The sequence below is a fragment of the Lampetra planeri genome, chromosome 22 (assembly GCF_965212315.1).
Source record: "Lampetra planeri chromosome 22, kcLamPlan1.2.h2, whole genome shotgun sequence".
Taxonomy (NCBI): domain Eukaryota; kingdom Metazoa; phylum Chordata; class Hyperoartia; order Petromyzontiformes; family Petromyzontidae; genus Lampetra; species Lampetra planeri.
Window position 1 is genome coordinate 8676861 of NC_136128.1, and position 72089 is coordinate 8748949.

Sequence of the window (72089 nt, forward strand, 5' to 3'; positions counted from 1 at the left end):
GTCCAACTTCATCCCAGTTTATTTCTGCCCATCCCTCTTGCAGTTTCAACCAGGTTCGATTCACCCCCAAACAGAGTCCGCGTGTATCGTCTGTAGCGATTGTAAAGCCCAGAGGGCGCCCTGTTCGTTCCCAGTACATCTTAGCGCCACCTGCTCCTTCACTGTACCAAGCGACGGCATGGCTGGTGGATGCAGAGCCACTGGAGGACCGAGAGTCATGGTTTAGGTGCGTGAGTCATAGCGGGGGTTGGGGGGGTTGACCATACTTTACCACGCTGGTCAGTACTGGACGGTGAAGAGAGCACATTTTATGTCATCTTTCGCGGGGGACTTGACTTGGGCAGGGTTGCCTCTATTCAGCACAGCTACTCAGGTCTTCGTGGAACTGAAGATTCTACACCCTGGGAAGGCAGTGCTCCACTGTAGAGTAATGTAAGTTGACACTGATCAGTTAGGGTTTGCAGATAAGAGGAAGCATAGATAGGAGGAGTTTTACTTTGTAATGACAAGGTCACGGGAAATTTTAGGGATTTTTTTTTGCACGAGACTCCAGGATCGTCCGCTGGTTCCAGTAGCTCCTGATTAACGCCATCATTTAACTGGTTTCGTTAAAATGACATTCAAAATGAATCTGTTTTAATGACAGGTGAACGCAGGCAGGAGGGATGCACGTAACAGATGGGTAAGTGAAGGGCTCCCGTCATCTTGATGATTATTTAAATATGCTAATGATGCCTATGATGGGTGAGCAATTAGAATATTAACATTGCTTTGCGTTGCAAACAGGTGGCCATAATTGAGCTGCAACCTATTCCTATTGGACCGTAATTAATGAATCACCCGCTCATGTTACCTGCGAGTCTGGATTCGAAAATTTCTGAGCAAGACACGGGCATGCGCGTGTGGCCGACCGTTTTTCCGAATAACGTCGCGTGGATGATTCAACCTCCACCGTGAAATAGACAGCGCGTAGTACTTCTGCGGTTTGTGCACGCCACGGTATTAACTGGGGTGGCCGTGGTCCCTCGAACCGTTGAAAATGAGCGGGAGGCGATCGGCTACTCATCCATGTCGCACCCCCCCGCCCCCTCCCGTGGTGTGGCCCTCCGCAGGTTTCTTGAAGACCAGTCGACACCCAGCACCCCTTCCATCTCTCCCCCTCCTTCCTCTGCCACCGTCAGCAACACACGTGAGTCTACGCAGCTCTCCTGCCGCCCCAGTGGTGAGCTGTGGCTCCTGTTCCGGCAGACGGTCGGCCGTAGATTCCGGTTCAGGTTTTGCAGTCGACTGCGGTTGCCGCCAGCTCCTTTTCACAGATGTCCAGACATGGGCGGGCCTGTCAACCGTCGCCTACGGCTTCCCGCGAGAACATGTCTTGATGATAGCCCCAGCACCCACTGGTGCAACATCTTCTACTGCACCTGCGCACGTCACCTGCAATTAAAAAAACCCGTGGCGGAGCATGTTGCCAGCCTGAACTAGAGCCACGACGCGTATCTGTGAGACGTGGATACATGCGGAATGTATTCTTGATGGTGGTGGAGGGGCGGGTGGTTTTGGTGACCAACCACACTGCCTGCTGAACTAGAACTTGTCGCGTAGCCAAATGTGACTGAAGCTCTGTCATTATGAGGTTCTCAAAAAAGGCTAACCTGCACTTTTGTTTTAGTTAATCGATAAATCATTACTGCTATTAAAAATCATCGATGTCTCGAGTTACTTGGCTGGCTGCTGGCTGGGCTCCTCTCCGCCCTGCACCCTACTCTTTTAAGCCACACCACACACGACCTGTCAATCAACTGTGGCATATTGATCTATACTGCTGGTTGGACAGTGGCGTGGGGGGGGACCCGTTGTTTCAACTCCCATGCCGGGAGATTTGAGCCGCTGACCTCTGGATTGCAAGTCCAGTGTGCCAACTATTTTTCCTCCGCCCGTCTGTTTTTCCCCGTCCCTCCGTTCGTCTGTGCCCATCCGCCCATCCCTATTTCCATGTATCAATGCACCTGTCCGTCTGTTGTGGTCGATTCAGTCAGCAGGCTGTTCAGGATCGATGACAACGAGAGAGGTGCCCATGGCAACGATGATGATGATGGTGACACTATTGTGGAGGATTTAGCGAACGAGTCAAGCGATGACTTTGAAAGTGCATCTCAAGTCACCGGCCCGGTGAGTTATGCTTGCCGATTATGGATCTATACATTACATAACCATCAACGCAAACATTCAAAGATTGATGAATTCACTAAAAGGTATTTCTTTGTTCATGACACAGGCATAAAATCGTGCATGTAAGAATATTGTTTACAATTCATTAAAAAGATGTACAAAGGGCATCGTTAGGCGAATTGATGAGTGGGACAAGGCAGGGCATACATGAGCCATATAAAGGAGATGTAAAAAATAAGACAAAAATAATAAATTCTTGCATTTAATGAGAACACTGAATTGTTACCATCCATCAATTCGCAACAGGCTTGAAATTGTAAAATGCGTGGGATCGATAAAAAAGATACACATCGAGCTTCCCGTACGTGGGGCGTACGGCATAAATGAGTCATTCCAATCGCTAAATAAAGCATTGTCGTTAGCCTCGGGGTGAACGAGAGAAAAGCATCACTTCCTCCGTCGCTCTGCCGTGGCCTTGGGAGTCTCGGAGCCGAGCCCCCCGCTTGACATCCCATCTGCGCCACATCCGACGTTCGCCCGGGCTCTCACGGCCGTCTTGACCACAGAGATCCCCATCCTGCCATTCACCCCCCACCGCATGATCCCTAACCCCCCCCCACCCCGTACTCCTCTCCCCACCCTCCCCCTCACGGTCTCCGCTTTCCCCCATGAAGTTCTCACCAAAGTCGTGAATGGCCACATTGTGGAAGCGAGGGCTTTGAAGTCCCCTCCACACGACGCCAGTCCTGCCCTGTTACAGAACGTCATGGGATCTGCGGAAATGAGCGCTGGAAGCACACATGCTCCTGTTTTCTATATATATGTTTTTTTTCTCTCTCTCTCTCTCTTGCTGTATGCCCCCTTCCTATCACATCACCCCCGCCCCCTCCTGATTCTGTTTTGTTTCAATTATTGTTCTGTATTTTCCGCAAACAGCGCCTGCATTTCTGATTAAAACTCGGTAGTTACACTCGGGCGGAAACGATTTAAGAAATGGATAAGTCGCTCAAAGGGATGCATCTGAGTTGCGCAGCAGTAAGACGCTGGGGTGAGAGGTCACACGATGGGGGCAGCACCTTTTGGGCAAGTCACATGTATTGGCTTGGGAGCTGTGGAATAATATTTCTTCAGCAGTGTTTTCATGCCTCAGAAGCAAAGTCATCGGGGGCTAAAGCACGTCAAATGTGGTAATGTTTCTGCCTGGAACCGCCGTGCCGTGGAGATGGAACCCAGAGCCTTCACTCGCCCAGTGCAGTGACTCAACTCATCTTGTCAGGAACCTATTGAAACACTTTGACCTTGATGTGGCAAAGACGGTTCGGCAGCTGGCACTTCAGCGACCACGTTTCATTCTGTTTTAACGTTGATTGCCTCCTATTCCACTCTCGACTAAAACCAGGATATATTTCTCAGTCAACACTAGGTCTTTCAGAACTGTGCGGTATTCATATATATGTTGAACTTCTTCCATGCTGTAAGTAGCCAACTGTGTTAATCGGAGGTACTGTAATAGAGTGCAACGCAATCTCACCAGAACTTGGTACGAAACAATTCCTCCCACGATACACAGATTCCAATTCCTTCAGTGCCCAGGTCAAACCTAAACGGGTGGCAACCCTACCCCACCTCATTCATAATGGACTTATAGACATATGTCATATGTTTAGCCTCATAAATCCACGGTGCTTAATCCACAATCTATTGTGAAGCTTCCGAAGGTCAATATTAATTCACATGCTTATCTCGCCTCCTTTGCAGAGACATCCCATCTGGGATACAGAGGGAGACACTTCACGCATCACCGACCACTCCGCCAGAGCTCCACGTTCCACCACCGATGGACAAACCGAACCGTGGGCCACTCGTGTCAGTGATACCATCACCATGCAGACACAGCAAGTCCTCCATAGCCCCCTGCCAGGTCCTGAGTGGGAAGGCGTCTCCCGATCACGGCCCGCGTCATCACCTGGCAGCCCCAAGGTGAAGGGCGACCTTCCCAGGGCCGAGCACGTCAAGGCAAAGTCGTTTTGCGGGGAAGATCGACGGGACTTTGATGGAGGATGCTCATGGAAAGGGTTGCATGGCGGTACAGCTAGGCCCACGCAGTTATCAGCAGGTCGTGGTGCAGGAGCCAGAAATGAGATGCCATTCCTGGAGATTAAGAAGCTCTTCCCGGAGCCAAGAAACAAAACTTCCAGTGCGTCTTCAAATAAAACACGAAGAAACAGGCCTCGGAGTTTTGCAAATGAACCGAATAAAAATCCGTTGAGTGCAACAGGGAACGTACCTGCTAGTGCTAAAGATATGATTAGGTCTCTCTCTCCTAGCAACCGCAGTGATTTGTTTGAGCAGCTTAGTAAGCATAGCAGTAGACCCCAGAGTAGAATATCCCAGACTTCCAGAAACCAAAGCAGTAGACCACACACCCCAACAAAACATAGTGAGACGTTCCACCAGCCCATTAACGACAACAGTAGACCTAATACCCCCGCTTATGAGTGTGGTACATCACAACAATCGAGAATTAGAGGCAGCAGGCCACCCACCCCTGTTAATCAGAATGAGTCGTCCCAAGAATTGACTAGCAATAAGTTTTGGTCATCAACTCCCATTAGTCAGAGTGAGCCCATCCACCAGTCTGTGATCCATTCAAGTAGTCCACAAACCCCCAACAGTCACGGGGAAACATCTCCACAATCTCAGATTTTAGGGTGCATGCCAGACACCCATCCGAGTGATACTGAGGCATTCCAAAGGCCAAATACCAAAGCAAGTAGACCACAGACCCCCATTAGTCAGAGTGGAGGGTCCAAACAGCCGAGCGGCAATCCTAGTAGGCCTCAATCGCCTAACATTAGGAGTGAGGCATTTCAGCAGATTGGCCGCAGCAAAAGTAGGCCCCAGACTCCTATCAGTGGTGTTTTACCATCTCAAGACACTATGAATACTGCAAGTAACAGACCCCAGTCTCCTGCTAATAACAGTGAGCTATCCCAATGTCCAGTTCGAAGGCCGAGTAGGCCTCAAACTCCTAGTAATGAGCGTAAGGCATTTAAACACTCTGATATCGACAGAAGTTCGCCACAAGCACCTATCAATGATCATGAAACGCAACAGCAGACTAGAAATATGACACACGGCAGTCCTGCCACTTATGATAATCAGAGTGTACTGCCCCATCATCCCAATGGTAAGGCTAGTCGGCCTCAAACTCCGAATAGTGGCAGTGAGACCTTTCAGAAGCCTGGTACCAATAGAAGTCGACCACACACTCCTACCAGTAATTGTCCAACATCTCACCAAACCAGAACCTCCACAAGCAGTAGACCTGCCACCCCTAGTAATCCAATCGGATTGTCCCATCATCCCAGCGGCATCTCTAGTCGGCCTCAAACCCCTGGAAGTGTCCGAGGATTGTCACACGAGTCAAGAGACAGCGGAGACGATGCCGTGGTGACCCCAACTCGAGACGGCAGAGCGGAGAGCAAGGGACATCCTGGCCCAGCGTTCGAGGAGCAGAGAGATCCAGCGCGAGACCAGAGCCACCTGGAGCTCGACAACACAGAGGCCTCAATGCAGGTGCGCACATGCACCCACATAGTTCATCCTGCGTGTGTGTGTGTATGAAGTGATAGGTTAGGTCACTTCACTCGAATGCAGTAATCACGGTTGGCTTTGTACGGTGAAAATGAAGTTCAACACGCATACAAGCATTTCATCTTCTTGGTTCTTTCGGTAAAGTCACGTAGAAGGGAAGTAATAAAATAATACAAATAAAACATAATAAAATAAAATAATTTTCACGACGTTTCGGCTACAACGCAAGCAGCCGTCTTCAGGTGAAGAATGAGACACTGCCAAGCTAGGAGCTTATATATAAGCTGGGTTGGAGGTGGAAGAAGAAGAGAGCATTTCATGTCAATGCCAAGTGGTATCTGAACCTGTCCTGGGTGTCTTCCAGGTTTATTCAGCCATAAAGGTGGATCCGATATACGTGTGTAAATATTAGCATAAGGGAAATTAAGGGTGTAGTGTCATGGCACTTCCTTGCAAGCCCTGTTTGCCTTAATAGATGCTCACCAAGAGCATTGGGACCCTTAGGCAATTACGATGTATGGGGGGGGGGATCTTTGTCTTTGTGTGTGGAGAAGGGGTGTCGTTGTTAGCAAGATGCGCCGTAATATCAGCTTCAAATTCATGCATTTTAAAAGCCTGGTGTGATCTATCAACCCTGGATTACAGGCGTTTATCGCCGCTAATATATTAAACTCATCCAAGGGGAAGTGCCCATGCCTTGATTGGCATGAAACTGCTACTATCGGGTAATTAAGCTGAGCAGTTCGTTCACTCCGAACTGATTGAAAAGCACCTTTGCTCTGCCCCCTCGGTGCAATCAGGTCCCTCACGAAGAGAAACTCCCACTGACAATTTCCCTGCCAGGAGCCGGCTATTCATTAAATGAGTTGTCTGGGCTTGAACTGTGAAGTGATGTTTTTCGAGTTTGTCGCATTTTCCTTGCCTAACGTTGAGGAAGATGCATCACCCATGGCTGGAAGTAATGTATTTGATCATTTTAACACACTATGTTTTCACGGCTGTTATTTAATCACAATATCGAAATTTACCACTTTTTTGTATCTTACAATAACCATTTTTCTAGGGATAAATGGACAACTGCGGTTGTGTACGGGCTAATATTAGAATGCAGATATTAGGTTTTTTTTATCGATTTGGCATTGATTTTTTCTTTACGGTGAAACGATTGGGTTGTGCTTTCATCTTCATTTCTTCTCCACGTTTCGGAGCGAGTTTCACAGTCTGCGCGTGGCTGATGTCGTGCAAAGGGGAGCATCCGATGCGCCACTGCGCAAGGTTAACAATCATGGTGGCCAACAATCACGGGAAAGTTTTCGCATTGCTGCCCGACTTGGAGCGCAGTGCGCTAACCACCACACGTCCACCCACCTCCCGCCCCTGCGCCCCCCCCCCACACACACACATTCATGCATGCATCTGCACACACATTCAAAGATTCCTCATGTAGCCTCATAGGCTACTGATAATACGTCCCAGGGTGGTAGAGGTGGTGTGGGGGTGGAAGCACAGAGCTATGAACCCAGCAAAGTGGATTTGGCCACGGCTATAGTCAGCCAGCGGCAAGTGCTATCTGAAACAACCTTCACTAACTCTCACGGTGAAGTATCGATAAGCGGCTCCTACGACCGACGTGGCGTCGGGAGTGTCTTCAACCAGCAGCGGATTGACAATGGGTTGTAAATTGCTTTCGTAAGTGTTCATTATTTCCAAAATGGAAAGCGGCCCTTCGCTATCTACGCTTTGAACGTTGATCTCGACATTGCCGTTATCTATGCGTGCGGTCTCAGCAGCCGTTATCGCTGTCTTTGATCCTCACGTTTAATCTTGAGCGATGCAGATTTTAATTTATCGCCCTTCGTCGAGTCGCTGCTGCCTCTGGTCGTTGTGTGTACGTGCAGAGCTGGGGGCCCACTGTTCCCATGCATCGCTCAATTGGCGAGATGGGAAGAGGCGAGCCGTCAACGCTATTGGGCGAGATAAAATCGGCTCATTGGCGAGACTGTGCATGCACGATAAGTAAAATATAAACGCAGAATTTTTAGAAATACGATCAAATGAAAAAAGCATTGCGTTTGTGCGTGTGTGAAAATTCCCTGTCCCCACACACACACAACACTTGAAAAACGCGCTCCCTTTATATATATAATTAAGTTCTAATTAAGTGCTTCAAAGTCAGCGGTGAATGGAGCTCAGCATGGGCCTGCGATTGATTGACGAGCATGTAACAGCTTGCAGGGTGGCAGCCACCGTAAAGTCGGAGAAATCAATTTGTCGTTAACGGCCGAAGGATGCTGCACATCAAACTCACGTGGGCTCTCTCTCCAAAGTCCTGACGTTTTAATGAAGCACACGGTCGCATGAGAGAAAATTATGCCGGTAGTAATTACATGGGCGCGATGGGGTGGGGATGTGGGTTGCTGGGCATGTGGGTTGCTTCGAGACGGAGACTGTTTTGCATCTGTGCACTGTGTGCGTTCGTCCGCGTCGCGTCTGATAGGGCCCTCTCCTACGCCAATTTTAACAGGTGGCATCTCCGCAGGTTGGCTTCGGTAAATAAGACAGCACACAGCTGGGGTGTTGTTGTCCATGCGTGACAGTGCAACTCTGCAGTGTCTTTAATACAACAACAACAAAAAATCCGTAGATTTCTTTTTTTTTCCCAGAATACAATGTAAGTACCTCGATGAGGTATATGGAAAACTTGTCAGCAGCAGTAGCAGCAACCATGGTCAATCCACTGCTGGATGAAGGCTCCCACAAAGCCGCCGGCATCTCTCTGACGATCCTCCAATGTAATAATTCTGATGTCATTGCTCCATCTCCTCCGCAGACGTAAATGTGATATATATTTTCGTTTTATTTCCCCGGTATATAAAACCGTCATATTTTTCTTACTGATATTCATACCCACGTGCATATCGCCCCACTCTAACCAGTGGGTGTGATGGTATGTGTTCACGCTTGATGGCATACATGTTTAAACAGCTTACGTGATCAAATTTGTCGACATTAGTCGAGGCCAATGTACAAAAGGTCATCACGACCAATAACATTGATGCCACCGCAACTTGCCTTGGCTTTGCCATCCCTCCTTTCCTTCTGCCAGATCCCAGGTCGATTTCACATTTGGTATCCAAGCTCCAATGTCTGCATTTAGAGTCCACAGTGTGGCTGGAGGGCTGTCTTAGTTCCAGTAAACAAACGAATGAACTATTATTTATGTTACCAAGTTAGACCCACTGAGCTACGTAGCTCTTTATTGGAAGCGACCTGGACAAAAATGATCGCTCAACGAAGTGGCTCATCACGTGGACACGTATTGCAGCCGAATTCTCTAAAACGCATTTTGAGTCTGAATGTGGAGGGGGAAAACAAAACTGAGGACCCGGAGGAAATTCCACGCGACCACGGGGAGTAAACGCAAACTCCAAACACACAGGCGTCAGGGTCGGGATCGAACCCGCAGCCTCCTCCTGCATGCCAGGCGAGGTAGTTGGCGTCTCGTCAGCGCGGCTCCCCAAATTCCTCTGTGGACTTTTGTCGCACTTCCATAACCACCGTCTTCTGGCTGTCCGTCTTCTCCGTCATCGCCGGCTCCTGGGTGCCATTCCACACCAGACTTGCAATCCAGGGGTGGGCTTTCGATTTAAAGCTTTCGTGACTGCAGGGATTCATATTCTTGGTTCCTTCGGTAAAGTCACGTAGAAGTTGTATTTTATTATTGTATTATTTCCCTTCTACGTGACTTTACCGAAAGAACCAAGTATACAGGGGTGGGCTGTTCGCAATTCGATCTCCCGGCCTGGCAATTGAAACAATAGATGGGGGTCGGGGGGCATGTTTCGTAAGTACCACCCCTTCAGCCCACCCCCGACCACCGCTATCCACCCAGCAGTGTTAACGGCTTCGCCAAATGCAGTCGGCTCGGCAGGGTCACGTGGGCTGGGGGCAAAAGTGTGGGTGCTCCTAACCCTCTTCCAAAAACCGCCTCTGGTTAACGTGGAAGAGTAGGCCAAATACCCTTTCGGGTTTGCTACCATCGTGGGGGTCCTTCCGCCAGCAGTGTCGTGATAAGTAAATAGCAGCACGGCACCTTTACTTGGAGCGTCATGTAGTTTACAGACGACATTGATTCAACAATGATGATGACAATCATGACAGGTGATAATGATGATGATAATAATAATAATATATGCATTGATTCCTGGCAATGCCTCATTGAGCCTCAATATTGTTTCATGAGAGTCCTGTATTGGAATGTTTGGCATAATCCATTCGTGAGTGTTTAGAAGGTGGAACATCCAAATTAAGCCCGCGCTTGCAACGGGATAACACTCAAAGCTCTGCGCAGACAGATCCAAGAATCCGTTTGGCTCGACTGCCGCCTGCATGCCACCGTGCATCCAAAGCCCCGCAGATCCTGGCATTCCCAGCCAGTCTCTCCACCCCTGTCCTAAGTGCTTCACGAAGCGCAACCCTCCAAAAGATTCCCAGATCGGACGAGATCGTGGATGTGGGGGGGGGGAACATTTCGTGGGCGACTGGCCACGAGACGATCGATCGACGCCGCTTGCTTCCACGAGCTGCCAGTGTGCAGGGTGGGCTGTTAGGCGGTGGGTGGGTTGGCACCGCTTCGCAAGCATCCTGTCCATTGCTTCAGCTGGCACGTACCAGAGGGCGGGGGGGGGGAAATGAAAGGGCAGCGGCGGGCTCCTTTGTTGAGGCGCGGACGTGGCCGACGGATCGAGTCTTTTTTTTTCTTGTCTTGGAGCGATGCGCAAAGTTTCGCGATGCCGCAGTCGGAGGGCTTTGAAGGTCGTAGGGGAACGGGCGGAGCGTGCCGTGCTCGGGTTCCGTTCCGTACGGCGCCGTGCAGGGTTTTAAGCAAGAGGAGTTTCTGTTTGTTTCTGTTCATGCATTTATTCATCATGTGTTTCTGTATTTTCGTCACCGCGCTCTGTGTGCACCGCTCCACTTGCACGCACGGTGGAAGCCGATCAAGGGGAGGCTGCGTTGCGTTGTCAACCGCGTTAACGAGTGGTGTTTTATATTTTTATTATTTTATTATTTCCCTTCTACGTGACTTTACCGAAAGAACCAAGAATATGAGTGGTGTCCCGTCAACGTGTGAGCGTCTCGGATGCACCGTTGTCAGCTGTGGCCGCGTGTGTCTGCGTGAGTGTGCTCGCGTGTTTTGTTTCGCGTTCATTCGCACCAATTAATTACGATCAACGAGCCTCGCTGTCGCTTTGCTGTTAGCCGTCTCAATTGTGGGAATATCGTACGAAAAAAAAATTCCCACCCCCCAAAAAAAATATATACCGTAACAACGAGCTAATAGTCAAGAGTGTCGTTTTATTAACCCTGCGCGCTCCGCACGGGCGTTCCACGTCGTTGGAGCCCTCTCAGCGCTTTAACGAATGTCCTTCATCGAGTTTGTAACGGGCGGATAAGATCCCTTGCCGGTCTCGGTTGCGGCAGGGGCTGTGATACACCGAGCAAGACTGTAGGGGCACGATCGTGGCGTTTAGGTTAAACGGTTAATGGCTTGCGTTTCTCCCAAATGAATGCACGGGGTATGGCATTATAATACTGTCTGCCTATGCTGTTCCCGTGTCTACGTTTTATCATTCATTCTTACCTGATGATGGTTGCTTGTGTTGCAACCGAAACGTCGTATTCCATTATTATTTGATTTTATTTTCTACATGACTAATTCCTGCAAGGCGCTCTTCCCCCTCCATCCAAGCTTAAATAGACGCTCCAAGCCTGGGGTGTGTCATTCAGACTCTGTCTTCTCGACAGACCTGTTCTTCACCTGAGGACGGCTGCTTGCGTTGTGGCCGAAACGTCGTGAGAATTATTTCATTATGTTTTATTTTTATTATTTTATTATTTCCATTTTACGTGACTTTACCGAAAGAACCAAGAAGATGAATCCCTGCAGTCACAAAAGCTTTAAATCGAAATTTAATTCCTGCAGTTAGGAAGGCTTCGATTTTGGTGTAGAGTTGATAGGCACACTGCAATAGCGACCTGGGTTCAATTCGAGGGCGCGGATAATATCGGTGTCAAGTGGTAACGCAACTTCTCCTGGTCCGCCCCAAGGTTGACTCAGCCTTACATGAGTAGCTTGCGTGGAGCGTAAACAACGGCGAAGGGGAGGCATTGAATTCTGGGCTGACCACGTGGCCAGATGGTATTTGCTCGCAACACTTGCCACAACCGTTTATGGTGCAACACGGGGCATATTTGCGTTGTATTTGTTTTTGGTCAATTGTACCGATGTGCGGTTCAATGTTCTAAGATTCCAGAGACCTGCGTTTTATTCTGGATGATTTGAGGTGCATTGCATCTCTCTTACATTTAAAAGCATCTCCACACTGTCAGATTGTGACATTGGACTCTTGATTAATATGAATGAAAGTGCTTTGGAGACACATTTCACTTGAAACGATTTTTATTGGAAGGTTAAATTAAGTTTTAATCTAAATTCTACTTTTTCCCATCTTGTCCATTAATTATTGTCCAATTGAGCTATCGGCGTCATGAGATTAAGTGTCTATTGCGATATCTGACAGAGCAGGGCAACCCTTAAAGTTAGAGAATGGTGCACAGAAGCAGATATCGCAGACGCAGTCATTTTATGTATGTTGAACTTCTTTCGCGCCGTACGTAGCCAACCGCGCTAAAAGTTTGGCTACAAATGACGCCTGATTCACAGGGTAGGGGGCAGCAATTTCTCATGCGCCCTGCCACCGCGAGTAATGTTCATCACACGTCAGACGAACCGATGTTCTCCGTTCTCAGAGCTGGAAATTGGCAAAAGAATTGCAGCTATATATATTTTAGATTTTTTTGTCCAGGCATTGGTGACCGGACCGAAACCATCAACGCACTACGCTTGGAAATGCAGTTTAATCACATACGGCTGCCGGAAATTGGAACCCGGTATCTCAATGGTACCAGAGCCATGCTGTCAAAACTAAGCCACCAACTCACCTCGACTTTATTCTATATGGGGTGCGGGGGGGGCGTTATTAATCGCGAAATATTTTGAATTTCTCCTCCCCCCCCTGCTCTGCTGTATGTATGTTCAACTTCTTTCGCACCACGCGTAGCCCACCGTGCTTATCGGCGGTGCCGTACTTAATATTAAACATTGTATTGCACGTACTGTATATTTGTTTTGCCTTGCATTGCCTCCACATTGTGTTCATTTTTTTGGCTCAGGACCCACTTGAAAATAACATTTTTAATCAGTTGGACTCTCACGTGGTTTTTACATTAGAGGTTTGAATTATTATTCCATTCAGCTATACGTGAAATGCCAGCGTCGTATGTTTATTGTTTGCTTATTATTAATCTATGGGGTAATGCATGCAGTGATGCTTTTCCGTTACAGTGTAATGGCAAAATGGGAGCCTGTACTTGGCACGGACCACCTTTTGGTTGCCTCTATATAAGGAACGAAACAGGAGGACTTCTCCACAAATCTGGCTATCGCCTGATGAAGCTGGTTGTAATTACTGGCAAAACGTCGTACTCCGATTGTAAATGTTGTGGCTTGGCTCTCCAACACACCGGTGTGCTGTACTAGTGACAAATTGGCAACGTTCTGTTTAGGTGACAAACCTTACTAGTTGGCTGTGTCGAGTGGTGGCGGGTTTAATGACACATTTATATATTTACGTGATCTAACCCAAAAAAAAACTCTTATGGATATTAGAATTACATTGAAGTTTGTGGACCCAAACGCCCTCTTTAAAAGATATGGAGGTGAAGGTGCATAAGAGCTGAGATTATCACAACAAAGATCCCCCGTGTAGCCTGCATAGGCTGTGAGGGCGAGGTCTGTTGGCGAGCACATATCCGGGCTGGAACAGCAAACAATCACATGGTGTGGCCAGCACCCATGCCTGTGCTACACCGTTGTCTCCCAAGTGCTCATACTGTATTTACGAACAGCCCCAAGCACTGATAAAAAGGCCGTGCCAACCCAGGGTAGGCACAGATATTTGCCACCAATGTTGGCCATGAGCGGGAATCGAAGTTGGCACGCCGGGTTTCTAGCACGGTGCGCTCACCTCATACCAAACACAAAGATCCCCCGTATAGCATAAACAAATTGTTGGGGCAAGTGCTGTTAGCGAGCATCTATGAAGGCCGGCTTGGTACACGAGGAGGTGGGTGGCCAGCACCACGCCCGGCCGACTTTGTCTCCCCAGTATCGATGCTTACACACCGCACCAGGTATTTACTGAGTCGATCTAGGGGAGGCTCAGGACCAGTTCAGATTATCGTCACCGGCGTTGGCCGTGAGCGGGTATCGAACTCGGGTCGCCGGGTTCGTCGCGCAGTGGGCTAACCGCTGCACCACCGCTCCTCCACATACCCACAGACACGTACGCACCTCGCGCGTAGACTTTGAGTGGCACATTCTATCCGGAGCCTTTTCATTCCCCCGAGTCGTGACTGCAACGGTGACGGGAGTGAATGCACCCCGGCCGTGACATTTACCATCGCACGGGGGTCTCTTCCCCCGAAGGAAGGGCGGCGCTCTTATCACCACAGGTGAAAGCTGCGGGGGTTGGAGTGGGGAGGGCCGCATGAGTGTCTGTCATAGGAGATGCGCGTAAAACCTTTTACGTTTGAAGCCATGCAGATGGGGTTTTTTTTTCATTTTTAGGGCTCATTACTTCCAACTGCCGTGCGTTTTTAGACCATATCCATGACTTCACTTCGCTCTACTTTGATTTATTTTGCTTTTGTAATGTTTTGATCACTCAGGCCCCATGCGGTGGCGAGGTGTTAACTACCTCGCCTGGTCTGCAGGAGGTGGTGGGTCAGTGTCTTCCCGGTCGCAAAATTTTCATCCGCTGGAAATTTGAAACGCTTGTTCTTTCCGTTGAACGGGGTCCCATATGTTATATGGAGTGCTGTTGCCGATAGCATCGGTTAATCTGGTAATCGGTGATGCTGCTGATGACACCCACCCATAAGGGTGAAAGCGGTCCAGAATTTGCTCGCTTAAACAACTACGGCTTGAAAATATTGCTCTGGAAAGCCGATAGGCTGATGGACTCTTTTTAGATTTTAAGCTTTCGTGACTGCAAGGATTCATACTCTTAGTTCTTTCGGTAAAGTCACGTAGGTAAAAAATGAAATTAAAATTAATAAAAAAATAAAAAATAAAAACAATAAAATCACGACGTTTCGGAGGCAATACAAGCTTCCGTCTTCAGGTGAAACTGTCACAGCAAAATACAGATTTTTTGCTGTGACAGTTGTGATTATATTGTTTTTATTTTTTATTAATTTTAATTTCATTTTTACCTACGTGACTTTACCGAAAGAACTAAGAGTATAGACTCTTTTTATTTGTGGTGACACGAAACCCAGGCTGCTTGTGTTCCCAAGGGTCGCGTTGGCTAGAGCGGTTGTGCGGTGAACGAGTTAAATTCAAGTGTACCTGACAGCATCTTGACAGCTAATGCTGTGTTGGAGTTGTTATCATCCAGCATATCTGGCACCATGCACAGACAATGCTATTCATCGATTTTATTTAATGTTTACTTCCCATGTGAAATGACACACACACATATATATAAAAACGCAATCATAAATATATTAATATTATGCTCGTACAACTACAGCACCTTATTAGCCAAAAATGTTCAGACATAGAGATATTAAATCTGGACGATTTAAATATATATGTATATCTAGCGTCGCACTCCATAGGGAAATTAATTACTTGAGTCACCAATGATGGAAATCATATTTCACATATTTTTGTTAAGTGTGTAGCATAAGTCTGAACCAATGTATATAGCATGAAGATATCCAATCAACCTCTGGGCTGTACATTTTTTGCTGGCGAAGTTTCGTGTATATAAAAAATAGAGCAGATTTTTTTTTTCTCTGACTCGACTCTAGATGCACCAAATTTGCATTTTCCATAGCCCTTATATAACACCATTGGAATACTGTATATGTCAGTCACTCAGTCCTCACAGAACAAGCACGTGATTGGTCCGTGACGTTTGTGATTAAATACGAATTAAGCTATGCGATTCAAAGTATGTTGTCATACATTTGATCATTTGTGATTTTTTTCTCCAAATTGAGATTTTTATAACAATGTTAAGCATTGCTATGAATTAATGTTACTTTTATTCGCTAAATAAGAATGTCCTTTGAAGCGTCCTCGAAAGAGCAGTATTAGCGGGTGCTCGGTATTCTTTACAAATGAGGCCGCTGTTGAACATTCCAAAGTTTAGCTGAGATTATTAACTTTTTTCACGAATGCCTAAATTTGTATGTATATACGTTTAACTTTTTTCGCACCGTACGTAGCCAACCGGTTCTACGAAGTGATCGAGGGGGTAGTCAAAGCGGGCACAACTGTGCGTCTTGATTGATAGGAAGGCTGCGCGCAAGCAACAGAGGTGGTGGGGACAGGCACGTGCAGTCACTCATTATGCGTTGTCGTTGAGTCATTGTGGGTGTTTCCACATTATAAAATACGTGTGTGTTTTAGTCCATCGACCTATTGACCTCCTCGACTAGCGGTCCCCAACCTTTTTGGCACCAGGGACCGGTTTCGTGGAAGACAATTTTTTCACGGACCGGGGGGGGGGGGGGGTCATCATTGGGTCTTTCCCCCTTTTCAAAGAAGCTCACCAGCGACGTTTGTTTTTAAATCCTTTATATTAAGTTCACTTGCTTGCTTGCGTGCTTGCGTGCTTGCGTGCTTGCGTGCTTGCTTGCTTGCTTACGACCGTGAAAATCTTTCGGTCGTTTTTTAACCCATTTCCCGTGATCCAATCGAGCTGACATTTTGCACACAGACTCGTTGTGCGTGACAATTAATTTTCGTGAAAAAAATGTTCAAATATTTTACACTGTTTAGGGAAATTTTTTTTTATATTTATTTACCAATTGCTTAATGGTGGCAGACAATCATCTGACCCATAGGTGGCAGCCATCTCAAGCCAGAGGACGAGAGGACTCTAGCCGCCACGCATATAAAGGATTTATAGTGAAAAACTTTGTTTTTACGGGTTAATTTTTTTACTCATTGTGGCTAGGGGCTAGAGCTTGTGGGCTTACCAACACTGTGACTGATACAAGTGCGTAGTGGGGGAAAGAGGTGCGGACGGAAGTGGTGAATAATGAAACAATTGGGGCGGGTTCCACGCGCGGACTCACCGCTCTCACCTCCTGCTGCTGTGCGGCCCGGTTCCTAACAGGACACGGACCGTTACCGGTCCGCGGCCCGGGGGTTGGGGACCTCTGTTCTAGACTATTACTACCCATCCCGATGTGTTTTAAGCACGGGATTTCTGGACTGCTTTCGACCTTGTGGATTTCATCATCGGTCAGGCTCGTTTTAGACAAAATGCCGCCCGATTTACCAGATGTTATTGGCAGGGGCACTCCCATCGAAAACTACGGGACCCCGTTCAACACGTAAAACAAGTATAACCCGTAAAAACAAAGTTTTTTCACTTTAATCCTTTATATGCGTGGTTGCTAGAGTCCTCTGGCTTGAGATGGCTGCCACCTATGGGTCAGATGATTGCATTGCACCATTAAGCAATTGGTAATTAAATATAATATTTCTTTCCTAAAAAGTGTAAAATTTTGGAAAAAATTTTCACGAACATTAATTGTCATGCACAACGAGTCTGTGTGGAAAATGTCAGCTCGATTGGATCACGGGAAGTGGGTTAAAAAACGACCGAAAGATTTGCACGGTCGTAAGCAAGCAAGCAAACTTAATATAAAGGATTTAAAAACAATGCTGTGAACAAACTCGTTATACGTCACCATAGAGCATCGTGGATAAAAGCAAATAAAAACAGAAACTTGTATTCGATCGCCCATGTTAGCTATTACGATGGAGTTTAGCGTACATTGTCTGCTCCCCGATGTTGCACTCATTAGGATAAGGGGGGTGCGAGGGAGCCGTCACTCATTGCTGGACCCTTTTCTGGCACCGTCCGTAGCGGAATGACGTTGTTGTACCCTACCAGCTAAACGGTTTCTCTCCAGTCAGTTGCTAAAAACCGTCCAGCGGCACACAGATTAATTGACGCGCATACTAAGTGGCATGTACACTCAATGTCACGTAGATTGGTCACCGTGCTCGATTGTAACTTGCTTGTCCAAGTGCCAGGTTTCAAGCTACAAACCGAATTATAGGACGTATCACCAACTTTGAGTTTGCTATAATTTGAAAAATATATACATTTACGTCTTATTAAAAATGCATCTCCACAGAATACGGTAATTGGCGCTCGAATCTGTTGTCCGGTTGCACTTTTCGTTTAGCAATTTACATTTTGGTGGCTTTTCCAGCATAGCCCATATTGCGGCTTAGCCATTTCTGGCTTAGGGATGTGTTTTTGTCCATGCGAAAAAAAACCCATTAAATATAATTCGTGTTTGATGCTTCTGTACGGTCCTTGGTGACTGGGCGCAGACCATCGGCTCGCTGCACCTGAGAACCCAATGTAATGACGCCCGTCGGTCTGAGCGGTACCAGCGTACAGCCCTAACGCAGCATTAGCCCTCTCACCTTCAGGTAGCTTCATTCCTGCATTGTCTAACTACATTGATGACGCATTTATTCTAGAGCTGCTTTAACACGTAGCCTTCATGACCAATGTTGTTCAGAATGGAGTTTTATTTTTTCTCTGGCTGTTGCCTGATGACGCTCGTTGTAATTACCGGTGAAACGTCGTCCTTCAATTGTAAATGTTGTGGGTTTACTGTCCAACACACTGGTGTGCTGAACTCGTAACTCATTGCCACATTTTGTTTACGTGACAAATCTTTCCAATTGGCTGTGTCGGTTGGCGACGGGTTTAACGGCACATTTCTATTTAGTTGACCTAACCCCAAAAAAAACTCTTATGGATTATTTTATAGCCGTTGTCGTTTGCATTTCTTTAAGTTAGATTGCTAATTGTTTATACGAGACAATTGTTGTTTTGTTAATCCCATTCTGCCTTTTCATCGGCTCACTGCTTTCGTGCAACGAGCGTTGTGGGATCAGGTGACTTTGTCGTGATGTCGTGGGCACAGCAGGCGGGCCGCAGCAGCCTCAAGTCAGATTGCGTCTTGTCGAGACGATTATATTGAATTATCGCTCGCGGGCCACCCTCCGTTAGGGTTACCACCTGCCCTGGCTTTTCCCAGGATTGTCCGCTTGTTTCCCAGGCAGCTGTCCTGGGAAATCTGCAAGTATTCCTGAGACATTAAAGTCTGAGTCATTGTCAGTAGTAGTAGGAGTGATAATAATACTGTAATGCCACAACTCAGAACAATGCATTCCTTCCTCCGCTCTTGGGAGATGTTCTTCTTCCCATGAGGTGTCTTGGGTTTTTTTGTTTGCACCTTCAGAGGTGGCAATCCGACTCCATCCCCCCGCACCTGCCAGCACCATTGCTGCATGGGCGTTCACACGGCCATGACGCCCCTTCCTCGCTCCACAGCGAGCGCACGTCACGTGTCGGTGATGGGCACGTGGTGACACGTGGAACAACCATCGCGTCCCTTGTAAGGGTGGCCAGAGCGACATGAAGAACATATTAAGAGCATAGCATCTTCTTGGTTCTTTCGGTAAAGTCACGTAGAATGGAAATAATAAAATAATAAAAATAAACATAATAAAATGATAATATAATAAAGCAATATAAATTATTATTATTTTATTATTTCCATTCTACGTGACCTTACCGAAAGAACCAAGAAGATGAATCCCTGCAGTCACGAAAGCTTTAAATCGAAATTTAAGAGCATAGTAATTTTGCTTTTTAAATATTTACAAACATTTTAATGCAATGAATGTAGACGACTATCTTGAACAGTACATTTGTGGAAATGTCAGTGAGGCTAAGTAAGAAGGTGAATTGTATTTAAACAAATAATAATACGAAAGAATTATGTAAATTCCTCAAGTTAAACGCGATCGGATTTTGTACGTACACATGTAAATATGTTATTATTTACAGCTATTAATTACGATGTCGTGAGTAAAAAATATGAAAGTAAACTCAAGCAAATATCAAAAATGAAGTGTGAAAGTTTGACTCGAGATAAATATGAGCTAAACAAGTCACCTCCAAGAAATCTGCATCATAAAATGTTTCAATAATTGCATATTTTATGGTATGAAGAAGTTCCACTGCCGAAACACCTCACCCGTTTAACGCGTAGGCTTTCGCGACCAATATCATACATAATTCAGGTTTTTTTTAGGTTAGATTTCGTAAGATCTCACTTACTACATATTCTTTGAAGGCCACACGGTGTTAGTGACGAATGTTGTTGATTTGTTAAGCTACGTGTGTTTGTGCACCACTAGCAGCGCAGCAGCAGCAGCAGCAGCAACATCACCAGACACATTTTTTGTGTTAATTTCAGGCGTCGAAATACACGGACACGTAACATTGTACGTGGGTTCCTGTCAATTCACGAAAAAATGTGTTTAGCTCAAAAATACAACGTCTCAAAATCTCATGAGTTGTTATTCGCCATCCTTGGTAAATTATTAATGATTATCACTTACTCTTAATTGCCCGATGGAGTCATGAGATATTTATCAAGGCAGAACCTTGCCAAGTTAATGACGTCTGCCCACTTGTGTTTCTTTCTTTCTTTCTGTTACGTGTCCTTTATTTGTACGGGCCAGTGGGTGGAGGACATCTGAAAGGTCACTGCAGTAAATAATACAGTGGAGGTGTTTATGTAACCAGCCACCAAAATGTTATAAGAAAGTCCTCCGATGCTCATTTGATTCATAGTAGATTCTTCTGCTAGGCCGCGTTAGTGACGATCTGGGCAGATTTGTCTCATCAAGACCCTCCACCACCCGACACAGCCAAACAAATACAATTGTCACGTGGCGTGCGAGCGTTTAACAAAGTGTCAATTGTTGTTTCAGCTCACTCCGTTAAGTTGAAGAAGTGTTCACAATCAAATGTAGCAATTGGATAAGTTACGTTTCACTTGAGTCTTCGTCAAACATCATCGAGACAATGTCCAGGATATCATAATGTAAATATCGAGGTCAGTCCGACTTCCTGGATTTTGATTCTGACTTCGTGACGTGGCCTCAAACAAAAATCAACCATGAATCAAAATAAAATAGCTGCCAAAACGTACGTGTTCAAATGTTCAATGGCTTGATCGACCAGGTGAGAACCCAGCAGACTTCAAGGCACTTTTTCAAGTGGGAACTCGGGTCAATAAGTAAATCCATGCCTAACGTGCAAAGTTAAAAGAAAATAACAGGCAGAAAAAAGGGAAAATCGCGCATAAACGATGTAGAAAACCTAAGTAAAAACAAACTCAAGATTTTAAGCACCTTGGAAAACGTCTATTATCCTCAGCCATTATCTGTCCACTGCTGGTTGCAGGTCTCCCCCAAGCCGCCGCCATCTCCCAAGGTAGTCTCGCGATGCAACAGTCCATCAGAATGTGTATTTAGACTGGAGGAATCCAATGACATTGAAGCTCTTTTTCACAGACGTCCATCTAGCTCGGTGCGCAACCTCATGTCATTGCTCCATCACCTGCCAAGGTCAGAAGGGCCACAGGTGACCTAGCGATGCCTGAATTGCCTCTGTACAGGTATCGGCCGCTGCAAAGCTAAACCCACGGAAGTGGGGCCTATCTTGACCAGGCCAATAACACGAGCCGCGCCTGTGGGGCACAGCTGATGATGATGCTTCATCACTTTTCTGCTCCAGTTGCCATCTGCTCAAGGAGGCAAGATGCAGTCGATGATTTAAGGGCCGATACTGACCTCGTGTGGGCCTGTGCCCAAAAATGTCCATCGAAAATAATCTAACCAGGTTGCTCTGATGGATACAGGATGGATGCATCTCTGACGTTACAAGGATGTTACCTTCCTAGATGTATAATTGGAGAAGTAATATTGTAAATTTAAATGGAGGAAATAAGAACCACCCTCGGATTTGCTGATCACTTAGCCATTGTTTCTAACCAGTGGAAATTAACTTCAGGGAACATTTCACAGGGGGGAGTGAAAAGAGATCCATGCATTTTAAACTATAATAACGCACGTTGCCAGACGGTTGTGATTTTAAAACGGCCGATTTAGCCCCCGCAAGAAAACATTCCCCTTCGAGCGTTAAATGCTTCACGTCTGCCCACGAGCTGTTGATGTGAATCTTCGCGAGGCTGCGAGAGTTATATGTTATTCAATTTTTCCCCCCCGCGGTCCCTAATGGGCGCTATCGATGGGAGGGGATTGAGTTGCCGCTGAGTTTTCATGTTCTTTCAGACGCAAACCTTTCCGGCCGCAGAAAATAAAAGGAAAAAAAATCTTAATTTCATTTCTCAGCACGGGGGGGCTTTCGGGAGATGATTCAGCTGAAACTCTTTATGGGGAGTTCCTGCCACATCCTTCCGTCAGCTTAACCCATGCGGCTCCCTGATATTTCATGTATTGTTATGATATAATCTACGAATGATTTATTATTTTCAACTGAAAGTTGGGGTGGTGCGGGGGCGGGGTGTGCATCTTATTATCCGGTTTGCGGCCTGAAAACCTGGCACCTGGACGTGCGAGTTACGATTGCACTCGGCATCCAACCTACGTCTCACTCAGTCCATGTGTCACTCTGTCCATGTGCCACTTAGTCTGCCTACCAGTCAGTCCATGTGCCAGTCAGTCTGCCTACCACTCAGTCCATGTGCCACTCAGTCTGCATACCACTCAGGCCATATGCTACTCAGTCCATGTGCCACTCAGTCTGCATACCACTCAGGCCATATGCTACTCAGTCCATGTGCCAATCAGTCTGCATATCACTTAGACTATATGCCAATCACCAAACAGATCTTAGCAAACAATTGTGAAAGAATGCATTTTAGCGGTCGTGTACACAAATCCAATACAGATGCGTTATTTAGTTGCACATGGTGACACACACGGCACGGAGTTCATCTCATGTGCGCTGCGAGCGTCGCTGCAGCGGCGTTGAGATGAGCAGCCGGTGCCGTGACCCGCAGTGCGAGCATTGCGCTCCGTACCGGGCACCGTGCTCCTCACCGTCTGTGTGACGCTACCGCACCATCACCCGCGTTGCCTTCACCCCTTTCCGTCTTCTTGTCGTCGTCGTTGTTGTTGTTTTTGTTTTCGATAGTTATCCAAAAATGTTGGAGTGCATCGTACTTTCCAGCGTGTCTTTCTAATCGTGGGAATGCACCAGCTTATTGCCGTTTATCGATCCACTGCTGGATGAGGGTTTCCAAAAACGCTGTCGGTCATGGAGGTTTGTGAGGTCATGCTTCGGCACACGTCGGTGCAAAGGAGGCCCAGGACCGAATCAGATTCCATTTCAGAATCAGAATCTCTATTTATCCGGGAGGAATCAGATGAGCTATAAAGCGATTTTTCACAGATGCCCAGTAGAGGCGGGTTAAAATGTTACAATAACAAGCAATACAACAAATATTATACGAGTGCAAAGTATAGGAAAGGTAAGCAAGTGAATAAAAAATATATTAACGAAAACTTAACTCTTTTTTATTTGACCGGGTAATGTCCACTGAGCTATTACTTATATTTCAGAAGCGACCTGGACACAAATGATAGCTCAACGAAGCGGCTTATTACGTGAAAATGTATTGCAGCCAATTAATGTAAACGCATATTTAAATAACAATGATGTGAGCCAAAGCCGAGAATCAAAACTCGGATTGCAGTGCACTAACAAATGTACCACTGCTCCACCAATATGTCTTTATTGCACACTGTAATTATATTTGTGTTATACTTTCATTAAATTTCCATCTCTTTTATCTAAATATAGAAAAAACCCTTTTTTCATTAAAATAAAATGTCTCAGATGTTCATCGTATCATTGACCAGAATTGCATTACGTAGAATGTGAAAGCCACACTCGGTGAAATGCAATCTGCAGATGTATAAGCGCGGTTCGGAAGAAAAAAAACAAGTTCACGTGAGTCCGTTTCATGGAATTGGTTTGAGGAAGCGTTAGCCTTCTAGCAAATTGGTTACTATCTCATCAGTGTATCTGTGCGTGCTTGTGCGTGGTGCTGACCACCCACCCCCTCGTGTGCTGTGCTGGCCTTCATAGGTGCTACTCGCTAACAGCACTTGCCCCAACAGTCTGTTTAGGCTACACGGGGGGCGGGGGGGGGGTATTTGTCTTTTTATCTGTTTATAGGATTATAGGAATATATGGTGGAATAATATAGGATTATTATGAGCAAGCGTGCCTTGCACTCTAGTGGTAGTGCCTTATGCCGATAAAGCCCTACTCTAAGCCATGCAGTCGAGCAGTGTTCTGAAAAATATCCAGCGCTGTGTGATATTGACTACGAGTGTACACATTATATTGAAACGCTAACAATCCCCATTGCATATAGCGGCCTCTAGTGGCATCAGGGGTCACAGATGAACCAATTACATACAACAAATACGCGAGCGCATGTATCGATTTTAATCGATGCATGGTTACACCCCCCTCCCTCGCTTAACGTTTCCTTCTGTTGACATTGTTGAACGATCCGTTAAATGCGCAGAGTGTAAAATTTATGTTCCCGAGGTGAGCATCAGGGTTAGAGTTTGCTGAACAGAGCTCGCCCAAAGCCTTGATTATTGCCCTCATTCAATAATAATAACGATCACGATGAATGTCACCTTGTGACGCTGCGCCACTGTCACCCATTATCCCCTTGCTCTCAAAGAGAGAGAGAGAGAGAGAGGATAACTCCGAGGCGTTAGCAGGAACCACAGACGAGCGGGAAAGGCAGCCCACGTGGTGAACCCGCACCACTAACAAATGCCCAAGCTCTGGGATCCTCTATATATGAAGGCGTCATCGGCCAATTAATGAGTTGTTTGAATGTGGGAATAATCCCATGCGAGGGAGCAACACTATCTTATTGAAATGGGACAGGTGGAGGTCTACAATTCTGGTGTACCGCGCTCTCCTTGCGAGCCCGGGTATGTCGCCCCTTCAATGTGCACAGGAGGGGAGCTTCGCGACGCGTGTGTGTGCGCGCGCAATCCACCAACCCTCAGCTTCCACAGCGCTGGGGATTTGCAGGCGTGCATCTCCACCGCCGCCGGCTGCCCCCCGCCGCCATTCAAGGCCGTGAATGGTGTCTGGCCGGCGCTATTTCCAAACGAGCCAGACAAAGGAGGACAGGGAACGTTCGGGGGGCGGGCGGGCGCGTCTGGCTTCGCGAGAACCAGGGTGCGTGGATTGAATAAGACGACACCTTCTCTGTCGACAACCAAATAACCGTCGGCTGACGTCTCCTTTGTCCTCGGTCTCCATCCCGCTCTTCTTCTTTTTTTTCCCGGCTGCGGTGGTTGATGCTCATTTTGCGGGAGCCGGTGGGTGCGTTCATTTGTTCAGCGGCCTTCAACTCCCATACCCCGCGTTCGTGTTTAGTTTTTGCATCGCCCTATTGTGTGCGGGGACTGTTGTTTCCTATGCCGCAGGTCTCGGGCACAATTTGACTCTCCGCAGCCGGCCATGGCATGCTGATGAACCCCAATAGTGAAAATGATAATGGTAAAAAAAACGTCCGTGCCTGTGTGAAAGGCGTGAGGCTCAATGCGATGGCAATGCGGGACTGTTTTTTGTTTGTTATACAGATGCCCCTCCATCAAGGCATAACCCGGGTATTGTAATCGCGGCTTCAACTGAAATTCAGCTTGTGGTTTGTTGAAAGCGGCAGAGCTGTGCACAAAGAGAAAAGGAGACGTGCCACAATGGAAGAAGACACTGTCTCCTACCAAAAATAAACAAACAAACAAAAGAGATGAGCAAGATTGGAAGATAACACGGTCTCACTCATTAGCCGAGCCGGGGAAGGGGAGGGTATTGACACGGCTCTCTCTCTCTGGACAAATGTGGCTCTGACCTGCTGAGCAGCAGCCTTGGGATGCGACCTTTGCTCTTCCATTGAGCCGGCCAATGTTGGTCGCTGGGTTGCAGATGGCGGAACATCGGAGAGGCGCGGGATGTTGACACGGTGCGTAGGCTGCGACCGCCGGCGTCGTGCTGAGAGGATAATCTAAAAACCAGGCTCGAAATTGGCCTCTAACGAGGGATCTTCTTATTACTCTCACCAGCTTCGCTGTCAGCTTTCGCTACGGCGGACGTGTCCACAGTTGCCGCCTGTTCGTGACAATGGACGGACGATCGATGGTCTGCAATTCCCACTCTCCCCTCTTTGCCTTGTCCAGACATGCACTCCTGCGCACCGCCGGGGATTCGCTCAATACCCATTGCTTGGTCACTCACAGGTGGCATGTGAGGCGTTGGTCGCTGAGATCTTTGGTTTTTGTCCGTGAAATGTCTCAAAAAGACAAACCTGCATTTTGTCAAAAGGAATTTTTTTATTTGTAGATTTTTGGTGGTGCATCCCTCGTCCTTGTCCCACCATTGTTTCTCAAGTTATAAGCATAATTATGGACAAACAAACTACAGTATTTTATTAAAGGAAGAGTAGTTTGATGATGATGATGATTGCCATTATCCAAGATCGCTTTCCCCATTGTCTCCCTATTCCAATCTTATCCAGCAGCACTTAAATATTTTGCGTACAGAAGTTTGGTTCCCTCACAGCCAGCGATCGCAACGCATTCAGCAGAGATCGTCGACTTTCTCGAGGAGACCCAATTCTCTGCGGAGATCCGACGAAGCTCCAGATAGACTCCTTGAAAGAGCTGCGAAAACGATCAACAAACTGCGACCCAGGCCACGTACCAGGTGACCTCAGCGTTAGCTCTGCGCGCTTCCCGAGCGAGCGGAAGCCACATCTTGTCAAGCGGCCATGGCCTTCATGAGGCGTGAAAGACTTTGCATGCTTCAGGCTCCTGATGGTACCACGACTAATGCAGCAGCAGTTGTTTATTTTCGAACTATTATTTTCTATTCATTCGGATGTGGGTGTCGCTGGTGGACCAGTATTTATCGCCCCTTCTGAGCTGCCTTGAGGAGGTGATTGTGCTCTGCCTTCTCCTTGAGCAGCCTCAGGCCTTGTCAAGGTTTATAAAGCTGGACGCCCCTCTGCCTCCATGGAAGTAGATGTCAACACACCTCCGTGTTTGGTGCCCTCCCAGTAAACACGGAACATTGAGCCAACGTTGTTGGACCATTGGGCCAACGTTGGACCAACGTTGCTGGTCCAGTGGTTCAAACCACATGCAAAACGTTGGTCTATAGTGGCATGTTTGACCAGACTCGCATTTATCAATTTAATTTCGGACCTTGCAGCCGCTGAGAATCACCGAATGTCTCAGGAGACTGAGCGCGCTCTTGTTTAACGGCAGGAAGCTCCGGCTCGCTCCCAGCATCTCACTCCTTCAGACTCGGCTAAGCGGAGAGAGGGAGCATTGCGGCCTTCTCATTGGTCGCTGCTGAAGGAGGCTGGCGGCTACTGCACCCAGCCAAAGTGTGAGTGTCGAGAACACTCGTGGTTACAGGGGTCACACGCAGTCCCATTAAGAGCGATTCCTTTGCTCCAGTGAGCGTTGAGGCAGTGCTTTTCTGCCTTCTTACAGGCCTGGCCCAGTGGTGGACATTCCACATTCCTACGGCAGAGGCGAGCCTGTCCATAGGGCAACGTGTTGCTCACTTTATCGACCCCAGAGTGATAATGTGCTTAGTCACCCCCCCCCCTCCCCCCCGCGAATATCAAATAGTTACCATACAAATAGTAAATATTTAACTTTTAAATCGATTTAATTTCAACTTCGTGTTTGGCAGTACATTGCCCACACAATAACACATACATTATTCATCTCAAAATTCCTGCGCGCGTGCGCGCGCGTGCGTCCGTACAGCCTCCTCCCTCCGTGCCTTTTCAGACACGTGATTCAGCCTGTTATAATACAACAATAGAGTAAACATGAGCTGCCGTGCGCAAGAGAGCCCTGTGAGTGCTCGCCATTGAATGCTCCCGTCACAAGTCAGGACTGCAATGCGTTGCTTCGGTGAGCTTGTTGTTGTTGACTTGGGTCGTTGGCACGCTGTCCTCGACAACGCAGCCACCCGAGTTCGATTCTGCTCGCGACCAACACCGGTGGAGAATAAATAAACCGGTCCTGGGCTTCCCCTAGGTCGACTCAGACCTGAATACGAGTACTGGACTTGGTGCGGTGTGGAAAACATCAGCAGAAACGGGTGGCCGGGCGTGGTTCTGGCCACACTACTCCCTCGTGCATCGTGGCGACATTAATAAGCGCTCGCTAACAGCGCTCACCCCAACAGTCTGTACGTCTCTGTGTGTGTGTGTGGGGGGGGTGGTCGTCTTTGTGTTTGCGAGTCCGTACGCCGCTCTCTTCCATCTCTGCTCCCTCCCACCCCGCTGCGCTGCTGCGAGACGAACTCTGCTGTAATTGCGCGCATTAAAAGACGCGTGATCAACTGTCGGGCTTGTCCCCTTTAATTGCGCGGAACGCGTCCTTGCGAAGGCGTGCTTGAAGGACAGTGGGGGGGCAGGTGCGCGCGTGCGTGTGTGTATGCACAACCCTGTGTGTGCGTGTGCGTATGGGGAGCGGTGGCGCAAGTGGTTAGCGCGCTGCGCTACGAACACGGCGAAGCGAGTTCGATCCGCGCTCCTCGTGACCGATGGCAGTGACGAATATTTCAATCAGCACCCCTCCCCCCCCACTAGGTCGACTCAGCCCCGAATGAAAATCAGGTGCGGTGTGAGACAAAGGCAGCCGGGCGTGATGTTGGCTAACCCCCCCCCCCCCCCACACCGTGTGCCATGCCGGCTTTAATAGGTGCTCGCTAACAGCACTTGCCCCAACAGTCTGTTAAAAGTCTATACGGGGGATCTTTGTCTTTGTGTGCAGCCCTATTCTCTCCTGCACTATCTGCACACGTTGCTGCGTTGCGCTCACGCTTACAAGATGTTTGAGTCGAAATGTACGTACAGGTATTTTCATTGACAAGCGTGCATCACTCAAATGACCATTGAGGCAGTGCCCATCTCCCGCTTACAGTGGTGTAAATTCCACATTCGTATGGCGAGGGTGAGTCCATCCATATGGGGCAACCATTGATGACCTTTCCATGGAGTCGTTCTGATTTTAGCGACCGCGGGAAGGATGATAGGCCAAGTCAACCACCAACCACAATTTGAACTCGTGAGAGGTGGCAGCACACTGAGGAGGCCTTCATCCAGCAGTGGATTGTCCATGGCCCATGATGATGATGAATAGCCTAAGAATGTATCTTGCTGCAAACGCTGAATTATATAATCGATGCAGGTTTTCCTCGTGTTGTGCGGGTTTGGTGAGTGATTTCGCGGATATGCGGTCGGACATGGGGCAACATTGTGTGCGTGTGTATTGTGTATACTGTGTGTGTATCGTGTGTGTATCGTGTGTATACTGTGTGTGTCCTCTGTGTGTGTACTGTCTGTATATATATATTGTGTGTACTCTGTGTGTGTACTGTGTGTGTGTGTATATACTGTTTGTGTGTACTGTGTGTGTACTGTGTGTACTCTGTGTGTATATATACTGTGTGTGTACTGTGTGTACTGTGTGTATCCTCTGTGTGTGTACTATATGTGTACTCTGTGTGTGTACTCTGTGCAGAGGTGGGACAAAGTCATTGTTATGCAAGTCCAAGTCGAGTCGCAAGTCATCAAATTCATGACTCGAGTCTGACTCGAGTCCAAGTCACATGACTCGAGTCCACATCTCATAGGTGGGACAAAGTCATTGTTATGCAAGTCCAAGTCGAGTCGCAAGTCATCAAATTCATGACTCGAGTCTGACTCGAGTCCAAGTCACATGACTCGAGTCCACACCTCTGACTCTGTGTGTGTGTATATATACTGTGTGTGTACTGTGTATGCACTGTGTGTACTGTGTGTGTGTACTGTGTGTGTATATATAATGTTTGTGTAGTGTGTGTGTGTGTACTGGGTGTGTACTGTGTGTATATATAATGTGTGTGTACTGTGTGTGTGTACTCTGTGTGCTACCCAGCAGGCAGCTGTCTCCTCGTGCGGTTCTGCTTTGTGTGCCCTCTTCTTAGAACGCATCTACGACATCTACCGCATCGAGCCCTGTGCTTTGGTCGAAATATCATAGGTAGCTTTGTTTATATTTATATTCGAGCCATATATGTCAAGGTCTCCAAGAGGTCTACTCGGCATCAAATGTACCGGTGTCATGCCGAAAAGACCTATCGGTTTATCGACCCCACGGTAATAAATACACGTCATACTTATCCCTTTGTCCATCCACTGCTGGATGAAGGCCTCTGCACTCTAGCCGGGTTGTTTGTCTACCGTACTGTATGATGGTAATTGTGGATTGGTGGAAGAGGGAGCCAGCACCGGTTCAAATGTGATGCTAGCCACGGCTGGGAATCGTGCTCAGGTCACCAGTTATTTATCAAACCGCGCGCTAACCGCTGCACCACCGCTCCACCACCGTGCCTTGCAGCTTGGCTGTAATAGGTGCTCCCTAATAGGAACTGCACCGCAAGACATAACCATAACATTACGCGAACGTAATAGCATCGTAAAAATAATAATAACAATATTGTATGAGTGTTGCACGAAAATAGCTGCACGTTTGCGTTAAAGTGTCTCACAATATATGTGCAACGTGAATAATTGGTTGTCATTCATGCAAGCAACGCAGCTGTGCAATAGCCACTGCTTTGTGCAGTAGCCACTGCTATGCCCTGGGGTACATACGTATGAATGTGTGTGGAACTTCTTTTGCATGATACGTAGCCAACCGTGCTCATCAGAGGTGTGGTTGGGATGGACAACAAACTAAACACAACAAGCAGTTCTAAAGAAGTGAGTTTCCAATCTAGATGATGATTTAAAAGTGCATAGCTCCGGTGGCTTCCTAATATCGGAAAGGAAAAACTTTCCAGACGGCCAGAAATCGGCCCGTTCAGAGTGTGCAATGATTTGTCTGAAATGAATTGTGTTCGTCCGCCGTGTGTCAGAAAGCACCCGCTTTTACAAATGTGCTCCAAGCGAGGGACATTTTTTGTTGAATTCCTACATCGAATGGTTTCTTTAGAAAAGCGGCGAATATTAAAGTTCGCGGAATTCAAAATGGGCGGTGCGTTGTGAAACCACTCTGCGATGGCAGCGTGTGGCGTCCTCCACTCCTGGGTTTCACTCGAAGAGTACAAAGCATCTGAGAGTGTTACGGGAAAGCTGCGAGGATTAACAGATGGCAATTTGAGTGGAACATTGAAGAGTGGATATTGAAGGTCGGTTATCAACCCACAGAGCAATTCTGGCATAGAGCATCAGGAAGGAAACAATTGCGACCTTGAATCGCCGCAGCCAATCAAAAGCGTCGGCTGTGTGACGGTCTATTGACGTTGAATTGAGCACGAATGCACTTTATTCTTGTGACCTTGCTGTCAGCTAATGTTGATTTAAATGTATCAACTCCAGGAATGTATGTTTGCACATGCTTAACTGGCTGTGTACGTTCGTGTGTGTACATGTGTAGTGAGCGACTTCCGAGACGCTGCGTGTAGAGGGCCCCTCGTTTATTTCTCACACTTTACAGGCACAATCACTAAGCGAAATATACTGGGCTACGCATAGCTGACCCACTCATATAACCCCATCGCCTGCGTCTAACAATATAGCTGGCTGACTAATACAGCGACGACGACGATGGCAGCCGTACAGCGGATCGGCCATGCGGCGGGACGATGAAGAAGAGATGACGGCGAAGACAGCGACGGCAGCCAGGACCCGGACCCCCACGACAGCCCCGAACCCCCGGTTACATCCCCTCTATATACTCCTCGGCGTGGCCAAGCCCCGCCTCTGGCCACGCCCCCTTCTAGAACCTTCGAGCAGGTTCCTGGAGCTTCCCGACTGACCCCGCCTCTGACCTTTAGCCCAGTTACACCCCCTTACGGGTGGCTATTATATAATGCACCCATACCCGTAATTATCCCTCCTGGTCAACAGATGGCACCCTGTCACTACACATGTATTTAAAACAAAGATAGAGATCCCCGTATAGCATCAACAGGATGTTTGGGCAAGTACTGTCAGCGAGTAGCACCTATTGAAGGCCGGAAGGGCACCCAAGAGGGTTGGTGGCCAGCACCATGCCTGGCCACCTTTGTCTCCTAAGTGCTGATGTTTACACATTGCACAAACCACTTGTTTAAGGCAGAGTCGACCTAGGGGAGGCCCAGGGACTGGTTCAGATAATCGTCACTGGTGGTGGTCGTGGGCAGGAATTGAACTCGGGCCACACAGTGCACTAACTGCTGCACTACCACTCCCCAATATATACACATGCACTCTCACCCTCAAGGTCAGCCCTGCAGAATTTCGGAACATATCTGTAAGGTCTTGGAAGAGAAGGGGGGAAGCCCTCTGTCGAAATAAGATAATACTCAAAGAGTAGAGGAAGTAGCCACCAATCGTGAGTGGCTGGCTCATGTTCCATCGACCAAGCAGGTGTGGAGCACGATTGAGAGCCTGAGACCGAGTAAATCGCCAGGCAGAGATGACCATCCCGTCCCAATTGAATTTCTGTGGGAGGATGGCGACTTGTATGCAGGCTGTCTGCCTTACGTGACATCGTCAGAACTGATCATTGTTTTTTTACCCTTCTATCTGGCAACAAAACTGACACCTTTTTTACAAGCAGTCATGTTTGCATAGACCACAATACCTGCAGTCATAATGCAAACAAAAAACATAACTCTGATAATGTGCACTGTCCTTGAAGTTGATTGGCCACACCCGAGACAGCTTTCCTTAGAGCCTAGTCTCACATGGGTTGGACCAGATGACGCCAAAAGGCGCACAACTCAAAGACAATGCACCATCAGAGTACGAGAGCCCGGGGTAAGCATGAACCACAGGATGGGTCTCATATGATTGAAAGCATGTCCTGGTGGTCCCCTTTCTGTAGGACCACACTGGTTGTAATAACTACAGGGGCATCTCCTTCCTCAGTGTGCCATGGAAGCTCGAAATCATTCTGAGAAGATTGCAGAGCTCACTGATGTTTCAAGCAAGGGTGGTCCTGCACAGATGCCATGCGATTGGTTTGTATGTTATGGCAGATCTGTAAGGGAATTATTGGCCTGTGTAAGGCCTACCATACATTTACTAGGCTATGGCTTTTATACTTTTATTCACACTTTCAGCGTCCCTAACCCTCTACTTATCATTCAGGGCCTTCCTGGTGGTGGTCATGGCCATGTAATGCTGTATGGCCACAAGTCGAAGCCGTTTTTTATTCATATGGTGGTGCGACGGGCACGTGCACCAGCTGGGGTCATTCAGGCTGGCCTGCCTACGATCCATCCTGGCTTTAGTCACACTGGTTTGTGTGAGGAGTTCCCAGAACCATGGCCGATCTGGACACTGTCCCATGTTTGAGCTCCTCCGGCATGCGAGCCTGCTTCGGTTGTAACATGTAGCCTGCATGACCAGCCACCATATGCCCAAGCAGCTTCTGTTTGGCCAGATAAAGAGGGCTAAAATAGCATGTTATAGGCTATAGAAAAGATGGGCCAATGTGGTACAGGAGGACTTGGAACTGCATAATTTTTCCGATGATTAGTGTCAGCGGTGTCAAGATTGTACTCGCGGAAAAGGCTGGTGAACACACACTACGGGAAAATTGAAGACAATCGCCCATCGACAACAGCAGGGTAGCGATGCTCACAACAACGAGTAGAGTGCCGGGCAGCTAAAACATAACAAGGTGGCATGGTGGGTAACGCAGGTGGTGCATCTGCTGCTCATCTCAGTCGTTTAACCCAAAATTCTGGGTACTGTTCCGTGACCTTACCTTCAATAGCTTGCCTGGCTACAAAGTGCACCTAGCCATGGCACAACTTTGTTATATTGTTGCGTATGATGGCAATATGTTCAGGATATGAATGCCAATGTTGAGGTCTGCTAGCCACGAGAGGGCTTCAGGAGAGAGTTTGTGTGGTTTTTCTATTCCTAGTAAGATAGCTATGGCGATATCACCACCACTCATGGTTAATGTCAGATGTTATTGTTGTTGTTTACACGTATGCGTGTTGACATGTATGCGAGGCTTTAAAATTTGACATTGGTGTTTCCAGATAATTGGTTTTATCTCCATATGTAGCACTTTGCATTCGGAAAATGTTTCCAAAGTATGTATTTATTCCACGTGAGAGTTTAGCTCTTTAAATATTTAACTCTCTATATGGTCGAGTTTTTTTTAAATGAAAAACAAAACTTACACAGCGACATAGTACATCATGTCTTATAAAAGCCGACATCAATATGTCTCTCCGGCTGAGCATATAATGTGCAAGGAGTGAAGTGGTGGGGGTTGCATGAAGGTTCGTGATTGCATCTTTTGTTACAAGTTCTGTTAGGGAGCGCCTGTTTTGGCAAACTAAGTGGCATGGTGTTTGGAACGGTCACACGGTGTGATTCATGCCAAATGATTTACGAACCCGGCAGCATGAGTTGGAATCCCGGCCGTTATTATTTTATTATTTCCCTTCTACGTGACTTTACCGAAAGAACCAAGAAGAAGTACCTAGAGATATCAGAACCGGGACTTGGGCACCCATTGACCGGCATGCTGAAGAATGGTCACACAATCCCCGTGTGATCGACATGGCATTGGCAAGAGCCCTTCATTCGGCAGTGGATTATTTCGCCAAACACCAGTTGCTCATCTCCGCAACAGGCCGCGTTAAAAAAGGGATGCGAAGACGGCCGCATTGACAAACGTCTGTAAAATAACCTGTCACGTTGATTGTTGTAACCTGCATTTATAAACAGACGGGAACTGGTTTTTTTTTTTACCACGTGACAAAAAAGAAAAACACGTTCAACATTTTTGGCCCGTTGACCGGTGAGCTTTCCTGACCGGAAGCATTCGTTCACCTCGTCACGCTTGGGACCTGATGGGCACGCACGCACGCGCGCCTTACGCGTGCGTGCGTGCGTGCGTTTGCCGGTGGCATCACGCGTGCGTCCGCTACCCGCACCTCCGATTGGCACGGTTGGCTACGTACGGTGCGAGAGAAATTCAACACACATACAAATACAAAGATCCCTCCCCCGTGTAGCCTATTAACAGACTGTTGGAGCAAGTGCTATTAGCGAGCACCTATACACGAGGGGGTGGGTGGCCAGCACCACGCCCGGCCGCCTTTGTCTCCCTAGTGGCGATGTTTACTCACTGCACAAGGTACTCATTTGAGGCTTCCCAGGGGAGGCCCAGGAGCGGTTCAGATAATCGTCACCGGTGTTGGCCGTGAGTGTGAATCGAACTCGGAGTCGCCGGGTTCGTAAGCACACCACCACTCCCACAATATACATGCATATACACACGCCGCGTCGGAGCGTGCATTCGCACGGCCGCTCGCTCGCTTGCCTTTGTTTCCCTGCCGAGCCGTGCAGCTCTTAATTAATGCTCCGTCCATCACAGTTTAATTAAAAAGTTTATGGCCCCGACGCCGCGAGGCAGCGTTACTGGCAGGGCGGCTGGAAAGGCGCTCATTATTCCCGGATCGACGCCCAGCTAAGTGCCAGAGCCTGGCCTTGCTGGAGGCCACGCTGCCCTCAAAGCAGACGGCTCATCTTATTTCCATTACAAAGCTGTCTTCTTCCCTTACCCCCGCTCCTCCTCACCAGTGACCCTGCCGTCCCTTCCCTTTCCTGGGCCACCTCCTCCCATGCAGCCCTCTGCACTCCACACATTGCCCTCTGTCTCCAATTTTATTTTCTTTGATTCGTGAAAGAATAAAGAAGAACGGTTTTTTTTTGTTGCTGCTGCTGCTGCTGCCAAGCAAGAGTCTGGCTACTAACATTGGCCATTCATTTACATTTTCCCGGTTTGCCTCCATCCTGTTCCCACTCTGTGTCCGGTCGGTCGGTTTTTTTTTTGTAACCCACAAACTCATTCCCAGCCCGATGTGCTAGCGTCACACTCGGACGTCTGTCCGTCCATCTGTCTGCCTGCCCCATCTCCCTTCCCATCTCACTTCCCTCCCACCCCCCATCGCCTTCTCTCTCTCTCCCTCTGCTAGGGTAGGAACAATGATCCGTCTTTTACGTGCGTCGTCGCCGGGGCTAAAGATTTCAGCCCACAACTCCCAGCGCGGGTTCGTGTCAGCCCTTGCTGTGACGCTAATTGCTTAAGCAGCTCCAATATGATGCCCTTTAAAGGGAAGATAAAGGACCGACAAAAGGAGAAGGGGGAATAAAAACACCAGACAGCCCTTTTTCGGGGGGGCGAAGGCGATTACTCCGGCAGGCCAGATGCAAGTGTCCGTGTAATCCCCAACACTGGTGGCACAAGAGGTCATATACGCATGCCGCCTAAATGCCATCCCTCACCCCTGAACACAGACGCCAGTTCACAGCCACCGGTTTGTTAAATTAAATGCCTTCGCGTTGCATGTGCGGATTAGAGGGATCAATGGGGCCGATTCCGTTTTTTTGTATGTTAATCTTTTTAGGCGAGAAAATATCGTCCGTTTTGAAATGAAGCGTCTCTGGGTAGAGTCGCCGTGCTTTGTGCCCCCCCCCTCCTCTCCCGCCCCCCGCCACCTCCTCCCGAATTTCTCCTTCCACCCACCACTCTTAGAGAATAATTCCATTTCGGCAGCGTCATCCTACCGTGGCGTCAGCGGTCTGCACAATGGGCTTGCGATGCCTTGGTCGCAGGTTAGATTCGATCTCCCGGCACGGCGGTGAATACAATGGAGCAGGTTATTGCTGGAATCTTCCACACCGCATCTGTCCATCCAGCGGAATAGGCGAGTACAACCGCAGTTAGTCGATGGGCAGGTCACGTGTGGTGGGATAAAGTGTGGGTACGCCCACCACATCTGGACATTTGTGACAAAGAGCTTCATAGCTCATCGGATTCCTGCAGGATAAATAAATATTCTGATTCTGATTCGACCAGAGTAGGCTAAATACTCTCTGAGGGTTTTCTCAAATAGAGGTCCCTTCCGCCAGCAGTGATGCGAGCAAGCAGCTGCAGGGCTGCGTCTTTGCCTTCCGCCCTACTTTGTCTTCTCTTGAAAATGAGATGTGTTGACTCTGTCGATTGTAACCCTACTTTTAAATGAAGGCTAAACACTCGGGGTATAAAGATTAATCGTCCTTAAGGTCCACGTAACCTTCGTGGGATCTCGTGGGTACAAATCAATGGTTGTAAGTGTACGCACATTCCTGCATATGCAACAATTGTGACAATGCTGCATTTGGACGAAGGGAGCGACAAGACTATTAAAACAACATGTGAAAATAGTGAGAAATAATAAACTAAAAACGAAACTTTTTAATTTTATAAGTTAAGGCCCACTGAGCTAGAAAGCCCTTTTTCAGAAGCGACCTGGCCACAAATGATATCCCAACGAAGTGGCTTATCACGTGGAAATTTACAGCAGCCAAATACTCTCATCGGATGTTTCTAAATATGGAGGAAAAAAGCATAGGATCCGGAGAAAAATCCACGCGACAACGGGAAGAACATGCAAACTTCAAATATACAGGCGTCAGGGTCTGGGGTGAACCCATGCACTTCCTGCATACCAGGCGAGGCAGATAACACAGCGGCGGCACCGCGGCTCCCCTTTAATACAAACGAAATGAAAAAAAAATGTGAGAAAATGAGAATAACTTCTTGAATTGAATCAGAGCAAGTCGTGGAATTTCCCAGAAGCAGGGAAGTTGGTCTAATGAGTTTCTGGACATCTGTGAAATAGAGGTTCGTGGCTCATCGGATTCCTCTAGTCTAAATAAAGATTATTATTCTGAGTTTCCATCCTGACTACTGTCTACCACCGTGTCTACCGACAGGGGTTCACCAGCATTGATTCGAGCAAGCCTGACTCTGCTGATGAGACCCTTTGTGTTGAAACCCGTCCAGAGTGTTGCTTGTATCGAACCGATGGCGTTGAAGTTATGCAATCCCAGAATTCCGTTGGGCAGATGAGTTGTGTAATCAATAGTTAAATGTTTTATGATGAAGAGACAGATAGCATGTTTATTTGTATTTCTGTGATTTTTAATTACACAGCACTGTTGTATTCCATACATAGTTTTCATTACAATATGACGATAAATTTGATAACGGACGCAACTATGATTGTAGATATATCTTAACGTGCGACGTATCGCAATGTTGCCATATCGAGGCAATCGTGGAAATCTACGCACCAGCCCTACCTCAAGCCCCTCTGCGATCCCCACATCTCTCCACCGATCTCTCTACCTCCCTCTCACCCGTCCATGCCTTTGAGCAGCCGCCACAGCCAGCACCTGTCATTATCTATCCATATTCTTAGGTTTTTTCGGTAAAGTCACGTAGGTAAAACATTACAATTAATGAAAGTAAAATAAAATAAAAATCACGACGTTTCGGACCGTCACAGCCAGATTTGCTGCATCAAGTAATGCAGCAAATCTGGCTGTGACGGTCCCACCTGATGACGGAGACTTGTGTTGCCTCCGAAACGTCGTGATTTTTATTTTATTTTACTTTCATTAATTTTAATGTTTTACCTACGTGACTTTACCGAAAAAACCTAAGAATATGAATCCTTGCAGTCACGAAAGCTTCAAATCTAGAATTATCTATCCACTGCTAGATGAGTTCCAATCCATTCTGCACGTAACTCGTGATCTTTGCATTTGTCGCCATCTCCCCAGAGCAAGGTCCCTTGGTCTCACCAACCCAATCCGGATCGGCATTTAGTATTTATTGCCAATTCATTATTGATGTACCTCTTCCCAAAACATTTCAGCAACTGAACTCGCTTTTTTTATTCATTTGTTCTCACCTTTGGCACTGCACCGCCCGAGAAGCCCACAGCCACAGCTGTTCATTGAAGCCATAAATGAAAATGTAACCATGGTACGTGTGTTGAACTCCTTTCTCACCGTACGTAGCCAACCGTGCTAATCGGAGGTGCGAAAACAAAATCATACAGGCCCATTTTTTTTTATTGTGATGGTGTGTTGGAGGTCGTGCACAAGCAACGAAAACAAAACACTGCACACTCCGACAAATGGTCCTCTTTCAAAAGCAGAGATAAGCTATCCCTCCGCTGTAGATAAGGATCCATTGCCTGCAACGTCACTCAACTCTGTATATATTTTTTAATAAAATATAGGGCAGTCCTTTTAATAAATTCGTTGTTGTTGTTTTGTACCAAGACTGCATGTGCCGAGCAGTCTGGCACAAATCTGAAGAGTCCTTGATGGGAAAAGTAAAGATTGAAGCAATCATCAGGTGCACTCGCGTGACATAATTGCAGTCACTTCTGAATACTCTTAATCTGACGGTCCTGCAATGATCACACCGACCTCCGATTTGGAGCCTTTGCCTCGGCCACCTCTGGCTGGCTCTGCAGGTGCGGCTCATCACGAGATATGATTGCTGCTCGACGATAGAGCCACGTGCAGGTTCAATTACTCATGCTGCTTCCACGGATGTGGCTCATCACAAGGCATGGTTGCTGCTCATTGATAGAGCAACGGGTCGGATTAAAATGCTGGATTGCGGGCAGCTGGCCGTACCTCGACCCATGATGAAGATCCGAAGGACTGACACAATTCAGAGCGGGACTGAAATTGCTCGAGGCTTGTGTTGTCCCCATGTATCATACGGGGCCAGCAGATTCTGCGTCTCGAACGCTCGGAAACTGATCGAGACCTTGCTTGCCCCTTTAATACGGCAAGTGGTGCACCAGTAACCAAAGCTTCGAGGCAGGTCCATCAGACTTGAGCAATCAGTTTGGCAACCAAATCATTATAACTATTGCCCGCAACTGCTTTGTTCACATCTGAGTGAGTAGTTGCGCAGCAAGGATGTGGCCAAGGAATCTGACAACGCCCTTTACAGCAGAGCCACGCCCCTTATATGGTTAGCACCCCCCTCCCCACCACCTTTCTCTCCGTCCTACCTATGTCGGGATTGTGACAATCACTCATAGTTCACAAGACGTGTGTGCGATGAATGCAACGCATCGCTACAAATCGCCGAGCGGGGGTCCCTCGAAAGTACAGGGTGGTCTAGATGTCCCGTGACCTCCCCCCCCCATTAATTGACCCCAAACATTTGTTTAAATTAACCTTACTTGAAACGTATTCAGTTTTAGAAAATGAAAGTGGCGTCACAAGACATCTGGACCACCCTGTCGAGTCTTCTCTGCACTTGTGTAGTGGGTTCGAATTAGGTGCACACACACACACAGCTTGGAGGCAACACTATTTATTAAACGGTAAGTAATATAACATTGTACATGAGGTGGTGACCACCTTCCTCAACTCACTAACACTCTGGAACACGACACAGAGTGGACCAGGCAGGCAACGGGCTGCCTGGTTCAGGACGACGACCCGGGACTTGAGGACCGATGATGTCGTCTTCACTTCGGAGTTCAACAGCCCCGCTCTGCATCCACACCCCGCTTATATCCGCTCCGGCGTGGCCGGCTCTGCCCAGGCCACGCCTCCCTTCCCAGGCCACGCCTCCCTTCCCCCACCTCTGGGAAGGTCAGGGTCCCTCCACCACGTGACCCCCCAGGCACCACCGTGGGGCCCCCAGCCCTCGTACGGACCGACACAGTAGTGACGTCCTATGTCACTACACCTGTAAGCAACCAGTTGCGCAGCTGCTCACGGCCGCTCACAGAGACGTCGCCGAAGACGTTGAGCCTGCAGCCGGAAGGAAGCGAGCGTCGTGACGGAGAGAGCGGCCGAAAGGCAGGGCCCTGGTTCCCTCTGCCCTGGCGAGGAACCGCAGCGTGGTGGTCGGTGGTCGTGTTCGTCTCGGTTGCTCCGATTAGCACGGTTGGCTGCGTCTGGTGCGAAAGAAGTTCAGCACACGTATGTTGATGTTATTCCGCGTGTATGCGTGTTGACCTTCGTTCGCACCGTACGTAGCCAACCGTGCTAATCGGAGGTGCGGGGGAAGGACAACAAACTACATGCGAAAATAACTTTTCAAGAAATGAGTTTTCAATCGAGATTTAAAAGTGCATAGCTCCAGCGGCTTCCTAGTATCGGAAGGAAGAGCGTTCCAGACGGCCGCAGAAGCGCATCTGAAAACGAGCGATGCTGTGACCGTCTTTGTTCGACGGCTAGCCAACATCCGCTGCTAGGATGGCCTGAGTTTGCCCGATGGTTTATGTTCCTTGACGAGATCAGCAAGCTACTTATTGTGGTTCATTTGTGGCAAGCACTTTGAACATACGTAAGTCCTGTAGTGTGTTTGTAGTTTGTGACACGTCTGCTCCGCGCGAACTGCGCGCGTTTGATTGAGCGAGTGGCCAGTCACAGCGAGATTGATTTGGCGTGTCAGGTAACAGGTAATAGTGCGGAATGCTGCCCCTTTTTTAAGGTGAGCACACGGCAGGTTGTGATTTATGACCGGTGTTCACGTTTTTGAGAGGTGCTTCGTCTTTTGCGTTTTTGCGGGCGCTCTTTACGTAGCCGTGGTTCTATTAGTTTATCGATTGAGGCACTGACAACAAACTCAAATGATGCGAGATCAAATTGGAAAAACTGTAATCGAAAAAACACGTAGCATTGAAAGTGCAAATTTAGTTTTTTTTACTTTTAACGGTGGAAACTGCACGTTAGAATGCATATAGAAGAGATAAGAAAGAGTTCATGCACGTGCTGCTTAATTTTTTATCGAACAAACTGAGTCTCTTAAAGTTGGATTCATATTTTGCGGATGGGCTCCAGATTGTTGGACGTATCCGAAAATCAGGCCTTGAAAATATCGGAAAAATGATCATTTTGATTACTTTTTCCGAAAAGAGAAGCGACTTGACCCACGCGACGTCACCTGCGCTGTTTCCCTGCCAACAGTGATGTCACTTTCGTGACCTGTAGGCAGATACATTTATAAAATTATTTCAAAAACTAAAAACACGTAAAATATCCAAAAGCTTTCTTAAATATCCAGACATACGTAAATTGTTGAATCCGAAACTCATCCCTGGTATATCTCCATCGCTATTCCAATAAATGTTTGAGCAGCGTAATTTAGTATGAAAATCGGTGAGGAACTACTTCCTGTCATCCACTCATTTTGTTAGAAACTCCATTTCCCCCGCATATTGGTTCCGCTTGGGCCATAAATAATTCAGAATATTGCTTCGTTCCGTTCGTTATTTTCCCCCGCCGCCCGCGGAGCAATTGCTCGGGCCTCCCCGTAGGCGGCCGCTGAACTCCCCTCGGCGGCGATGCCATTAGCGACGGCCTTCATCCGGGCGTCCTCGCGATGTCCACCCCCGCTACGCTGCCCCCCATGGTGCAGCCGCGGAGAAATCTGCGGCAATTCCGATGTGGACGGTTACATTTTTTTTTTAACCCTTCGCCCTGCCAGCCTGCTCGGGGTGCTACAACGCAGCCGGGAGATGGAAGTGCGGCGGTGGATTGAATCCATCTGTGTGGAACTGATGAGTGTTAACCTCCCCCTGCCCCCCCCTCCCCCGTGTAATGTGCCCCGAGGTGGGGTTGGCAGGAGGGGATTTGTTAAGACCTCCCCAAGGCAGGACGCTCTTGGAAAAGGGAATTGAGACTCAGCGAGACATTGTTCTGTATATGAAGGGTGTTATTATTATTATCATTATCTCTTATTCTGTGCCCCTGTAAGGGATGCGTGACCAAGTGGGCAGAGCCCGAGCATTGTGACGTATGGACAATGAGTCAAGGGTAATATCGGGTGGCGTAACAGCGATCAGGGATTCATTTCACCAAAAAAAATACTTCATCGTGAAAAATATTGGTGGCGCAAAAACGACTACGCGTGACATTTTTTCTGTTTTCAGCGAAATGTTTATATGTTCGTTTTGTTGTTGTATGGTAATTATATACGGAGATTTCTTATCCTTACATGAAGGGCGCTCCACAGGTTCGAATTATTATCATCATTATTTCTTGCAAATTATTGTTTTTGACTGAACTAGATTTACGAGTGAAGAAGAAATGGCAAGGAGAAAATTCAATATCTGGTCAAGGCCGGTGGCCACAATTTGACAAGACATAATAATGATAACACATTCCATATTACCCTATCCATGCTCGCGACACATGAATCCAGCAGATTTTTTCTGTTTTAATCCAGCAGATTCATGTTCATGTATCCCTTCATGTGGGTGTTGGGGCCATAAACACGACATTCGCTCGCTGATATTGCTTCCATTTCTCGATGGCAGACGGCCGTCGTAGCAACCGGCGCACTGCGCACCCGCGGCGCTCGCCAAATTGCCGCTAGGTTGACTCAGCCTGAAATGAATGCCTGGAATGAATGCCTGGACTGAATGAACGCCTGATCGGGGGTGGCTTGCAGATCAACTCTGCCTAATGTGAGCACCAAAAAATGGCAAAGCCGGATGATTCTCGAGCTGAGACACGGCCGAACTGTAGCACGTGTGCCGCTTCTTGTGGAGGTTCATGGGTTCAAGACCGGCGGCCGCCCTGGTTAATACTGCGGGTGTGTTAACCGAATTGGAGGTGCTGTCTTGCTTCACAGTCTGCCAGTAGGAGTCGATGATTGCTGCTGTGTGTATAATCCTGATTGAGCCATTCGTAATTTGGCAAACGTGGATCCCGAATTGTTGCACGTCGTAGATGTAGCGGTAGCAGTGTTATCACGGTTAATTCACGCCACAGAAATAGTAACCAGGGCGGCCGCTGGATCCGAAACCGCGAACCTCTGGGCAACGAGCGGCGAACGAGCGCTACCGCCGGGCCCACGCGCCCCACCAGCGACGGCTCTTACGCGATGGCGTTCGGGTGCGAGTGATTGACGCGTTTTGCTCGGCGTGTCTCTGCAGGGCTCCGCGTGCGAGGGAGAAGCCCAGTGAAGGGCCTCCACCCCCCCTCCCCCACTCCACCTCCTGGAGGGTGAAAACGTCGGCCTCTTCATCGTCGTCGTGCTGTCATCGTCGTCGTCGGCGGCCGTCCGTCTCCGTCGTCAAAAAACACAAGACATGGCAGTCGCTCGTGCCGGGAGAACAAGGCGAATGACGAATGTGTGTATTGTTCGTGCACGTGTGGATGTTGAACTTCTTTCGCACCGTACATAGCTAAACCGTGCTCGTCGGAGGTGCGGGGGAAGGACAACAAATGGAACGCAAAAAAGGAGTTCGAAAGGACTGGGTTTTCAATCTAAATTTGAAAGTGCATAGCGAATTAAAAAGATAAAATAACCTCTGTTTGATAGAGTGCTTCCCACACGCTCATTCCCACGCCCAGCCCAGCGCCACAGTTTTGTCACTATTTAGAGATTGTAAAGTGAAAGAATCCGTACAATGACGCACAGGGAGTGGAGTTTGGTCAACCCCGTCCTTGGACTTGTAACGTTAAAAAACTTTTGTTTCACACTCAGAAGCTTGAGAATAAATATTGTGCATTGATTCCCAACAAAGCTCTACCAAACCGTGAGCGGTCTCCACCGTGAACCAATAGGCATGCTGCCCTGCCTGTGTCCGTACCCCTAACTCTCAACAATCACACGCAAGGCTTTCTCAGCGCCCTGTTGCTTGACGTCGCATATAGTAGTCATGTAGTGATATAATGAATCATGGGGTCGTGATTCGATTCAAGAATCGATTGTTTAAACGTCGTGGTGATTGTGGCGGGTCCATTTAATGGGTCATGTGAGCAAAGACAAAGATCCCCCATGTAGCCTTAACAGACTGTTGGGGCAAGTGCTGCTCGCGAGCATCTCTGAAGGCCGGCACGGCACACGAGGTGGTGGGTAACCAGCACCACGCACCTTCGTCACGAGACTCAGAGCAGTGTGAAGCTTCGTGTTGTTGGTAAATCGGCCCACAGAAGCAGACACCACAGAGCAACCTCCGAGATCCCCTTCAAATGACCCCTGGTCCTCACACAGTAGAGGGCAGCAGCATTGCCCCCCCCTCACCCCTCTCACGTTGCATAAGGAGAGTGAGGTTAAATTTCGATTTGAAGCTTTCGTGACTGCAGGGATTCATCTTCTTGGTTCTTTCGGTAAAGTCACGTAGAAGGAAAATAATAAAATAATAAAAATAGAACATAATAAAATAATTCTCACGACGTTTCGGCCACAACGCAAGCAGCCGTCTTGCCGAAATTTTACCAAACGGAAGTGCGGAATCAAATGTGGTGTGAAGGGTTTTTTGTGGGTTTGTTTTTTCGCTCTCGCGGTCTCTCTCAGTTGCCAAGGCGTCCTCCTTCGAGGCCGGATTGCACACCGAGCCTTGAGTGCGGCCAGGGCCCCCGTGGGAGCCGGGCCCCCCGTCCGTCGTGCTAGCAACGCGGCCAGTGAATTATTTACAACTGGCGTTGTAATTTTGACGTTTTTTTCTTTTCTTTGCCGCTCTCCCGTTCCCGATACAAAACGAGCGGTGCCATCGTCGGTAACACCACGACCATCGTCATCACCATCTTTGTTGTCGTGAAAGATTCAATTGAATATGGAAGCCTATTTTGTTAATGGTCGGTTGAACATAGCATGTGTCAAAATGGTGTGTGTTTTTTTTATACAAATCTAGGGTAATATTATTCTCATCATCATCATGTAAATCACTATTGTATTGGGGTGTGGAATTGCTTTCCATGTTTTGTCAATGAGAATCGCAAATCATTGAATAAATCATATACGGTCATTTGTCAGGCCACGGCTGGATGAAGGCCCCCTCTGCACACTTTGTCGTTGGAGTGTTTGGACCAAACTTCACCACACTACTTAATGATTGCAGTATGGCATAGGTGGGGGCTCAGAATCGGTTCATATATATATAGATGTCGCATGCCACTTATGTTGGCCGTAGCCCAGAATTGAAATCGGCACGACAAACTCATCGCGCATGGCGCTGTCCACCATGACACCGTTGCCCTGGATTTAAAGTTCGCGATGGTCACAGAGATGTTGGTGATTTACCGGGGGATAGGCTCGGATGATTTGCAAGACGTTACAGGGAGATCCTCTCACTGTGATGTTCATCCAAAAAATGTTTTTACTGTCCCATCGACCTTGGGTGATAATGTAATATTTTGTATAATTACCGGATATAATATCAGTTGATTTTCTTGGGCGTTTTCAATGGAGTATATATGCTCGTTTGCACAATGATATTTTTCGTCCGTTTCGTTTGTTTCTCAGTCGGCTTGTCCTGGTGAGGGTCACGGCGGCAGCGTGTTGAGTAGTGGTGGTCCACACCTCCCTCTCCCTGGCGACAGACTCCAGCACTACATTACTATACACTATACACTACTATACATTAATATATACTACTACATGATACACTACATTACTATACACTACTACACTATACACTACACTCTACACTACTATACACTGCTACACATTAATATATACTACTACATGATACACTACATTACCATACACTACTACACTATACACTACACTATACACTACTATACATTAATATATACTACTACATGATACACTACATTACTATACACTACTACACTATACACTACACTATACACTACTATACACTGCTACACATTAATATATACTACTACATGATACACTACATTACCATACACTACTACACTATACACTACACTATACACTACTATACATTAATATATACTACTACATGATACACTACATTACTATACACTACTACACTATACACTACACTATACACTACTATACACTGCTACACATTAATATATACTACTACATTATACACTACATTACCATACACTACTACACTATACACTACACTATACACTACTATACATTAATATATACTACTACATGATACACTACATTACTATACACTACTACACTATACACTACACTATACACTACTATACACTGCTACACATTAATATATACTACTACATGATACACTACATTGCCATACACTACTACACTATACACTACACTATACACTACTATACATTAATATATACTACATAATACACTACATTACTATACACTACTACACTATACACTACACTATACACTACTATACACTGCTACACATTAATATATACTACTACATGATACACTACATTTATATACACTACTACACTATACACTACACTATACACTACACTATACATTACTGCACTATACACTACTATACATTACTATACACTACTACACTATACATTACTATGCACTACTATACACTACTACACTATACACTACTACACATTACCAGTTGCCCGAACCACCTCAATAATGAATCAATAATGGCATTTTAAGATAAGAGAAAAAAAAAACTTGATTCTGAGTCGCCTTAAAAACCACTGAACATATATCACTTGCTGTCACGAGAACCGTGGACAATGACAAAGGAATGTGAACAAAAGCCGAAAAAGGCCGCAAAGAAAGCGTGGAGAGCTGAGAGAATAACCGTAATCAAATCTGGAAATGACGATGATTAAAAAAAACCAACATTGCACAGTAAACCCATCGCAACCCACCGGCTTGCAGTTCTATTCAGCCGTGATGGGTTTATCTCGTCACAACAGATTTCATTGCTGTTGCTAATGGATGGGCCCCATCGTGTGGCGGTGGGGACTCCACGTACGTGGTTCGCAGAGATGGATATTGCCGCCGCGGGCATTGGTGGCTGTATTATTCTTTGGTTATTTCGGTAAAGTCACGTATAAAGATAAAATAATAAATTAAATAATAGCATACGACGTTTCGATTGCAACACATGCTATTATTTAATTTATTATTTTATTTGTATACGTGATTTACCGAAAGAACCAAAGAATAATTCCTGCAGTCACGAAAGCTCCAAAATTAAGATTGGTGGCTGTGTTGTACTGATGAGTCGCGATGAGGACGAAACCGGTCCACAGTTGTCGTATCTTCTTGGTTCTTTCGGTAAAGTCACGTAGAAGGGAAATAATAAAATAATAAAAATAAAACTATATAAAATACAATTAGTTTTATTTGTATTAATTTATTATTTCCCTTCTACGTGCCTTTACCGAAAGAACCAAGAAGATGAATCCCTGCAGTCACGAAAGCTTTAAATCGAAAAAAAGTTGCCGTATCATTGCATCATTGCATTAACTGCTGCTGACAGCAGCAGCAGTGATGCAATGATAACACAACATGTATTTACATTTGCTGAAATGCGTTTTGATGGCAATCTAAGACAAGACATTCACTTTTTAAGGAAATACTTAAGTGTTTTTTTTTGTTTGGATCTATGCATAAATGGCCATGTGCTTTTTACACATTTCTGCGTCTTGTTTGTATGCTATGTACGTACGTTGATCCTCTTTCGCACCGTACGTAGCCAACCGTGCTAATCGGGGTTGTTTGAAAGAAAGAGGGAGAGGATTGGAGAACAATGCACAACGGAAGCAGCGTTTTTTGTTTTCTACTGAAAAGGTGAACGTACACTCGGGCTCGGGCACCGCTCGTGACAGCCAAAGGAGGGCACGTCCAGCGTAGAGATGGAGTCGTGAAATCGGCTCGTTGCGCAGCTACCAAGGTGGATCGTTACATCGCAAGGACTGTGAGGGTGTGCCGTGGCTTGGGGGAGGCCTTCATCCAGCAGCGGAATTGATCATCGCTGATGATGATGACGACGACGACGACGACGACGATACGCGTCACCTGTTGAGCTCTTTCAAAAAACGAACCTGAAAAAACAAACGAGTGCACGATTTGCGGGCCACAGTTTTTTTGCCGAGCAAAAAACACAGAGACACTCGCGCGCGTAACCAAGTTAATTCATCCGTGCAGATGTGTTTTTATTCATTTATATTAGCATACATATTAGAGTGGGGGGCTGTACTCGTACGCATACATTTTTTTAAGAGTGGAAGTAATTATTTTTAAAAAACAGCTGCTTAAAAAATTTAATATGTGGGTGTTTAAACACACATACAGATTAAACAATTGGCGTGTTTCTTAAATCGTCCCCACTCCCACCGCATCCGTGCTCCCAGGAGTGTGTACACCAGAGTTGATCGACAACGATAAATATGCCGGGTGGTAACCGGGACGGGTGGCAACCCATCTACCGATGTTGTTGTAAGCTCCTCAACGATGTACGCATGCATGTATGTATGTTGAACTTCTTTCGCACCGTACCGCGCCCGCCTCTCCCAAGCTATCTGGTCAGCGTGAAAGAATCGGCCCAATGTGGCTTCTGGAAGAGCCATCTCGAGCTTCCTCTAAAGCTTCCTTGCTGCCCTTTCCCCGCACCTCCGATGAGCGCGGCTGGCTACGTACGGTGCGAAAGAAGTTCAACGTACATACACACATACGTACATCGTGGAGGCCCTTGCACCAACAGCGGTGGGTGGGTTGCCACCCGTCCTGATTATCACCCGGCTCGGTCTTAGAATATGCGTCTGTGTTCGTGTGCCAGGAAATGATTGATTGTTTTTTTTTGGCCCAGAAGTCTTTCCACAGTTTTGTGTTGAATTTCATGAAAGTGAACTGCAGCGCAGTGACGACAATAGACCCGGTGGCAACTGAGAAATATGTCCGGGTGTGGTCTGCAGTGGAAAAAGGGGCCTTCCATAAATGACGTCACGCGATTTTGGACGATTTTTGACCCCCTCCCCCTCGTTACACGACGTCCCAAAAAGTCAGACCCTCCCTCAAATATTGCGTCACAAAGCTCTGCCCCCCCCAAACTACATTTCCATTTTGAAAATAAAACATGCTTCAAATCGCTTTAAACTATTGTCATTGTAGTGCGTATTTTATGTGGCGCTGCACTCTGATGATTTAGGAGTGTTGTTATAACAATTAGTGTTGTTATAACAATTCTATATTTATTTAAAGTTGCGCATTTTGATGTTACGTCACATTTCTGAACCCACCCCCCCCCCCTTACAAATGTCTGACCCCCCCTCCTAGGTGCGTGACGTCATTTATGGACGGCCCCAAAGTGAAAACCCTAGGTGGTGGAAGCAAGCAAATGTGCATGGCTGCACCTTTACCGTTTATGTTGTATAGCCAAAGACAAGGACCCTCCCGCCCCCGTATAGCCTTAGCACACTTTTGGGGCAAGTGCTGTTAGCGAGCAGCAGCTATGAAGGTCAACAACATGGCGTGCGAACGAGGGGGTGTGTGGGCGGGGGGCAGCACCACGCCCGGCTGCCTGCGTCTCTCTCGGCGGCGGTGTTTGCACGGCGCCCCCAAGGTGCACATTTGAGGCCGAGTCGACCGATAGCCGACCTGTCTCTATTTTATAGACGCACATGGAAGCACACACAGGGCAACTTGTGTTGCTTGAGAACACATTCAACCACTTGTTCTCGCAAACCTGGCCAGGGTTGCCTTCACGCACTCAACACCTATGAAAGCTTCAGTCCTGATTTACGATTAAACAAATCTATATATATATAATTTGAGATGCCATTTATCGTCGGTGTAATTGAATAATATAACGTGACCTTTAATAAATTCGCGACCCCCCCCTCTCCATTAACTTAGTGTGTCACCGTATGTATGCAGTGGAAAAAATAACTCCGTGACGTTAATTGCGGAATTTGAATGATTACAACCAAATCCGTATGCTTTCTTGACTGTCGACCAATGCACATATTCACGGCGATAAATTTATATTCCGTGTCTGGTTTTGGAAGTAGATTTTTTTTTATGAGAACCCCACAATTCTGAAGGTTTTCCAAGACTCGCTGAGATTATTTTTACATTCAAGGAGACGGTAAGTTAACCGAATACCAAATGGCACGTTCCATTATGTAAGAATCTGGGCTTCGCGATGAAGTCCAATGGTGTGCTAATTTTGCACGGCTCTGTTTGGTGCGTCGGTCTGAAAGTGTTCAATCGCTCGCCGTATTATTATTCACTTACGAGACAGTGCGCGCGCGTGTGTGCTAAATTGTGATTCACCCCAGCTCTTTGTCAGTCTAGTACTCGATGAAGCCCCCTCCCCCTTACCATTCTCCCATGCTGGTGGTTTGACCATACTTCACCATGCCTCTCATTGCGGGTTGGTGAAGGGGAGGGCTCGTGGCCAGGTACCGGTTCAGGTATCACTCGCCATTGATGCTAGCCGTGGCCAGGGAATCGAATTCAGATTTCAGAGTTCATAGGCAGTAGAGTGTGCTAACCATTGCACCATCGCTGCAGCCCTACCTGATCCTTAATTTATATATATATTTTTAGCCACAAGTCAAAACACACAATGCATGGTTCTGCCCACTTCGTAAGATGCCCAAGCTCTTGTTTCAGCCGTGTCTGGAATTATAGTAACATAATATACTAAACTCAATATCATCATCGATCATTATTATTTTTATGAGCATGTCATTTTGTGTAGAACTAGGACCCCATATTGTAGGGGGAGTTCCTCGCCTGCAACATCGGCAGTTCAACAGCATTGATTCATCTTCTTGGTTCTTTCGGTAAAGTCACGTAGAATGTAAATAATAAAAGAAAATAAATAGAATAAAAATTTTTATTTTATTATTTCCATTCTACGTGAAAATAATAAAAATAAAAATACAAAATAATAAATAATAAAAAATATAAATATTTATTTTATTATTTCCATTCTACGTGACTTTACCGAAAGAACCAAGAAGATGAATCCCTGCAGTCACGAAAGCTTTAAATCATTGATTCAAGCAACCCTGACTGCTGATGAGACACTGTATGTCAAAATCTCTCCGGAGTTTGCTTGTATTGAATAAATGCTGTTGAAAATTATTGCACGCAGAGCAGGCCATGTAATAAATATCGTAATTTATTTAGAACGTGGAGAGACGGATGCATGAAGGAAACATTTCATCTGGTTATCTATAATTCTGTTTGGTTATTTAATCTAATATCAAATTGATCTACAATAAGGGAGAGAGTGGTGGAACCAACCGGCTTGAACATGGTAACTTGAGTGCCTTTCGCATCCTCGGTTAAGCATCAGCGGTGCCGGATATCTGAACCAGGCCAGGTCCATCACCCGTTCCCGTCCCATCTACGATCCACACTGACCAACCACCAAAATAATTGGGGAGGTCTTCGTCCAGCTGTGGATTTGATAACGGGCTGAAATGTGTCTTTATGAACTTTTTAAAGCCACGTTATTTATTTACGTCAATTTTCTATGATTTTGCTGAGATTTATTGAAAAGTCACAAAGGGGCAATGTTCTTTTCAAGTTATTGTGATGATTATGTGACTATTATTCAAATGATGTAGAGCCCATCGATCTCTTTTATAACCTCGCTTCTAAATCGTCCGTCGGTGATTCACCGTTTAATAAGTGTTCTTTATAGAACGTGTCACGAAACAAACAATGTAAAATATAACCGTCCTTGCGTCGTGCCGTCAAGCGAATGCCCGCATTTTAACACTTCGTTGTTCAAAGTGAGCGCCGTACAATGGGTGGTGGAATTAGTCTGTAGCTTCACAAACGAATAAATAAATAAACCCCACCCGCTGACCAAATTGTCCCCTTGAAGCACAATTGCACTTTGCCAGTTGATATCCCACAGCCTTAATCCCCGACCGTAAAGACCTCTTTTATCTCGCTCCTGAAGCCGCTCCTTCACGGCGTACATCATCATCATCTCGTTGGGCATTGACGTTGCCCAGCTCTGGCGCATTGGTCGCAGAGGTTCGTGGTTCGAATCCGGCAGGCTGTCCCTGGTTATTACTGTGGCGCGTACATGCTCATCAAATACTACACGCCGTCTGCTTGGCAGCGGACGTTAAAACATGTTTTAACGTTTTTATTATTTTACCAGGTATGGCCCACTGAGCTATATAGCTCTTTTTCAGCAACGACCTGGTAGCAAATGATAGCTCAACTAAGCGGCTAATAGTGTAGAAATCTATACCAGCCAAATACTTTAAACGCATGTTTCTAAATGTGGAGGGGAAACATCGGAGAACTCGGAGAAAAATCCGCGTGACCGCGGAGAGAGAGAACATGAAAACTCAAAATGTACAGGCATTAGGGTCGGGATCAAACCCACGACCTGTGTGCCAGGTGAGATAGTTTACACCTCGCCACCACGCCAGCTTCATGATTCAAGGTTGCCCAATTTGACAACGTACCCCGAAATGTCTTTAATTACTCAATTGGGAATGCTCATAGAAAATCATCGCCCCTAGTGGCAGACGAATGCCCACTTACAGTCCTGAGTCACAATATGCCGTACAGAGATAGCTTCCACTGGGCGTTCCCTTTGAATGTTTTTTTTTATTTATAAAATTCTATATAGGGCCCTTTAAGTTGCTGAGGCATTGAAGCAAGCGCCATGTAAATGCAATTTCTTTTTATAATTGTAACTTGCAAATAGCTTTTTCCAGCAAGTGATTGTCTAACTGTGGAGACATGTTGAAGGCATTGGGATCCAGGCCCGATGAGAACGAGGTTTCTCCAAATGTTTCTGCCGTTTTCAGGTCTCTGGTGTAACGGTGAGCACAGCAATACAGAGGTCGCCGATTCGTGTCGTTCTCCCGGAGCAGGAGTTGAAACAACGGAGCCAGTTCATCAATCCCCTCGACCCCCGCTTCTATCCACTCAGCGGTGTAAATGGGTTCACCACAGTCGGCCGGAAGGTCGCGTGCGGTGTGGTAAAGTGTAGGTACCCGTAACCTGTTTATTCAAGACGTCTGGCCCAGTGCAGAAGAGTGGGCCAGATATTTAGCTGAGTTGTTCAAATTTTGTTGAAATTTTTAGCACACTGGGGGCCCTCTAGAGCTCCCGCTATTGGAGGCCCTTCCACCAGCAGTTCCGTGAGCAACCAATTGCAAGGCCTGCACCTTTACCCTTTTATTTTAAAAATGATTTAACCCGCAATTTTTATATCATTGTTACCGCTTTGAAATTTGGTGACGCTCATGCTTTGAACTGAACATTCTCTCTTTGTAGAAGGCACCGCTTCTGTACGAGTCCCTGGAGTCGATTGACAGGAGCTCTCATTACTTGGCAGAAGTCGGCGGATATCAAACGCCTCCGTGTGTGAGTGCCGCATAGCCGCGCGCGTCACGTGATTCAAGACGTGGCGGTCTGGGTGGGTGCCTGGTACTTTATATGCAAATTCTAAGGAACATGTTTTGGAACAAAAAAAATGTTCAGTGTAATTGAACCTCGGCTCATTTTTACCACCTGCCCAACGTCAGTGGCAAGTGGTATCGGTGGCATTACCGAGCCCCCCCCCCTCCCAACTTCCACTGACCACGTGGCAAAGTGTGGCCAAACAACCGGCACGAATGACCCGGCATACGAAGGCCTTCGTTCGGCAGTGGATTTATAAAGGGCAGTTCAGTTATTTATTTTAGTTTTCACCTATTTCCGTGGACTTGTTGACCGGACCGTATGCCTGTTTATGAGAGGCTTGGCAAGCATGCAATGTTGTTGGAAAGGATTAGCGTGCCACGCTAAGGTTAAAGCGCTAAATTTAGTGAACGAATTATGGTCTGTTAACCAACACCACGTTTGGTAATGTAAGTGTGGTTGCGAAATATCAGGGTAGTTCATTGCTTATCGAGGTTAATTAACTGCAGGAAATTGAGTGTGATATTTGCAGCCACAGTCAAATTACACATTATGTAATGGATATAAATAAATTTATGTATCTTGAAATAATGTTGCACTGTACGGAGCCAACCGTGCTAATAGGTGATACCTTGATATGTAATTAGACTTTTCCATACACGTGATAAGCTGCACAACTTCACGAACATATCGTTAAGTTGATTGATTTGAGATTCAAACAACTAGATGTTGTTGTGTTTTTACTTTTTTCAGAACGATCTCGCCCTCTGTGATTTTGATTGGGTGGCATAACATGTTGTGATTTTTTTTCACATTCCGTAGATTTCAGAAAACACGGCTGATGCGCCGATGTATTATTCACTTATTTTCATGAGTACCGCGGGGTCTCGAATTTGAACTTCATGCGTCTATAAATCTTTTAAATGAAATCTCCTCATTCTCACCGATACCACGCTTGCTGCTCATATCGGCCTCATCTCTCCACTGTGTCGCTTCCTACCCTCCACATACTCCCCTCACAATAACCGCCCTTCTTCTTCTTGGTTCTTTCGGTAAAGTCACGTAGAAGGAAAATAATAAAAATAAAACATAATAAAATAATTCTCACGACGTTTCGGCCACAACGCAAGCAGCCGTCTTCAGGTGGAGAACAGGTATGTCGAGAAGCCACCTGAAGACGGCTGCTTGCGTTGTGGCCGAAACGTCGTGATAATTATTTTATTATGTTTTATTTTTATTATTTTATTACTTCCCTTCTACGTGACTTTACAGAAAGAACCAAGAAGATGAATCCCTGCAGTCACGAAAGCTTTAAATCGAAATCTATTGTATTGCAGTTACATAATACGTCACTACTGTGTCGGCCCGTACGAGGGCTAGGGGCCCTAGGGGAGGAGCCTGGGGGGTCACGTGGTGGAGGACCCGGACCTTCCCGGAGGTTCGGGAAGGGAGGCGTGGCCTGGGCGGAGCCGACCACGCCGGAGCGGTTATAAGCGGGGTGTGAACGCGGAGTGGGGCTGTTCAACCCCGAAGTGAAGGTGCCGTCATCAGGCCTCAAGTCCCGGGTTGTCGTCCGTGACTAGGCAGCCCGTTGCCTGCCTTGGTCACGCTGTGTCGTGTCCCAGAGTGTGAGTGAGTTGAGGAAGGTGGTCACCACCTAATGTACAGTGTTATATTATTAAATGTTCGAATAAATAGTGTTGCCTCCAAGCTGTGTGTGTGTGTGCACCTAATTCGAACCCACTACAGTATCGTACATCAGACGCCACGCTTTAGCTATTAGAATGGAGACACCATCGAGGCCAAGGCCGTCGATTCCCCCACCACCGCACCTCATGCGTAACTACCCTCTTGCCAGATTTCCACAGCTGCTCCATAGTAGAGACAGGCAGAGACCTCCCAAGATCTGCCCTGCCAGTCCCCCACCATCTGCTCCTAAGGTCTCCTCTTCCCCTTGGTAGCCCGACTCGTTGAGACCACTCCGATGCCTGGGTCGGTAACAGGCCCCCATCCTGCACGCGTGTCCCACCCAGCGCAACCGTGTCGCGTTTGGTAATGGCTAATGATAATATCTCACGGGTGGATATTACCCTTTCCCATTCTGATGACGTATGTGTACGTCATTTAAACGGAGCAAAAGGCCATGCGGGAGGGCGTGTGACACAGTCTGGTGCCAGCTATCTAGAGTGTGGTCGTGTCCCTCCAGTTCTCTGCGGTGAGTAAAATGTTTTTAAAAACAGTGTTCCGAGATTCAGCAGTGAACGGGACCCACCCAGCAACTTGCAGATGTATCGGAACGGGAAAAGGTGAACAGACCCAACCTTGGGGATGGGTGATCAGGATGGAGACACGGGATGCAAAGTTGAGAATGGACCAGGAAAAATGTATGTACAATTACAGGAGAAATTACAGATTTTAACCAACTTTACAGATGTGTGATGGGTGTCACGAAACATCAATTAAACGATACATCCATTAAAATTGATTCTTATGCTCGCAAAAAGTGTATTGAATCGTGCATCTAAGATTCAATTGTGGACAATTTAAGATATTTTACGTGTTTATTATTTGACAAGATAAATTACGATTTAGGCTAATGTGGACAATAAAACTGCACTAACGAGATGGTTAAATGAGACAAATAGGAATCAGGTATCTTGGAAAGGATTGGTGAATATCAGACCATGAGTCGGTGACCGACTTAACTAGAAGATGGCTTCGGTTGATGTGCATCGGAGTTATTCTATAGAATGTTTGCATCCAATGAATGTTCAAAGTTTACAGTGATTCATTATTAATAGTGCTTTACTAATATGCGATCTCACACAGAGACCTATTGACTTACACAGACACCTAAAGACTCACGTGGAATTCACAGTGGTTCACTCCTTTCAGACTCATGAAGAGACCGACAGACGTACAGGGAGATACATATATATTTTTTAAATGCTCGTAGACTCACAAGCAATTTACATTGGTTCGCTACTGTGTGGTCTCACATAGAGACTCATAGATTTACCATAGAGACCCATGGACTCATTATAGTCCAGAGCTGTTCACTATGTGAACTATGACCTGATTGGAGTTTCTGTAATCTCAGACCGGCCTCTGAATTTCTTCTTTTGACGGCAGTGTGGGGCTCTGCTGTGAAATGTGTGGATTCGATTTACCATGGATCATTGTTCTCGAGGTTAAGATTCAATCCCAGAGGTTCTTTAGTCGGATTAGCAATTAGGTGCTTGTTTGCGATAATTTGGTGTTCACCCAGATCTGTCACCATTTCCCTGAGGTGCAAAAGCCTGAATTTACACGCTTCTCTGGCTGTGCTCAAGAACAATTGCCATGGTTTTGTAGATCTTCACGGATGGGCGGGTTTAGATTGGCCTGGATACGGCTGTATTCATGGAACGTTCTTTGCTGTGTGCAAATCTCAGCAGTCAGTAGGAATGGATGATGTTTGATAAGCACAGAGAGCCGGGGCAAACGAGTTTGACTTTAGTGAGCCGGTGATCATCCTCGCTGTGGTGTGCTGCGATTGTGTCCAGTTGGTTTTGAGTGGCAAATGTCGATTCACTTGGGAGTACTTTACCGTGGAGTACACGAAGGATCTTGAGACTCAGGAAGACTGGTGTCAAAGTCCTGAGGCTGAGTTCGACTGGGTCTCAGGGTCTTGAGACACAGGGATACTTCGTCACAGGGTCTAAAGGCTCATAGAGACTGGGTCTCACGATCTTGTGACCGAGGCAGACTATGTATCAGAGTCTTGAGCCCCAGGAGAGACTGGATCTCAGGGACTTGAGACTTAAGGTGTTCGGTTGTTTGGAGTAGGAACTCTCAGCCCACACGGGAGCGCAGTGCTCAGCTGTGGAGTGCACTCAGGCCGAGGTAGCAGTGCAGTGAGTATGAGCATCAGATCCACAACTCCTGCCAGTGAGTGTTCGGATGAGGATCATCCTGGTCTTCTTCTTTGCACAGACCTTCCTCAAATGTTCTTGGTAGGGCAGGCTTTGGTCCACAGTAATGTCGACTATGGCCTGTTCTGGGCTTCCCTGCCACAGGAAGCCACGTGAGAAGTGGTACCGTTTGTAACATAGTTCATCCCATCTGCGGTAATGTTGGCGACCAATATCGTGTATCCTATTATCCGCTGGGTTATCTATTACTTTACTGCACTTATCCATGGCCTAAATGTGTCATCGCAGATCACGGGAAGGATAATCCCACTGATAGATAAATATAATAGAAGTGTGTCAGTGGACCCCATGGCTTCTGTGAATATTAGGCGATATGGGTATTAGGGTAGCAGATAAAGGGAGTGATCCTGTAATTCCATTTTCTTACGCTTAAAATGTAAAGAAAGTTTCATATTAACATGGCTTATTAAATGTATTTCCCATCTCTGCTGATATTTCCGAGCCAATAGTGAACATTCCACATTTTCCTATGGCATAGATAAACTCATCCACAGGATAGTCAGTTGCCAGAGGATGTGAGTTTTAAAAATGTGAACTATTTAATCTCGTCTAAAGTGTGCAGTCCTTGTATGTACACACACAGAGTTAGTTTAACGGCAGGGCGTGTGCGGTGCGGTACAATCTGGGCACTCCAACCTCCTCCAAGACGTCTGGCTAACGTGGAAGAATAGGCCACAAATGTCCCCTTTACCCTCTCTACTGTCAGCAGTGGTATCAGCAGAGGGTTGCAGGGCTGCACCTTTGCCTGAGTATATTCCACTTAGTGGCAAATTAATTACATATCCGTGTACGGCTTCTTCTATGGAAGCCAGCGATTCCAATATCTCCAACTGTGAATTGGATTTTCTGCCTTTGAAGAACATCTATCAAATAGTAAAAATCCGTAATGCATGCCGTGAATAACGTTCACTGCTTCAGATAAATTTGCCTCAAATGTTAAAAGTTTGAGTTTTCTGTTTTCAAGGTACATCTCCCAAAACGTATAAAGGAGTAACCGTGATGTAATGCTGCTCTTTAGGGAACTGCTTCTTGGCGTTATTCGTTAAAGGACCACGGTCTCCGAGTCTCGTATTCACCACCGTGCATTGCGGCTCTTGAAATGGTGAGGGGTTTTTTTTTGTACGGAATTCGCTGATTTTTTTTTATCTTGTTGTTTTGTTTGCCGAACCCCTGGTAAATGCTTGCTCCTTGCAATTCCCTTATCTCAAGTACGACCTGCACGCCATTAATCGGTCAAACAAATGAACACATTAGTTAGTCGTGATGATGCTGCTGCTACATTAGCAGCGGTGCGCACAAGCAGAAATAGCGATACACCTGAACGGATTCATCGATAACACTGTGGCCTTGAAAGTCGACGTTTCGGGATAGGTCCCCTGGTCATATCGCACGGGGGAAAAACGAAATAAATGAAAGCATTAAGGTGTGTCCATTACACTGCCCATATCTCAAATTGAAACGTGTTTGTTATTCCGCAACGCATCTCTAACGCCTATATCACCTCCTTACAGTCACATATTTGAAATCAACACTCTAACACACACTCTCTCTCTCTCCACTCAATCACACAGCACTCTCGCGCGCTCTCTCGCTCTCTCCCTCTTTCATACCCACGCCCACCCAGAGACAAAGATCCCCCGTATAGCCTGTAACAGACTGTTGAGCCAAGTGCTGTTAGCGAGCACCTATGAAGGCCGGAACGGCACACGAGTGGCCAGCACCACGCGCGACCGCCTTTGTCTCCCGAGTGTCGATGTTTACGCACCGCACCAGGTGGTCATTTGAGGCCGAGGCGACCTAGAGGAGGCCCAGGACCGGTTCAGAGAATCGTCACCGGTGTTGGCCGTGAAGCGGGAATCGAACCCGGGGCTGGTCGCCCGGGTTCGCAGCTCAGCGCGCTAACCGTTGCGCCACCGCTCCCCCCCCACCCACTCACTCTGGCAGGCACACCCACCATCGCACTCCCACATCCCCATCCACTGAACCTTACTATAACAGCGCCCAGCATACCCACCTCGGCAGCACACACACACAGAGAGAGAGAGAGGCTCCAACCACACTCAAGCGAGCACAAGGCAAAGACATCTCACACACCGCCCCAGCCTTGCTGCCCTGCCTCTGGTAAGTTTATCCTAAGGCTGCGTGCAACAGCAACCGATGCCAGCCCCCAGCCCTTTGAGCAATCTCGTATTTTTTTGCTAATGCTTAGGAGGGAGTAGCGGTCATTGTATTATGCGCGCACACACACGCGCGCGCACAATCATTGCCTGCGCTCTGCGCTGCGCTCGGCTGTGCGAGTCGCCTCGCCTCCCTTCAAGATAACAGACGTGGCACGGTGCAGTTTAACCCGTGCGCGCGCGCCAGCCGTATGTAAGCATTAGCGCTACATAGATGTGTGCGTGCAGGTGCGTATGTATATATGTGTGTGTATATATATACGTTTATGTGCTTAGTGGTAGGGTAGTGGAGTTTTCGTGGCTGCGCTACGAACCCGGCGAGCCGAGTTCGATTCCCGCTCGCCGGTCCATGGAATGACAACGGTAGCTGGTGAGCTGGTGATGTGTGTAAACATTGGCATTGAGGATACACAGGCGGCTAGACACCCCCCCACCTCACCCTCGTGTGCCGTGCCGGCCTTCATAGGTGCTCGCTAACAGCACTTGCCCAGACAGTCTGTTAAAGCTACGTGGGGGGGGGGGGGGATCTGTGTCTTTTGTGTGTACGTGTGCTTCGTGCGGTATACACGTGATGACCAGTGTGGTGAAGTATGGTGAACTCCCCACGACCCTCAGTTGAATTGACAAAAGGGCTCTTAACATTAATTATATATGCCCATGTGTGTACGTAGCATCGCTGTACATTGATACATAGATGTGGATTAGGGCTGCATCATTCGTATGTAATCGTTATATTTTAGATGTATAGGGCAGAGCGCCACGCATCATACAAAAGGAGGACGCAACGTGAGACAGTAACTGGGAAGGAAATGACTGAAGGGACAAGATAATGTGCCAATGCAAACTCTTGTACCCACTAGTTTACATCTCACGTGGATTTGCATATACACGTGTGTGTGCGTGTGATTGCATATGCAAGTTGAACTCCAGCCCGCGTGGACTTTTGAGCTGACATATTCTGCCACTATATATATAGCATAGCTACAATCAATATGCGTATGACATTACCACCGGCAGTTTATACTTTCACGTGCCTCATCCTAAGCGTGGGTTGCGCCGCGGTGGTGAGATGTTAACTGCCTCTCCTGGTATCCAGGTGGTCGTGGGTTCGATCCCGACCCTGTTCGCCTGCTGCTGTATATTTGGAGTTTGCGTGCCCCTCTCCCCGTGGACGCGTGGATTTTTGTCCGGGTCCTTAGTTCAGCTATCGTTTGTGGCCAAGTCGCTTCTGAAAATGAACTATGTAGATCAGTGGGGCCTTGCAAAATATAAATGTTTCAGAATTTAACAGCGTAGTAATGCGACTATAGTGTGTGCGCGTGTGTATGCATGCGTGTGTTCAAGATCTATCGAGGCACTAGTGGAGGGGTTTATTGGTCTATTTCCCACGTTGGCTAGCATCTTGGAAGAGGTGGGAACACACACGGAATCTTCCCATCAACGAATAATGGTTTTGTCCAGTCGAGCACAGTCCTGCTGGGTGGACAGAGATTGGTTGGGGGCGGGGGGATTCTATAAACTTCGACCTTTGCTTCTACTACCGCGGGCTTGGAGAACGAATGGAACTGACAACCTTTGCATTGCCATCCTGCTAACCATCACCAACATGCCTCTGCACAGGTGATATGTGGACGGGGGGGGGTGAGCGCGCTGCGCTACGAATCCGCTGACTCGAGTTCGATTCACGGCCAACGCCAGTGACGATTATCCGAACCGGTCCTGGGCCTCCCCGAGGTCGACTCAGCCTCAAATGAGTGCCTGGTGCGGTGTGTAAATGTCGCCACTGGGGAGACAAAGGCGGCCAGGCGTGGTTCTGGCCACACGCACCCCTCGTGTGCCGTGCCAGCCGTAATAGGTGCTCGCTAACAGCACTTGCCCCTACAGCCTGTTAAACCCTACATTGGGATCTTTGTCTATACCGTGCCATCCTCTGCTTGGTAATGTGCTCTGTCGATATGTGTGTGTGTACATGCGCACGTGCGTTCGCATGATTATCCATGCATATTGTAAAGTCCGGTACATATGCAAAGTAGTAATATATGAATGCGTACGGTACAAGAGAACACGTGTCGCCTGCGCTTTTGGCCATGAGTGCCAAGTTGGCTCATGGCCGACAACAGCTGTTTTGGGAGAAATATTAATAATAAAATACGGCCTGGCTTGGGGTGCCTGTATCGTGAGCATGCTCTACATTCATGGGATGTATGCGGCACCGTGCGTTCATGTGCACATGCACATACACGCCGGTGTATGTGCATGTGCGACAAGGCTTGTAGCACTATGAAAAGTCGTACGTATGCATGTTGAACTTCTTTCGCACCGTATGTAGCCAGCCGTGCTCATCGGAGGTAGCGTGGAAGTTTGTCATTAACTTCGATTTCGCTTTTCGTGATATCGTGTTTAAACATGAGAATTAAAATTGATAGGCATGGTGAATTTGCAATGGAGTGCGTGGCACTTTTACTACGTATGGTGCGAAAGAAGTTCAGCATACATGCATATACGTACCGAAATGAATTGGATGCACAACGGGGTACCGAACCCAAAACGAAAACATCAGACCTTGATCCAGCTCCGGACACATAATGTGGTAATCTCTCTTCACTTACGCCGCTGCTCCGTAAGTCTGAGACACCGATGACTCTTTAGCCAATAATAGTCCCAATTACTGCTGACGCTTGTATCCTGCTTTAAAGACTAAAGACATTCAGTCCACAAGGATGTGTTGTCATTGATCTATATGCCGAGTTAATGCAATCAACACTAATGACAACCAGAAACGATGATCACTGGAAATACACGGTAGTGCACGACTGTGAAATATATATATATATGTGACCATCAGATTTGGAAATTGGTAATTAGGCATGACAAATATGTGAGGTTTGAAAGTTGAGAATATTACGTCTAAGCTTGAGCCCAACCCTTACCAATCTCTACGCGCGCATTGAGATTGATTCTAAGCAACATCATTACGTCTCGTTTGTACAAAAAAAAATGCAACTGCCATCTCCTCTCTTCCCACCCGTTCGACCCCTCTACCGAGTCCACAAACTTCAGGCAGCGACATCAATCAGCAGCCTCCTCCACTGCCGCCCATCGCCATCATCACATCACATCCGTCGCTGACGATTGAGCTGCCGTTCCCCGCCTCTCTATATAACCTCTGCGTCCGCTCCTATCAGCCTGTCTTTTCATCTCAGTCGCCCTCTGCCGCTGCTTCCTTCCACCGAGCATTGCTATTGCTTGACTCCTTATTTCCTGTACATTCGTCTCACGCGAGCACACCTTTGGGTAGCACCTGCCACCTACAATGAGCACGGTTGGCTACGTACGTTTCGAAATAAGTTCAACAACAACAACAACCGCCATTCGCCACTAAGTGGCGGTGACGTCACCTCGACGCTTGTGCCAGGCTATGTGCACGTTGAGGTCACGTGAAGTGTCGAACGCCCGCCGGCAGGAGGTCACGGGGCAGACCCAGCAGGTGCCACGGGTCGACTGACTGAGATGACTGGCCAATGCACCACCTGTGCCCCCTGCACACGCATACATAAATGCCGTGTAGCAATCCGCCTTCTTCAATTCTATCAGTTAGCATATTGTTGGCTTATAAACGGAAATGCATTGATTCTTACACCTTGCGATGCGATGCGTGTAAAACAAACCTAAAATAAAAATCCATCAAGAGGTCATTGAATTGATTTCATCGTGACACCCGCCAAATGATCCCATGCGGTGGATCGTTAACGTGCGAGATTCGAGTCGGTGCCCGATAGGAGCAAAGTGAAGAAGATCGGCTGACACGCTCTTTATCTCACTCGCGACGTTTACGTTTCATTCCTCGGGACGTAAAGGTACTTTCACGCGTAATGAATAGAAAATGTACACGCGTTGTCTACATCTGAAAGGAACCCGTGGTGATAATAACTCTTTCATTAAAGGATTTAGTTTTTTTTTAAATATGTGAGTCCCTGTAATCCGCTACATTGTTTGTTCAAAAAATTAACGTAATCATTTAGAGCCCATTGGTGGATGAAGGTGCCTCCGCATGCTGTTTCAGTCGTGTATGGGTTGTGTGAGCCATACTTCACCGCGCTGGTCAGTGCAGGTTGATCTAGGTGGGAACACGTGACCAACTGAGATGTCGTACACGACTGATGTTAACCTCAACGAATTCGGAGCGTGGTGGAACTAGACACTGCGTCACTTGGATCACGTTAGTGGTCCGGCATTATGCGCTGAAAATACGGAGACACAAAATATTGCACTTCAGTATTTGGGTTATACCCACAAGGTTTATTTTGTTGAACCAAGGTGAGAACTCAACAGACTTGGAAAAAGTCTCATTTTCAAGAGTGACCTGCGATATTAGCCAGCATTGTTTTACGTGGGAGATGCATGCCACTGTGCTTGCAATCTCAATCGAGCAATTTGCGACCCCCGGTTCGTTTGGGAAGCTCACACCGGCACACAAATGGCCTGCTCTTGCGAACTACATAAGGGGGATCTTTAACATCCACTGTGAGTGAAGCAGACGGCGCGTAGCGGTATTATTGTGGTTATTACACCCGCGGTAATCATCGGGGCGGGCCGCTCGATTCGAACCGCGAACCTCTGCAACGTGCAGGAAAACCTTCTGCCACGGGGCCACGTCACCGTCCCATTGAATCGCATATTTATTCAGGGGTTACATAATTCATGAGTCTCTCATTGTAAATCACTCAGTGTTTTGCTCCTATCTTCTTGGTTCTTTCAGTAAAGTCACGTAGAAGGGAAATAATAAAATCAAAAAAATTAAACATAATAAAATAATATAATAATATAATTAAATAATATGCTATAATATGTCTATTATTTTTTTTATTTCCCTTCTACGTGACTTTACCGAAAGAACCAAGAAGATGAATCCCTGCAGTCACAAAAGCTTTAAATCGAAATTTTGCTCCGAGTGGTGCTGTCCAGTTATTCCAATAGTAATAAGATGTTAAAACACCAAACAGAATTCTTTTTTTCAAGAAATCCTGTTTCACTGGTGATTACAACCAGCTTCATCAGGCGATTTGGCAGAAATGTGAATAATTTCGCCTGCTTCGGTTTGTCTACTTAAAAACAAAACTGTGAAATTAAGCACGCGCTTTGCTTGCTGAACTCTTCTTCGCAAGCAAATTTATATACGGAGCATGGTTCATGGTCAAAGTAAGTGAAAGTGATTTCCTGCTCAAATGGGCATGGATGTAGTGGCATTATCTCCTATTCCCATCCCCTGAGTCAATGGTGGCAAGTCCTGCATTGTTATGCTAAGCTCCCACAAAGTGGTTGTGACTCGTGCATTGCACTGCACAGATAGTCCGTTGGGGAATCGTCGACTCATTCATTGGAATGGATGTAAGCCGAATGAAAGCACGTTCATTCTTTAGAACTGTTTTTTCTGTTCACTTGTCCTTCCCCCGCGCCTCCGATTTGATTTGCACGGTTGGCTACGTACTTTGGTTCTTTCGGTAAAGTCACGTAGTTAGAAATAAAATAAAATAAATATTTTATTTTTTTATTTAAAAAATATATTTTCCCGAAATAACCAAAGTGTATGGATTTCTGCAGTCACTAAAGCTTCAACTCAAGATTGGCTACGTACAGTGTGAGAGAAATTCAACATACATACACACGGGAATACGCTCATAGAGCCATGCAGTACATTGTGTTTAAAATAAGACACAAATGTGTAAGAAGCGCACAGCCATTTGTTCATTTGCTAAACACACTACTACCATTTTCCGAAGAAGTGAATTTGAGTCATCTTGTCTTAGATCGCCATTAATATAAATTTGAGCAAATGTGACCGACTGACAGCAGCAGTGATGCAGCGACAGACAACAGCGGACTGGTTTCACAGTAATTAGGACTCATCAGCGCAGTACAGTCACCAATATTCACTGCTGTAAAGTGTGCCCCTGAGAACCCATATACAATGTGAGATCCCCTCGTACGGGCTGTGGGGCTCATTTAAATACCGAGTGTTGATCAAACTGAAGACCTTTGAACAAAGGAAAAAAATTAGCTGCAACTAAGCTGATAACGGCGATTTTAAATGCTTACATATTTGTAAATTTTCCAAGAATATTTTTTGGCCACGCAGCTGGCCATGAAACAAAAAAGGCTGTGCCTGCAAGCCTGCGTATGCATACGCTTATCACGGTGGTCTTAGCAGGAGGCTTGCCGACAGAACTCTGTCCAACAGTCAAACGAGATCATTGGGGTATCTTTGCCTTCGGTGTGTGAGTGCGCGGAGCGATGGCACACTGCACGATGAACCCGAGTTCGATTCCCAGCCGCGGTTAAGATCGGTGGAGATCGGTATTTGAACCAGTCATCCTGGGGCTTCCTCCACATTTATCGATCTTCTCGTCCCGCCCATGTATGGAGGCCGCTGGAGACACAAATTTCTCCGAGGTCAACGAAGCCTTCAATGATTATGGGATCTTTCTTGCCAGTATTCAAATATAACAATAAGGTGTAACCCTTTCTGGCAATCAAGCGGTTGTGTTAAGATGTTAAAAACCAAACACACGTACTTGTGGTGAACATGCAAACAAAAACAAACATGCTCCGATAATATATGAAGCATTGCCTTTGAAACTGATTGGTCCGCACCAGAGACAGCTTTCTTTTGTGCCTTGCTTCAAAGTGTTCGACCAGAGAACGCCAAAAGACAAACAGCACAAATACAATGCCACCATCAGAACATTTAAAGCTCGGGGTGAAAAACAGGATTCCTCAAAATAGGATTCTGTTTGGCGTTTTAACTACTTAACACAACTGGTGTATTACCAGAAAGGGTAAAACCTATTGTTATATATTAAATTAGTACTTGGTGATGTGTCTGAACATCAACAGCACTGGGGGTGGAAATGCGTGGTGTTGGCCATGCACTAGGGCTGAACGATTAATCGATTTCAAATCGAAATCGCAATTTGAAACAATGCGATTAGCAAATCACAAAGGCTAAGATTTTTTGCGATTTGAAAAGTCCTGTTACTTTCTCATTGGAATTGTTTTATTTTTTATTATTATAACTTTATTTATTTAACTTAACAATTGTTCTGTGTTTGATTGTTCTATTTCAATTATAACATTTTAATAAATACATGTTGATAGCAATTCATATATTTGAAGTTGCATTAGAATATATAGAGCAGTTCATATTTTGACGGTATCTTGTGGTAATGCTCCATCAAATGTTTTAAATCTATTACACAGTGAATATTGAACTGAAGCTTGACTTGTAAAAATGTAATCGCAAATCAAATCGCAGTATCTGTCGGAAAAATCGCAATCAGATATTTTCCCCAAATCGTCCAGCCCCTACCATGCACCCTCTCGCGTTGCGTGCCCGTCTTCAGAAGCGCTGCTAGCGCGCAGCATTTTTTATTTTACATTTCCGCGGGGATAGTTGTGTGTTTGCGTGTGCCTACCACCTCTTACGCACGGCATCGCAGATCCCATAGTCCCAGGGTATTTTCATCGGTAATGGCTCAGCCACTTGAGTTAACAGTGCCTTTAGCCAGGCAGATTTACGCTAGGCTCTTCGGCTCAATTAAAGGCACACTTGTGCACGTGCCCACTTTCAGCTGATCCACCGTATCAAGTGCTTTGGTCATGCGAAATTTTAATGATGCTTGTGATGGTATTGCAAGCATTGTATGGCTTTAAGATAATTTTAATGAGTGGTGCTCACTGTTCATATCATACGGGGTTTTTGAAAATATATAATTCAGTTTACACTTGTATAACTGTACATCCAATAAGACACGTGGTAATTTATTATTAGAGCTTGACTTAAAGCTTTCATCACTGCAGGAATTCCTATTCTTGGGTCTTTCGGTAAAGCCACGTAGATAGGTTTAAAGAAAATAACAGAAAAATATTTATTTTGTTATTTAAAATTTTCTTTGAACCTATCTACGTGACTTTACCGAAAGACCCAAAAATATTATGAGAGCTGTTTGAACATCGCTTTCCCTTTTCATACAATGCTAAAGATGTTCGTTTGTAGTATTCTTTACATATGTATTGTATGGAGCGGCGGTGCGGTGGACAGAGCCTGCTAACCCGAGTTTGATCTCCAGGCACGGCACTCTTCGGTGCTGAACGGTATCTGTCGCTGTTCCTGCACCCTCTCTTCGCCAAGCTGCGTTCAACAGCGCAGTGAATAATGTCCAAACAACCACCACGATGACAGTGGTAAAGGGTGGTGGGGGGTAGTCCTTCATCCAGCAGTGGATTGTCAAATGGCTGTAATAAAACATTATTCTGATTATGTATACATCTTCTCAAAAATGTAATGGACCGAACATCACAATGCTGTTCAACCCTCGTTAAAAAAAGGGTCCTAAGGCATATTTTAGAAATAATAACAGAATATAACAATAAAAAAAACACATTCATGCTCATATATAATCCGATATATACTATTTGTTGAAGTCTACTTCGTAGTACGAACATATTAAAAATGAATTTCTCTCTCGTTGCGTGCGTCTTGCACGTTCACACCGCTCGCAGCCCGACCGATTAGCGCGGTCGGCTACGCACGTGTGCCCGTCACGTGAATACCGTCCGCCGGGGCACAGGTCAGATTTACTACACTCGTCATGTAGCCTGTAATTACTAAACACACAAAGTATATTGTGGCCGCGGAGTTTATGTGAAATCAATGGGCCTGTCTCGGCGCTTCCACGAGACGATGTATGGCGCATGGAGCAGGCGGCAAAGCCGTTCGGCGGAGGGCAGCCAATGAATTTGACGTCCCTTTGGTGCCATGTCCATCGCGCGAGGCCCAGATTGGGGAGTAGGCGCAAAACGAGAGCCGTTTGTTCCCCGTGAAATCACGTGCGCGGATTACGCGAGGAGGCAGGGAACGTCCGTCCGGTCAAACCCGGTGGACGCGGCCCAAAATCTGCCCACTTGGGTGTGAATCACGCGGGCGAAAGTCACGGTGACCGGACCGCGACTGTTGGGGCTACACGGTGGTAGCAAACAAAAAATTAACCCGTAAAAACAACGTTTTTCACTATAAATCCTTTATATGCGTGGCATCGGTTTTATTTTATTATTCATTTCTGTTTTTCTTGTGTAAGAGTTTCATTTTTATCACAGTGGTATTTTAAATTAAATATTACATTTTTTTTTTCCTAAAAAGTGGAAAATTTTGAAATAAAAATTTCACGAAAATAAATTTTCACGCACAACGAGTCTGTGTGCAAAATGTCAGCTCGATTGGATCACGGGAAGTGGGTTAAAAAACGACCGAAAGATTTGTACGGTCGTAAGCGCGCAAGCAAGTGAACTTAATATAAAGGGTTTAAAAAATACACATCCTATCTGCATCGATGCGTGGGGGCAAAGCGTGATGTTGGCACATCTTTAAAAAAAATACAACTCAACGCGAGCCCCGGTAGCAAAGTGCCAATCACAGAATGGTGGAGGGGAGGGGGGGAAATTTCCATGAACAGCAACAGCAGCAGGCCGAGTTCGGTGCGGCGGGACTGAATGAAGTGGGGGGGGGGGGAGAACTGGGTTCAATGCCCTACCCAGGTGGGGGCCACTAGTGTGGGACATGAACGTTTATATGGGGAGAGGGGTTGATGTTGGCAGCATTTTTTCATCTACCACCTACCCGCAAACAATGACTCCTGGTATCCAAAATGTTACCGCAGACAAACACACGAATTGTCAATGGTTAAGGTCCAGCAGCAGTGGTGGAGATTGTGCATTGCCTATGGCAGGTGACAATGATGTGACCAGTACCGTGTTTCCATATTCCAAGATGCTCCGAAAAGTAAAGACCACACCCCACGCTTGTGCCCGGTGTCAATAAAGTTCTACAAATCTGGTCACACGCAAACCAGAATATAAGACGCAACCGACAACTTCTGCTTTAAAACACATGGAATCAAGTGCCCTTTGTAATCCACGAAATACGGTAAATACCATGGTTAGCCTGGCATCATGGGTCATTCGATTCAGCGTTCAAGACACTGCTGCTCTTCGACATTTCACGCTCCCTAGTGACAAGAGCAACGGGCATCGTTCTGGAATATTGACACCTCGGTCACATGCTCATTTGCGGTTTGTGGAGGCATCTTGTTCATGATTTTGACCCTCATGAGAGAGCACGCGTCTGCTGTTACGTTCGCAGAGGAACGTTCGTTACTCATGGGCCGTGTGGGGAATCTGTGCCCTTTGAGTTGCAGCCAGGAGCAGAGACATCGTCCCTCCAACCTCCTCCGCCCACCACGTCGCTCCTCCGTTTTCCTCGTCCACCATCCTCCCTCTCCCAGTCTCCACCTCCTCCATCCGTTCTACCCTCCTGCAGTCTCCACACTCCTTCTCTCTCCTTGTTATTCCTCCTCCATCTCTCATTCTCTCTCTTTTTTTTTTACGATCAGTGGAAACAAGAAGGTGCTCGGTGTATTCGGCACTTTGCTTCGTTCATCATTTCGTATTTTATTTTTTTAATAACTTTGCTTTATGTAAACCCCCACCTCTCGCTCACTCTCTCGCTCACTCTCGTTCTGCACCCAGCCCTTCTCGCAGTCTGACGGCCTCCGACGGGTAGCTCATAACTGCATGCAGAGCTCCCCATCATCTGCCACCGAGCACACGACCTCTTCCATCGCCCACTGCTCCTTGAAGGCCGGCACGACGTGGGTCAGCCACGCATGGCGGAACTCCAGCCCACACACCCTGGCTCCGACCAGAGCGCGGAAGATGCCCACGCTGCTGGCCGAACGTTTCCCCTCCAGGGCTCTCTCTCTTATCCTCCTCCATTTTTCACCCTCCTCTGCCTCCCTATTCCACCTCCATCCTCGTCGCCCAGCGTTGTTGCTTGATAATAACTGCAAGTGATGTAAAGCGAGGCAGAGAGGAGAAGCGTATTGATTCAAGTCGAGCTTTGTCTTCGGGCATTGTGCTCGGGGTTCGTTGAGGCCGGTGGTGTTTGCAGAGTTGGTGGGGGGGGACAGGGGAGGAGGGAGGGGTGGTGGGGGACACCGAGAGGAAGGAACGGAGCTCAAATGACACTTGGCCCGATGTTGGCTGGAAATCTCAGTGGGTGGGTGGTGAGCACGGTGGGGAGGAGGGGGGGAACTGGGCTATTGATTTATCTCAATATTGATCGCGCCGCACACGATAAACGCAAGGTTTTAATGGCATCAAGTGCGGGCGGCTGGGGATCGATGAGAAGTAACGGCGGGCTCGGTGGCTCTCTCGACCGAGAGAATTTTACGATGCTACGCGCGCGGGGCGCCTGTTGCTTTGCGGATTTGCCAAACAACAACAACAACAAAAAACGCGGAAACTAAATAAAAAATTCGTCGGCACGACAGATCCTACATAACGAGGCCTTCCTGTACCAGTACATAGCGGCGTGTTCTGCATGAACGGTACCATCCAGTTGACTTAAGGAATTATAATTGGACAGCGACATGTTGGCAACGTGTTCAGATTTTTTTTTATGTACAGACGGGTTTTTTTTTGTTTTTTCGTTGCTTTAATTGGAAGCTTCAGAGATGAGCTGCATCCTAGGGGGGGGGGGGCTCTCTTCGCTGGGGGGGGCGCGGCGTGGAGGTGGAGACTCTAGAAATCGTAGCGCAGTGTGTGTGTGTGTCTGTGTCATGTCTTACGTTGGGAGCCTAGCACAGTGGTGCGTGCACCGCGTTACGAACCCGGCGACCCGAGTTCGGTTCCCGATAGCAATGGCGGATGTTTGAGCCGGCCACGCTCCTGGGCCTCCCCTAGGTTGACTCGGCCTTAAATAAGGACATGGCGCTGTGTGTAAACATCGCGTGGTGGCTAGTCAACAACCCACCTTCTCGTGTGCCGTGCCAGCCTGCAAAGGTGCTCGCTAACGGCGCTTGATCGCAATAAGTACGTGAGAGGCTATATGGGGGAATCCTTGCAGTTTCATCGATCGAGCTGAAACAGCTGTATAATTCCAATGCTTTAATAATGGATGATGCCTGCATATACTGTGCATGTAAACACACAGCAGTACGCATTCGTGTACGCGTGTGTGTGTGCGTTTCAGTCAACTGTTATAAAATCCAATTACCCCCGTAATTGAGCAGGGCGGAATTTTTTGAACATCCACCACAACAA

The 72089-nt window shown here is 46.9% G+C and overlaps 1 protein-coding gene across 1 annotated transcript; it reads left to right on the plus strand.

The window, feature by feature from the left end:
- The first annotated feature begins 665 nt into the window (after window positions 1–665).
- Window positions 666–45924, plus strand: LOC144725114 (uncharacterized). The gene is made up of 5 exons (XM_078604585.1): window positions 666–682; window positions 1113–1189; window positions 2033–2169; window positions 3928–5748; window positions 43638–45924. The coding sequence occupies exons 1-5, from the start codon at window positions 666–668 to the stop codon at window positions 43665–43667; spliced, it is 2082 nt and encodes a 693-aa protein (XP_078460711.1). The 3' UTR covers window positions 43668–45924.
- The last annotated feature ends 26165 nt before the right edge of the window (window positions 45925–72089 follow it).

Bases quoted from the DNA above. Each gene is read 5' to 3' on its own strand.
- LOC144725114 (XM_078604585.1), top strand. The intron at 1,190-2,032 runs GTGAGTCTACGC...TGGTCGATTCAG, and splicing joins TGCCACCGTCAGCAACACAC to TCAGCAGGCTGTTCAGGATC. The intron at 2,170-3,927 runs GTGAGTTATGCT...CCTCCTTTGCAG, and splicing joins CATCTCAAGTCACCGGCCCG to AGACATCCCATCTGGGATAC.